At 46.9% G+C, this 65,657-nt stretch overlaps 1 long non-coding RNA gene across 1 annotated transcript; it reads right to left on the bottom strand.

Annotated features, from left to right (window-relative positions):
• Window positions 1-25,029: 25,029 nt before the first annotated feature.
• Window positions 25,030-40,753, bottom strand: LOC135056138 (uncharacterized). Its single transcript, XR_010243902.1, has 3 exons — window positions 39,681-40,753; window positions 37,825-37,878; window positions 25,030-25,327 (listed from the first exon to the last, which is right to left on the bottom strand). It is a non-coding gene; the product is annotated as an uncharacterized LOC135056138 (long non-coding RNA).
• Between the last annotated feature and the right edge of the window lie 24,904 nt (window positions 40,754-65,657).

The raw sequence follows: 65,657 nt of genomic DNA, 5'->3' as shown, positions 1-65,657 counted from the left end.
CATTCCGAGTCGTTCGCTCGGTATTTTTCATCGCATCGCAGTGAAATTCCGCTTAGTGCGCATGCGCAATATTCGCACTGCGACTGCGCCAAGTATCTTTGCTATGAAGAAAGTATTTTTACTCACGGCTTTTTCATCGCTCCGGCGATCGTAATGTGATTGACAGGAAATGGGTGTTACTGGGCGGAAACACGGCGTTTTATGGGCGTGTGGCTGAAAACGCTACCGTTTCCGGAAAAAACGCAGGAGTGGCCGGAGAAACGGGGGAGTGGTTGGGCGAACGCTGGGTGTGTTTGTGACGTCAAACCAGGAACGACAAGCACTGAACTGATCGCACAGGCAGAGTAAGTCTGGAGCTACTCTAAAACTGCTAAGTAGTTTGTGATCGCAATATTGCGAATACATCGGTCGCAATTTTAAGATGCTAAGATACACTCCCAGTAGGCGGCGGCTTAGCGTGTGTAACTCTGCTAAATTCGCCTTGCGACCGATCAACTCGGAATGAGGGCCATTATTTTTAGTCCTAAAATTTGCACCAAGGTCGCTGGATGGCTAAGCTAAGCGACACAAGTGGCCGACACAAACACCTGGCCCATCTAGGAGTGGCACTGCAGTGTCAAGCAGGATGGCACTTCAAAAAAATAGTCCCCAAACAGCACATGATGCAAAGAAAAAAAGAGGCGCACCAAGGTCGCTGTGTGACTAAGCTAAGCGACACAAGTGGCCGACACAAACACCTGGCCCATCTAGGAGTGGCACTGCAGTGTCAGGCAGGATGGCACTTCAAAAAAATTGTCCCCAAACAGCACATGATGCAAAGAAAAAAAGAGGCGCACCACAGGTATAGAATGTAGATGGATAGTATACTTAATGACGACACAGAGGTAAGTACAGCAGTGGCCTTCCGTACTGCTATATATAGTATACTGGTGGTCACTGTGTCAGCAAACTGCAAAACTAAAATGCACCACAGGTATAGAATGTAGATGGATAGTATACTTAATGAATGACGACACAGAGGTAGGTACAGCAGTGGCCTTCCGTACTGCTATATATAGTATACTGGTGGTCACTGTGTCAGCAAACTGCAAAACTAAAATGCACCACAGGTATAGAATGTAGATGGATAGTATACTTAATGACGACAGAGGATTGTACAGCAGTGGCCTACTGTACCGTAATGCTATATATTATATACTGGTGGTCACTGGTCAGCAAACTCTGCACTGTACTCCTCCTATATAATATTATACTGGTGGTCCCCAGTCCCCACAATAAAGCAGCACACTGAGCACAGATATGGAGTGTTTTTCAGGCAGACAACGTATACTGGTGGTCACTGTCAGCAAACCTCTGCACTGTACTCCTGCTATATAATACAGCTGCTCCCCAGTCCCCACAATTAAGCAGTGTGAGCACAGATATATGCAGCACACTGAGCACTGATATGGAGCGTTTTTTTCAGGCAGAGAACGGATAACTGGTGGTCACTGATCAGCAAAACTCTGCACTGTACTCCTCCTATATACAGCTGCTCCCCAGTCCTCCCCACAATTAAGCAATAGTGCACAGCACAATCAAGTTCAACAATAACGGAGAGGACGCCAGCCACGTCCTCTCCCTAACATTTCCAATGCACGAGTGAAAATGGTGGCGACGCGCGGCTGCTTATATAGAATCCGAATCTCGCGAGAATCCGACAGCGGGATGATGACGTTCGGGCGCGCTCGGGTTACCCGAGCCATACGGGAGAATCCGAGTTTGGCTCGGACCCGTGTAAAAAGGGTGAAGTTCGGGGGGGTTCGGTTTCCGAGAAACCGAACCCGCTCATCACTAGTAGCAAGTTTGTTGTAAATTGCTCCAGGCATTCCAGAGTTATGCTGACTGCTGAAAAACTCTGTGCTGCTGCCTCACCCCTAGGGGTGTCTTGGCTAGTCGTGGGGATGAAGGGGACGACGACGAGACACAGCATGTATTTTACCTACAGGTGCGGCCGCCTATTAGTTCCCCGCCCTCCCATCCCCCGGTAATGCAGTCCAGCCAGAGAGATAGGAGCCGCCACTGCGATACCCTTTCCACTCGGCAATCCCCCCCGCACGGCGCACAAACTCCTCGTCTGCCTGGTGTGAGGCAGCCAGAGCAGAGGAGCCTCACACCAGGCAGACGGGGAGTCTGTGCGCGGGGGTGGGGGGCTGGTATCGCTGTGGCGGCTCCTATCTCCCCTCTGTCTCTGGCCGGACTGCGTTACCGGGGGATGGGAGGGCGGGGAGCTAATCAGCGGCCGCACATGTAAATGACATGTAGAATTATGAAAAACTACACTGTTGTAAATAGCAGGGGGAGATCGCGGCCGAGACCGGGAGCTACAGGTGAGGTGACATTGATGCTTATCTGCCCACTCCTTCCCAGCACTGCTCCCATCCTGCCCCCCCAGCTCAGCACCATTACTCCCATCCTGCCCCACACCACTACTCCCATCCTACCCCCTGCTATGCACCACTACTCCCATCCTACCCCCCTGCTATGCACAACTACTCCCATCCTACCCCCCTGCTATGCACCACTACTCCCATCCTGCCCCCCTGCTCTGCACCACTACTCCCATCCTACCCTCCCTGCTCTGCACCACTACTCCCATCCTACCCCCCTGCTCTGCACCACTGCTCCCATCCTACCCCCCCCTGCTCTGCACCACTGCTCTCATTCTGCCGCCCTGCTCTGCACTACTACTCCTACTATCCTGCCCCCTTGCCCCACACTTCTCCTCCTGTCTTACCTCCCTGAGCCACACTACTATTCCTCCTATCCTGCCCCTTTCTCTGCACTACTCTTCCTCCTATCCTGCCCCATTGCTCCACACTACTTCTCCTGCTCAGCACTCCTCCTCCTCCTATCCTGCCCCTTTGCCCCACACTAATGTTCCTCCTATCTTACACCCCCTGCTCCGCACTACTCCCATCCTGCACCCCCTGCTCCACACCACTACTCCCATCCTGCCCCCCTGCTATGCACCACTACTACCATCCAGCCTATGCTCCACACTACTCCTCCGCCTCAATGTACTGTGCAATGTGACCCGATGACGTCACACCACGCGAACGGCCGCCCACTTGCCGTGTTCTCCTGCTGGGCCCACCAACTCCACTGATGAGGCTGAGAGACAGTGATGGGCAGGCGACTGAGAGGCACAGACAGAAGGGTGGGAGGCTCAGAGGCACAGAGTGGTGGGGAGAATGAGAGACAAAGTGAGGGGTATTGCGAGAGATTTAGATGGGAGATGATGATGTGGCTCAGAGACACCGCAGGGCGGAGATGATGGTGTGGCTGAGAGGCGACGCAGGGCGGAGGTGATGGTGTGGCTGAAAGATGCAGTGAAGGGGTAATGGTATGGCTGATAGCTGCAGAGGGAAGGAGGTGACACGAGTCTGGTTGAACCTCTGTTGTATGATGATGACATTGGTTATATTCCTACACAAACAGGCATCTTCCAGATCATGTGATCTCCTACATGAATAGTGATTACCGACTGAAGACGCTGTCTGCCCAGGAAGGATACATTTCTTCAGAGGTTCCCCGTTATGAGAAGCCACCATATAGGTAAGGTGCATATTGAATAGAAAAGAATGCAAATAGGCGGTGCTAGACAGACCCAGTAGGCGGTGCTAGAAACGCCCGATAGGTGTTGCTAGACATGTCCAGTAGGTAGGTGGTACTCGACATGCCTCTACGATGGTGCACCCCCTAATAAAATGTGCTGCGCACGCCTATGTGCGGCGGGGGAGAGTGGCGGGTACTTTAGTTTGTAATAGGCTGAGCTCACCCATGCTTTATCAGGGACCCAAGGCTCAGGGCTGTACTCCTTATGTTGTATTCTATACTGCTGGTAGAGTGGGACAGTAATGTGCTCTCCCTGGCATCACCCTCTTCCTGTCACCCTCTCACTGTCACCGACTGCTGTAACCCACAGCTGGCACCAACTGCTGGTACCCTCTCACTGTCACCCTCTCCCTGGCGTCGCCCTCTCGACATTACCCACAGCTGGCACTGACTGCTGTCACCCTCTCCCTGTCACCCTCTCCCCGTCAGCCACAGCTGTCCCGACTGCTGTCACTCTCTCCCTGCCACCCTCTCCCTGGCGTCACCCTCTTCCCATCACCCACAACTGGCACCGACTGCTGTCACCCTCTCCCTGTCGTCACCCTCTCTCCATTACCCACAGCTGGCAGACTGCTCTACCCTCTCACTGTCACCCTCTACCTGGCATCAACCTTTCCCTGTCAACCTCTCCTTGTTGCCCACAGCTGGCACCGACTGATGTCACCCTCTACCTGGCGTGACTCTCTCTCTGTCACCCACAGCTGGCGCCAACTGCAGTCACTCTCTCCCCCTCTTCCTGTCACCAACTCCCTGGCATCAACCTTTTCCTGTCACCCTCTCCCGGGGACCCACAGCTGGCACAGACTGCTGTCACCCTCTCCCTGTGACCCACTTGCTGTCACCAGCTCCCTGGCATCATCCTCTCCCTGGCGTCACCCACTGCTGTCACCCACTTCCTGTTACAAACTGCTGTCATCCTTTCCCTGGCGTCACCCACTGCTATCACCCTCTCACTGGTAACACCCTCTCCCTGTCACCCTCTCCCTAGCATCACCCACTGCTGTCATCCACTGCTTCTCCCTGGAATCGCCCACTGCCTTACTTTGTCTCCCACTGACCCAGGGACAGCGGTGGTAGCAGGCATTGGCTTGGGTGCGGTGGCGGGTATCGGCGGGACACAGCAGACATTATGGCTGCAGTGCCTCACCAGCCACTGGGCTCACCTCACGCCACTGGTTTGTGGGTGGCAACTGACCGTTTTCTGGGAGTGTTTGGGAAAACTCAGGCATGTCCAGGCGTTTGCAGGGTGGGTATCGGACGTCAATTCCGGGACCTCCGTCGCTAGAATCATCGCACAGGATAAGTAACTACAGGGCTGGCTTTGTTTTGCACAAAATGTGTTTGTGTCGCTCAGCTACACATGCGATTGCACACTTGCAAAGCAAAAATACACTCCCCCATGGGTGGCGACAATGCGTTTGCATGGCTGCTAAAAGTAGCTAGCGAGCGATCAACTCGCAATGAGGGCCACAGTCACAGGTAAACTTTAGCATAACGTAAAGCAAAGGAGGACCCAACTGTGTCTATCTCAGAATCAGGACCTCTGAGGAGTGACCCCACCCTCTTGACAGGCCCCTCCTCCTCAACAGACTCCTCCCTCATTAGGGCTGCTTCCATAAATGTCACGGGCTGGTGTTCGATTCCAATCCGCCCCTGACTCACGCTATATATATATATTAGTTATGTGCACCGGAAATTTTTCGGGTTTTGTGTTTTGGTTTTGGATTCGGTTCCACGGCCGTGTTTTGGATTCAGATGCGTTTTGGCAAAACCTCCCTTAAAATTTTTGTCGGATTCAGGTGTGTTTTGGATTCGGGTGTTTTTTTCCCAAAAACCCCTCAAAAACAGCTTAAATCATAGAATTTGGGGGTAATTTTGATCCTATAGTATTATTAACCTCAATAACCATAATTTTCACTCATTTCCAGTCTATTCTGAACACCTCACAATATTATGTTTAGTCCTAAAATTTGCACCGAGGTCGCTGGATGACTAAGCTAAGCGACCCAAGTGGCCGGCGCAAACGCCTGGCCCATCTAGGAGTGGCACTGCAGTGTCAGACAGGATGGCACTTAAAAAAATAGTCCCCAAACAGCACATGATGCAAAGAAAAGAGAAAAAGAGGTGCACTGTGGTCGCTGGATGGCTAAGCTAAGCGACACAAACACCTCAATATCACAGGCAGGGCCGGTTCTTAGCTTTGTGGCGCCCCGGGCAAAATATAGGGGCGTGGCTTCAAATGGGGGCGTGGTCACGACGCTGAAAGAAAACATGAAATAAAAATAAAGTATACTTACCATCCCCGTTCCTGATCCAGACCGCTGCAGACCCCTCCGCCGGCGGCGCCGCTCTTCTCCTCTCTTCGATCTATGGGAGAGACGTTATTACATCTCTCCCATAGAACAGCATAGACACTAGAGGTCAATTATGACCCCTAGTGTCTGTGCCACTATGCTGTGCGGTGCGCGATGACGTCATCGCGCATCGCACAGCAAAGGTCCTCTACATGAAGGGAAACTAGACCGTAGCGTCTAGTTTCCCTTCATGGAGAGGACCTTTGCTGTGCGGTGCGCGATGACGTCATCGCGCACCGCACAACTAAGGTCTTCTCAATGAAGGGAAACTAGACGCTACGCGTCTGGTTCCCTTCAAAGTGGGGGGGCACAGCAGGGCACTGCGGGGGGCACAGTGGCGGATCTTGCCCTGGTGCGGCGCCCTCCGGGCAAAAGTACCGCTTGCCCATGGCAAGAACCGCCACTGATCACAGGTATTATTTGTTCTAATCAATGGTATTATTGGTCCAAATCACTGGAAGAAAATGACAAAATCACTGGAATTAAATGGCAGTAATGTCGGGAATTATATCAAATGGCAGTACCACTGGACATATATGGAAGTGTCAGACAGGATGGCACTTAAAAAAATATTCCCCAAACAGCACATGATGCAAAGAAAAGAGAAAAAGAGGTGCACTGTGGTCGCTGGATGGCTAAGCTAAGCGACACAAACACCTCAATATCACAGGAATTATTTGTGCTAATCAATGGTATTATTGGTCCAAATCACTGGAAGAAAATGACAAAATCACTGGAATTATTTGGCAAGATCACTGTAATTAATAATTATAAATCACTGATATTAATTGGTAAAATCTCGCTATCGCCTACCTAGTGAAGTGGAATCTAGATGGGATTTTGTACCGGGGACATAATATCTTCATCAATTGTCTAAATCTCAATGCACTAATGGCGGAAAACGGGCGCACATCTAACAGCACACTGATTATACTGAGAACTGATTATACTCATCACTGATGATACTACGGAGAACTGACACTGAGCAGCGAGATACAGCACTGGACTATTGTACTGTAGTATACTGGACCCCACAATGCAGCAAAGATATTGAGCACTGATCCGGAGAATAGAACTGAGTCTGACACGGAGCTGCAAGATACAGCAATGGACAACTGTACTGTACTACTAAATACTGGTGGTCACCACAATGCAGCACTGTACTACTATATACTGGTCCCCACAATGCAGCACAGATATTGAGCACTGATCCGGAGAATAGAACTGAGTCTGACACAGAGCTGCAAGATAACGCTATAGCCTACTGTACTGTACTACTATACAGGGGTGTATCTACCCATTGGCCAGGATAGCACTCGCCACGGGTGCCAGGCAAGGAGGTGGCGCCGCCTGGCGGTGCCACTGCGGCCAAAGGGTAGAAGAGTAGTACTAACAATATCACACAGCGGGCTATGGAGACGAACTTACATATCAGTTCAGTCCCGCATTCATGTAGTGGGTTCTTTTTAAAACATCAGCTTCAGACATCAAAAGTAAACTTACATTCTATTTCACTCTCGCGTGCAAACAAAGGTTTCTTTCTCCTCCTTTCAGGTAAAAGACATCCGTTTGAATACGAAGATATATAAAAATGTTTTATTTAAAAAAATTCCTGATACCTCCAACAGTATTGCAGGGAACATAAAAACTACATAAGAAACATCAGCAAACACGTTCAGAGTCTCACAGAAGGACAGGTTCTATCTAGAGATGTGCACCGGACATTTTTCAGGTTTTGTGTTTTGGTTTTGGATTCGGTTCCGCGGTCGTGTTTTGGATTCGGACGCGTTTTGGCAAAACCTTCCTTAAGAATTTTTGTCGGATTCGGGTGTTTTTTTTTCAAAGCCCCCTCAAAAACAGCTTAAATCATAGAATTTGGGGGTAATTTTGATCCTATAGTATTATTAACCTCAATAACCATAATTTCCACTCATTTCCAGTCTATTCTGAACACCTCACACCTCACAATATTATTTTTAGTCCTAAAATTTGCACCGAGGTCGCTGAATGACTAAGCTAAGCGACCCAAGTGGGCGGCACAAACACCTGGCCCATCTAAGAGTGGCACTGCAGTGTCAGACAGGATGGCACATAAAAAAATAGTCCATAAACAGCACATGATGCAAAGATAAATATAAAAAAAAGAGGTGAAAGATTAAATTGTCCTTGGGCCCTCTCAGATGAAATTGTCCTTGGGCCCTCCCACCCACCATTATGTTGTATAAACAGGAAATCCACACTTTAACAAACCCATCATTTCAGCGACAGGGTCTGCCACGTGACTGTGGCTGAAATGACGCAATCAATCTCTCCTTGCACAAACTGGCTCTACAGAGGCAAGATGTCCACCTCCTCCTCATCATCCGATTCCTCACCCCTTTCACTGTGTACATCCCCCTCCTCACAGAGTATTAATTCGTCCCCACTGGAATCCGCCATCACAGGTCCCTGTGTACTTTCTGGAGGCAATTGCTGGTGAATGTCTCCACGGAGGAATTGATTATAATTCATTTTGATGAACATAATCTTCTCCACATTTTCTGGAATTAACCTCCTACGCCTATCGCTGACAAGGTTACCAGCTGCACTAAACACTCTTTCGGAGTACTCACTGGAGGGGGGGCAACTTAGGTAAAATAAAGCCAGTTTGTGCAAGGGCCTCCAAATTGCCTCTTTTTCCTGCCAGTATACGTACGGACTGTCTGACATGCCTACTTGTATGCTGTCACTCATATAATCCTCCACCATTCTTTCAATGGTGACAGAATCATATACAGTGATTGTAGACGACATGTCAGTAATCGTTGGCAGGTCCTTCAGTCCGGACCAGATGTCAGCTATCGCTCCTCACTGCCCTGCATCACCGCCAGCGGGTGGTTTTGGAAATTTTATCCTTTTCCTGGCAGCTCCAGTGGCGGTAGAAAATGAAGGAGGAGCTGTTGGCGGGTCACGTTCTGCTTGACTTGAGAATTGCCTCACCAGCAGGTCTTTGAACATCTGCAGACTTGTGTCTGCCGGAAAGAGAGATACAACGTAGGCTTTAAACCTAGGATCGAGCACGGTGGCCAAAATGTAGTGCTCTGATTTCAACAGATTGACCACCCATGAATCCTGGTTAAGCGAATGAAGGGCTCCATCTACAAGTCCCACATGACTAGCAGAATCGCTCTGTTTTAGCTCCTCCTTCAATCTCTCCAGCTGATTCTGCAAAAGCCTGCTGAGGGGAATGACCTGACTCAGGCTGGCAGTGTCTGACCTGACTTCACGTGTGGCAAGTTCAAAGGGTTGCAGAACCTTGCACAACGTCGAAATCATTCTCCACTGCGCTTGAGTCAGGTGCATTCCCCCTCCTTTGCCTATATCGTAGGCAGATGTATAGGCTTGAATGGCCTTTTGCTGCTCCTCCATCCTCTGAAGCATATAGAGGGTTGAATTCCACCTTGTTACCACCTCTTGCTTCAGTTGATTGCAAGGCATGTTCAGGAGTGTTTGCTGGTGCTCCAGTCTTCGGCACGCGGTGGCTGAATGCCGAAAGTGGCCCGCAATTCTTCTGGCCATCGACAGCATCTCCTGCACGCCCCTGTCGTTTATTTTAAAATTCTGCACCATCAAATTAATTGTATGTGCAAAACATGGGACGTGCTGGAATTTGCCCACATATAATGCACGCACAATATTGGTGGCGTTGTCCGATGTCACGAATCCCCAGGAGAATCCAATTGGGGTAAGCCAATCTGCAATGATGTTCCTCAGTTTCCGTAAGAGGTTGTCAGCTGTGTGCCTCTTATGGAAAGCGGTGATACAAAGCGTAGCCTGCCTAGGAACGAGTTGGTGTTTGCGAGATGCTGCTACTGGTGCCACCGCTGCTGTTGTTGTTGCGGGAGGCAATACATCTACCCAGTGGGCTGTCACAGTCATATAGTCCTTAGTCTGCCCTGCTCCACTTGTCCACATGTCCGTGGTTAAGTGGACATTGGGTACAACTGCATTTTTTAGGACACTGGTGACTCTTTTTCTGACATCTGTGTACATTCTCTGTATCGCCTGCCTAGAGAAGTGGAACCTAGATGGTATTTGGTACCGGGGATACACTACCTCAAGCAATTCTGTAAGTCCCTGGAAACTAACGGCGGATACTGGATGCACGTCTAACACCAACATAGTTGTCAAGGCCTGAGTTATCCACTTTGCAACAGGATGACTGCTGTGATATTTCATCTTCCTTGCAAAGGACTGTTGGACAGTCAATTGCTTACTGGAAGTAGTACAAGTGGTCTTCCGACTTCCCCTCCGGGATGACGTTCGACTCCCAGCAGCAACAACAGCAGCGTCAGCAGCAGTAGGCATTACACTCAAGGATCCATCGGAGGAATCCCAATTAGGAGAGGACTCGTCAGACTTGCCAGTGACATGGCCTGCAGGACTATTGGCGTTCCTGTCTAAGGAGGAAATTGACATTGAGGGAGTTGGTGGTGTGGTTTGCAGGAGCTTGGGTACAAGAGGAAGAAGGGATTTAGTTGTCAGTGGACTGCTTCCGCTGTCACCCAAAGTTTTTGAACTTGTCAGTGACTTCTGATGAATGCACTCCAGGTGACGTATAAGGGAGGATGTTCCTAGGTGGTTAACGTCCTTACCCCTACTTATTACAGATTGACAAAGGCAACACACGGCTTGACACCATTTGTGCACATTTCTGTTGAAATAATTCCACACCGAAGAGGTGATATTTTTTGTATTTTGATCAGGCATGTCAATGGCCTTATTCATCCCACAGACAACAGGTGTCTCCCTGGGTGCCTGACTTAAACAAACCACCTCTCCATCAGAATCCTCCTTGTCAATTTCCTCCTCAGTGCCAGCAACACCCATATCCTCATCCTGGTGTACTTCAACAGTGACATCTTCAATTTGAATATCAGGAACTGGACTGTGGGTACTCCTTCCAGTACTTGCAGGGGGCGTGCAAATGGTGGAAGGAGCCACCTCTTCCCGTCCAGTGTTGGGAAGGTCAGGCACTGCAACCGACACAATTGGACTCTCCTTGGGGATTTGTGATTTAGAAGAATGCACAGTTCTTTCCTGTGCTTTTGCCAGCTTAACTCTTTTCATTTTTCTAGCGGGAGGATGAGTGCTTCCATCCTCATGTGAAACTGAACCACTAGCCATGAACATAGGCCACGGCCTCAGCCGTTCCTTGCCACTCCATGTTGTAAATGGCATATTGGCAAGTTTACGTTTCTCCTCAGATGCTTTTAATTTAGATTTTGGGTCATTTTACTGAACTTTTATTTTTTGGATTTTATATGCTCTCTACTATGACATTGGGCATCGGCATTGGCAGACGACGTTGATGGCATTTCATCGTCTCTGCCATGACTAGTGGCAGCAGCTTCAGCACTAGGTGGAAGTGGATCTTGATCTTTCCCTATTTTACCCTCCACATTTTTGTTCTCCATTTTTTAATGTGTGGATTATATGCCAGTGATATATCTGGAATTAGACGGCAGTAATGTCTGGAATTAGATACCACTAGATAGATACCAGATACCACTGTGACTGGAATGATGATGACCTATGCACAGTGACAGGACACTACCACAGCACCCTACAGCAGCAAGATGCAGCACAAGACCCTGGACTTTTAGTCACCACAATGCAGCACTGATACTGAGCACAGATATTGAGCACTGTTCAGGATACTAGAACTGACACTGGGCAGCGAGAACAGCACTGGCCTACTGTTCTGTACTACTATATAGTGGTCAGTGGTCACCACAATGCAGCAATGATAATAATGAGCACAGATATTGAGCACTGTTTAGGATACTAGAACTGACATGGAGCATCAAAATACAGCACTGGACTACTGTACTGTACTACTATATACTGGTCAGTGGTCACCACAATGCAGCAATGATAATAATGAGCACAGATATTGAGCACTGTTCAGGATACTAGAACTGACACGGAGCAGCAAAATACAGCAATGGACTACTGTACTGTACTACTATATACTGGTCAGTGGTCACCACAATGCAGCAATGATAACAATGAGCACAGAAATTGAACACTGTTCAGGATACTAGACTGACACTGAGCAGCAAAATACAGCAATGGACTACTGTACTGTACTGCTATATACTGGTCAGTGGTCACCACAATGCAGCAATGATAATAATGAGCACAGATATTGAGCACTGTTCAGGATAATAGAACTCACACTGGGCAGCGAGAACATCACTGGACTACTGTACTGTACTACTATATACTGGTCAGTGGTCACCACAATGCAACAATGATAATAATGAGCACAGATACTGAGCACTGTTGAGGATAATAGAACTGACACTGGGCAGCGAGAACAGCACTGGACTACTGTACTGTACTACTATATACTGGTCAGTGGTCACCACAATGCAGCAATGATAATAATGAGCACAGATATTGAGCACTGTTCAGGATAATAGAATGACACTGGGCAGTGAGAACAACACTGGACTACTGTACTGTACTACTATATACTGGGCACCACAATGCAGCAATGATAATAATGAGCACAGATAGTGAGCAGTTCAGGATAATAGAACTGACACAGAGCAGCAAAATACAGCAATGGACTACTGTACTGTACTACTATATACTGGTCACCACAACGCAGCACTGATACTGAGCACAGATATTGAGCTGATATTTAGCTGATATTGGGCTATGCAGGCAGAGCACGTAGCCACGTCCTCTCCGCTCAATCTACAATGCACGAGTGAAAATGGCGGCGACGCGCGTCTCTTTATATGGAATCCGAATCTCGCGAGAATCCAACAGCGGGGTTATGACATTTTGCCTTGTTCGGGTTAACCGAGGAAGGCGGGAAGAACCGAGGCTGCCTCGGACTTGTGTAAACCACGTGAAGTTCGGGGGGGTACAGATCTCGACGAACCGAACCCGCTCATCTCTAGTTCTATCAGGAAGGTAAGTATCGGCAAAAACCTCTGCAGCGGTAATGACCCCAATCTCTGCTTCCTTTCCAGGATCCCCGGTGGACGTCTGGTCAGTTTGTGGGAGATTTTGTTAGCCGACATGTTGTTTATGGATGGTGTGAGCTGGTGTGAATCTCGCCACAAGTTTAATAGTAATTCCTCTCTCGAGAATGTCCGTCTCCTCGGGCACAGTTCCTATACTGAGGTCTGGAGGAGGGTCATAGAGGGAGGAGCCAGTTCACACTGTTGAAAAGTCTTAAAGTGCCGAAGGCTCCTGCGGAACCGTCTATACCCAAGTTCAAGCTATTTGACTTGACGTGCCTTGTATGTGTGAGCTGGTATGAATCTCACCACTATCTGTGTATAATCCTTCTCTCGAAGAATGTCGTGTCCTCGGGCACAGTTTCTAGACTGAGTCTGGTGGGAGGGGCATAGAGGGAGGAGCCAGCCCACACTCTCAAACTCTTAAAGTGCCAATGGCACCTGGTGGACCCGTCTATACGGTATACATATAAATGGGGCGTGATATATCATTTGAATCTCACCCATTGTATGCAGTCCTTTTGCATACGATGTACCTTTAACTATCCCAGCCATTCCTGTGGGGTCCGACATATCACGAGTGCAGCACTCGTGATATGTCTGATCCAGGGTGATCTGATCCGATGCTCACGGGAACGTGCATGGGATCGGGTCGGGTGTAAAGCACAATGAAAATGCCCGATTTCACCTAATATAGCGGCCCGAATGCCCGAATTGGGGTGAAATAGGGCATTATCGTTCTAGTGTATGAGGCCCTTTAGGACAGAGGCTGCAGCAGCACAGAGCCGTATCTCTGCTCACACAGGTAAGAAGTGACTTTACTTTCACTTTTTGCCTGTCCTGTGGCACAGACGGCAGCTGCAGAGGAAGCCAGGCACTGAGCCTGCGGAGCCAGAACCCTGCCCCAGCACTGCAGCATCACAGCACAAAGGTAAGATATGGATGGGGTAATGGGGGAATTATGGGGAGAGGAAGGTGGCTAATAACATGGTAATGGGGTGTGAGACCTATGAGGAGTGGGGGAAGGGGGTAATGACACTGCTATATGGGAGTGGGAGACCTACGGGGAGAGGGGGAAGGGGGTAATGACACTGCTATGTGGGAGTGGGGGACCTATGGGGAGTGGAAGAAGGGGGGTAATGACACTGCTATGTGGGAGACCTATGGGGAGTGGGGGAAGCGGGTGTAATGACACTGCTATGTGGGAGTGGGAGACCTATGGGGAGTGGGGGAAGGGGGGCAATGACACTGCTATGGGTGGGAGACCTATGAGGAGTGGGGGAAGAGAGGTAATGACACTGCTATGTGGGAGGGGGAGACCTATGGGGAGTGGGGGAAGGGGGTAATGACAATGCTATGGGGGGAGACCTATGGGGAGTGGGGGAAGAGGGGTAAAGACACTGCTATGGGGGAGACCTATGAGGAGTGGGGGAAGAGGGGTAATGACACTGCTATGTGGGAGTGGGAGACCTATGGGGAGTGGGGGAAGGGGGGTAATGACAGTGCTATGAGGGGGAGAACTATGGAAAGAGGGGGCACAGGGGAATATGACACTGTTATTGGGGGGAGACATGGGGGTGTAGGAGCAGCTGATAACACTGCTATTAGGGAACAGGGCATGAGGCAGAGACACATGGGGAGGTGGGGCTCAGGGGGCTAATTGCTCTGATATGGGGCGAGGGGGCATAGGCATGCACACGGTGGGTGGCATGTGTGCACAGGCACACCCTGATGTTGGGCACCCTCCACATGCCTAGTCAGACACTGCACAAATATTTAATATAGAACCAGCCCTGGCCAGCACTTGCTGACTAATTACACATAATACACACTATGCAGGTACCATCTCTTCCCGGCTCCCATTGTGACACTGTCCGCCGTGATACCTAACTTGCCAGTGGAGCGGACACCACATACCAGGAGAAGGTTCTGTGTGTGAGCTGTACTGGCTGATAGGGGGAGATCTGTCTCAGGAGGATGGGGCTATTCTGTGCTAAGGGAGATAATGTGTCTGAGAGGAAGGGGGATCCCTGAACTAGGGGGTAATAATCTGAGGGAGCAAGGTGCAGGTGTGAGAGATGGAAAGTGGGAGTGAGGTGCAGGGGAGATGGAAGCTGGGACCATGGTACATGTGTGAGGCATGGTAGGTGGGAGTGAAGTGCAGGTGTGGGGGATAGAAGGTGGGAGCAAGGTACAGGTGTGAGACATGGAAGGTGGAAGTGAAGTGTAGGGGAGATAGAAGATGGGAGCAAGGTACAGGTGTGGGAGATGGAAGGTGGGAGTGAGGTGCAGGGGAGATGGAAGGTGGGAGCGAGGTGCAGGGGAGACAGAAGGTGGGAGTGAAGAAGAGGTGTGAGAGATGGGAGGTGGGAGCAAGGTGCAGGGTAGATGGAAGGTGGGAGCGAGGTGCAGGGGCAGTGGGAGCGAGGTGCAGGGGAGATGGAAGGTGGGAGTGAAGACGAGGTTTGAGAAATGGAAGGTGGGAGCGAGGTGCAGGGGAGATGGAAGGTGGGAGCGAGGTGCAGGGGAGATGGAAGGTGGGAGAGAGGTGCAGAGGAGATGGAAGGTGGGAGCGAGGTGCAGGGGAGATGGAAAGTGGGAGTGAAGAAGAGGTGTGGGAGATGGAAGGTGGGAGTGAGGTGCAGGGGAGATGGAAGGTGGGAGTGAGGTGCAGGGGAGATGGAAGGTGGGAGTGAAGACAAGGTTTGAGAAATGGAAGGTGGGAAGCGAGGTGCAGGGGAGATGGAAGGTGGGAGCGAGGTGCAGGGGAGATGGAAGGTGGGAGAGAGGTGCAGGGGAGATGGAAGGTGGGAGCGAGGTGCAGGGGAGAGGGAAGGTGGGAGTGAAGAAGAGGTGTGGGAGATGGAAGGTGGGAGGGAGGTACAGTTGTGATGTGAGAGATGGAAGGAGGGAGTGAGGTACATGGGTGACAGAGGGAGAGAGTGAGCATCCCGAAACTGCTTGGAATGCTGATGCTGGCATCCCAACATAGATAGCGATGCAGAAAGCCAAAATCCGGATCAAGCTGGTGCCAAAGACTCCACTGGCAAGCCGTGTGGGAGGGTTAGAGTTAGGCTGCACCGGTGGGAGGGTTAGGGTTAGGCTACAGGGAGGGAGATTAGGAAGGGAGGGTTAGGGTTAGGCACCACTGAAGAGGCTGGGGGGGGGGTTAGGGTCAGGCTGTGGGAAAGGTGGGTTAGGGTTAGGGGGGAGGGATGGTGTAACGTGAATATGAGACACTACTGTGCGGTGTAATGTGAATAAGGGACACTACTGAGTGCCATAATTTGAATTGGAAGTACTATTGTGTAAATGCCCTTCCCCCACAAGACCATGCCCCATTTCCAGTACTCACACCCTAATTTAAATGTGTGTAGGGGCGCCTGCCCCTTACTTTGCCAAGGGCGCTCGGACCCCTAGATACACCCCTGCTACTATATACTGGTGGTCACCACAATGCAGCACTGTACTACTATATACTGGTCCCCACAATGCAGCAAAGATATTGAGCACTGATCTGGAGAATAGAACTGAGTCTGACACGGAGCTGCAAGATAACGCTATGGCCTACTGGACTGTACTACTATATACTGGTGGTCACCACAATGCAGCACTGTACTACTATATACTGGTCCCAACAATGCAGCAAAGATATTGAGCACTGATCCAGAGAATAGAACTGAGTCTGACACGGAGCGGCAAGATACAGCAATGGACAACTGTACTGTACTACTATATACTGGTGGTCACCACAATGCAGCACTGTACTACTATATACTGGTCCCCACAATGCAGCACAGATATTGAGCACTGATCCGGAGAATAGAACTGGGTCTGACACGGAGCTGCAAGATAACGCTATGGCCTACTGTACTGTACTACTATATACTGGTGGTCACCACAATGCAGCACTGTACTACTATATACTGGTCCCCACAATGCAGCACACTGAACACAGATATTGAGCTTTTCAGGCAGAGAACATAGCCACGTCCTCTCCACTCAATCGACAATGCACGAGTGAAAATGGCGGCGACACGCGGCTCTTTATATGGAATCCGAATCTCGCGAGAATCCGACAGCGGGATGATGACGTTTTCCCCCGTTCGGGTTTTGCGCGTTAGGCGGGAAGAACCGAGGCTGCCTCGGACCCGTGTAAACCACGTGAAGTTCGGGGGGGTTCAGATCTCGACGAACCGAACCCGCTCATCTCTAATATATGTACACACACACACACACACACACACACACACACACACACACAATGAATGACACTCCTTACTAGTACCGCAGAATTAGATAATATATATGGAGGCAGAACGGCACTCATAGGGGTATATTTACTAAGATCCCGATTTTGACCGAGATGCCGTTTTTTCTTCAAAGTGTCATCTCGGTAATTTACTAAACTCAAATCACGGCAGTGATGAGGCCATTCGTATTTTTTTGTAAGTCCAAGAAAAAAATTACGAATGAATACACCATCGGTCAAAACGCGGCTGTTTAAGTATGAATCTCGGTCATTTACTAAGAAGTGCAAAGCAAAAAAAAAAAAAACACTGCCTTGAAAAATTACAACTCGTAAAAAAGTGCTAAAAAAAACCAGACCTGCTTTTTTTTACCGTGATTGGATAGGCATGCACGGATCCATGAGATCCGTGCATGTATATCAGTGGGAAGGGGTGGGAAAGTGGTTATTTTCCCAAAAAAAAAATGCGTGGGGTCCCCCCTCCTAAGCATAACCAGCCTCGGGCTCTTTGAGCCGATCCTGGTTGCAGAAATATGGGGAAAAAATTGACAGGGGTTCCCCCATATTTAAGCAACCAGCATCGGGCTCTGCGCCTGGTCCTGGTTCCAAAAATACGGGGGACAAAAAGAGTAGGGGTCCCCTGTATTTTTAAAACCAGCACCGGGCTCCACTAGCTGGACAGATAATGCCACAGCCGGGGGTCACTTTTATATAGTGCCCTGCGGCCGTGGCATCAAAAATCCAACTAGTCACCCCTGGCCGGGGTACCCTGGGGGAGTGGGGACCCCTTCAATCAAGGGGTCCCCCCCCAGCAACCCAAGGGCCAGGGGTGAAGCCCGAGGCTGTCCCCCCCATCCAATTGGCTGCGGATGGGGGGCTGATAGCCTTTTGTGAAAATGAAAAGATATTGGCCCTCATTCCGAGTCGTTCGCTCGGTAAATTTCTTCGCATCGCAGTGATTTTCCGCTTAGTGCGCATGCGCAATATCCGCACTGCGACTGCGCCAAGTAATTTTGCTATGAAGATAGTATTTTTACTCACGGCTTTTTCTTCGCTCCGGCGATCATAGTGTGATTGACAGGAAATGGGTGTTACTGGGCGGAAACAGGCCGTTTTAAGGGCGTGTGGGAAAAAACGCTACCGTTTCCGGAAAAAACGCGGGAGTGGCTGGAGAAACGGGGGAGTGTCTGGGCGAACGCTGGGTGTGTTTGTGACGTCAAACCAGGAACGACAAGCACTGAACTGATCACAGATGCCGAGTAAGTCAGAAGCTACTCTGAAACTGCTAAGAAGTTTGTAATCGCAATTTTAAGAAGCTAAGATTCACTCCCAGTAGGCGGCGGCTTAGCGTGTGCAATACTGCTAAAATCGCCTTGCGAGCGAACAACTCGGAATGACCTCCATTGTTTTTAGTAGCAGTACTACAAGGCCCAGCAAGCCTCCCCCGCATGCTGGTACTTGGAGAACCACAAATACCAGCATGCGGCGGAAAAATGGGCCCGCTGGTACCTGTAGTACTACTACTAAAAAAATACCCAAAAAAAGACAAGACACACACACCTTGAAAGTAAAGATTTATTACATACATCCACACAAACATACATACATACTTACCTATGGCCCCACGCAGGTCGGCCCTCTTCTCCAGTAGAATCCAAGGGGTACCTGTTGAATAAATTATACTCACCAGATCCAGGGTCCCAGGCTCCTCGTAGAATCCATTTGTAATCCAGGTACTTGATTAAAATAAAAAAACGGAGACCCGAGCCATGCACTGAAAGGGGACCCATGTTTGCACATGGGTCCCCTTTCCCCGACTGCCAGAAACCCACTCTGACTTCTGTCTAAGTTGGTTTCTTCAGCCAATCAGGGAGCGCCACGTTGTGGCACCCTCCTGATCGGCTGTGTGCTCCTGTACTGACTGACAGGCAGCACGCGGCAGTGTTACAATGTAGCGCCTATGCGCTCCATTGTAACCAATGGTGGGAACTTTCTGCTCAGCGGTGAGGTCACTTTCGGTCAACCGCAGGGCAGAAAGTTCCCACCATTGGTTACAATGTAGCGCATAGGCGCTACATTGTAACACTGCCGTGTGCCGCCTGTCAGTCAGTACAGGAGCACACAGCCGATCAGGAGGGTGCCACAACGTGGCGCTCCCTGATTGGCTGAAGAAACCCACTTAGACAGAAGTCAGAGTGGGTTTCTGGCAGTCGGGGAAAGGGGACCCATGTGCAAACATGGGTCCCCTTTCAGTGCGTGGCTCGGGTCTCCGTTTTTTTTATTTTAATCAAGTACCTGGATTACAAATGGATTCTACGAGGAGCCTGGTACCCTGGATCTGGTGAGTATAATTTATTCAACAGGTACCCCATGGATTCTACTGGAGAAAAGGACCGACCTGCGTGTGAACATAAGGTAAGTATGTATGTATGTTTGTGTGGATGTATGTAATAAATCTTTACTTTCAAGGTGTGTGTGTCTTGTCTTTTTTTAGGTATTTTTTTAGTATTAGTACTACAGGTACCAGCATGTGGGGGAGGCTTGCTGGGACTTGTAGTACTGCTACTAAAAACAATATCTTTACATTTTCAACAAAGGCTATCAGCCCCCCATCCGCAGCCCATTGGATGGGGGGGGACAGCCTCGGGCTTCACCCCTGGCCCTTGGGTGGCTGGGGGGGGGGCCCTTGATTGAAGGGGTCCCCACTCCCCCAGGGTACCCCGGCCAGGGGTGACTAGTTGGATATTTGATGCCACGGCCGCAGGGCACTATATAAAAGTGACCCCCGGCTGTGGCATTATCTGTCCAGCTAGTGGAGCCCGGTGCTGGTTTTAAAAATACGGGGGACCCCTACTCTTTTTGTCCCCCGTATTTTTGGAACCAGGACCAGGCGCTGAGCCCGATGCTGGTTGCTTAAATATGGGGGAACCCCTGTCCATTTTTTCCCCATATTTCTGCAACCAGGATCGGCTCAAAGAGCCCGAGGCTGGTTTGCCTTAGGAGGGGGGACCCCACGCAATTTTTTTTTTAACATTTAAACTTTATTTTTTTTAAAAACAAAGTGCACAATGAAGCCCGGCACGGATCTTTCAGATCCGGCCGAGATTCATTGTATTAAAGTCGGCAGTGTTTTACAATTCACTCACGTAAAACACTGCCTAAAAAAACGAATGACATCGACATCGGAAAACCCGAAAATGCAGAATACGGCAGCTTAGTAAATTAGTCGTAATAAATTCAAAAAGTTGCAGTTTTACACTTTCGATGTCATTCGTGATTATTCTCCCACCAAATCGGGAGAATTACGAATGTTAGTAAATATACCCCATAGAGATTGGTAAACCATACAAAATCTGCACAGGACACTGTAGGTGTTTGACAACGTTTCAGACTTACTGTAGACTCTGAAACGTCGACAAAGCTTCAGCGTCCTGTACTGATTTTCTATGGTTTAGCAGTCTCTATGAGTGCCGTTCGGCTACCATACAGTATATGTGTGTGTATGTATATATATATATATATATATATATATATATACATATATATATATTCCATAGACAAAAAACCTTACGGTTTCACAGGTCCCATTAAGGCTTCTTACACATGATCTGGCATTTCAGAAACCTGTTGTGACTCTTCCACTCAAACTCCAAAAAGCAATGAAATTCCGATTATTAAGGCTGACGCCTTAATGGACGTGTTCCTTGCGCAATACAGATATGGTATGCCATCACAGCCTGTGGGTAAGTTTAGATTCAGCACTCTCACAGAGTGAGATTGCTGTCACTCACACAATGGTGGAGCTGCTAATTCACAGATTTGTGTGCTCATTGGAATACACACATGCAGTCTATGCAACTGAAGGTCTGAGCGGAAGACAAAGATGCTCGGATGAGGTAAGAGTGTTGTTGATTGGAGGGAGAAGACAGAGCATTGTGGATGGGGGTGTGTGGATCGAGGGAAGACTAAGTAGCATTGATGGGTGGGGACAAAGAAACACGGGATAATTCAGACTGCAGCAACCGCAGTCTAAATTAGTTTGTGGGGTGCGAATGCGCAATGGCCGCACTGTGCATGCGTACCCGGGAGCCCAGTGAGGGGAGGGGGAGGGCCTGACATGCGGGGCGGACAAGCCCTGTGCTGGGCGTCACATCGCATGTTAGAGTAAATGATTGTAGATGTGCGAAATTTGGCATATCTACAATCAATTCTGAATTGATTGTAGATGGGGGGTTAAGACAGATGGGGGAAAGACAGTTGCACAGATGGTGAGGAGACAGCTGCGTGGATGGGTGGACAGTGCCGTGTGGATGAGGGGGAAAAAGCAGCACAGATGTGGGAGGGGTAAGAGCAGTATAGATGGAAATAAATGGCATGGATGAGGAAGGCAGAGCAGCATGGATGAGGGGAATACAGTCCCAACATCGGAGGGGATAAGTATTTTTACCTCCCCTTGGGGGGTGGCAGCTAGGCCTAATCCTTGGGTGGGTTGGATAGGGAAACCCCCCCCCCCCCCAATAGTGACCCACAAAACTTACCTTCAGGATGACAGCTATATGAATAGGGTAAGAGTGGTGTGGATAGGGGGTAGATTAAGCAGCAAGTATGGGAAGGGAGACAGAGCGGTGCAGATGGGGGAAATGGTGCAGATGGGTTGAAAACACTGGCACGGATGGGTAGAAAACTGGTGCAGATGGGAGAGAAGACAGTGTGCCCTGTACTGGAGGAGACAGAGTGACGTTGAAGAGGGAAACACTGAGCAGCACAGAGAGAAGGAAACGGTGATACAGACAAGGCACAGGTGGGGAAAGACAGATGGTACAGATAAGTTAGTACAGACTAGCACAGATGGAAGAACACAGCAGTAGGGATTGGGGAAGACAGGGCAGCATGGGGGTGTATAGGGGAAGTAAGTGTAGATGCATAGACCGTAGATGGGGTATTATAGTTTTAGCAATTAACCAAGATGTTTGAGGGAGCTAAATCTGTAGACTAAATGAGATGGATGTATGGAGTGAGAAGGCTGTTGTAAAATGGTGGGATTGTTGTGGTGACCGAATGGGATGGTTGTGGGCACTGTGTGGGATGGGAGCTCCACAACACTGCTCAGACCTTCAGTTGCATAGACTGCATGTGTGTATTCCAATGAGCACACAAATCTGTGAATTAGCAGCTCCACCATTGTGTGAGTGACAGCAATCTCACTCTGTGAGAGTGCTGAATCTAAACTTACCCACAGGCTGTGATGGCATACCATATCTGTATTGCGCAAGGAACACGTCCATTAAGGCGTCAGCCTTAATAATCGGAATTTCATTGCTTTTTGGAGTTTGAGTGGAAGAGTCACAACAGGTTTCTGAAATGCCAGATCATGTGTAAGAAGCCTTAATGGGACCTGTGAAACCGTAAGGTTTTTTGTCTATGGAATTTCATAGCTTTTTTTCAATTTATTTTTTGTAATTCAGAAATGTAAAATTTCACTGTAAGAATAAACATTTGATTTTTTTAAAATGTTTAACAATAACACACCCCTGGCAACAAGCATTTCCCCTGGCCACAAGCATTACAAACCCCTGAAATGAGTATGACACCTGTCCCAGAGCATGAAATCCCTGGCAATGAGCAAGACAGCAAGCCTAAGAAACCCCAGGGAACAAGCATGACACCCAGCGTGTAGAAGCTTTACTGTAGGGCATAATGTATCACGAGCATTAAAGTGTGGGGCATATGGTGCAGTGTGGGGCTTAATATGGTGACATTTTTTTTTCCCCTGTGGTGGCCAAGGTCTGTTGGTGCAGGGCCAAAAACTGGGGTGTAAGGTAGTCTTTTCTGGTGAGGTCATGCCCATTTTAATGAGCACACGCCCCTTGCCTGGAGCACAGCATTATGCAGCTTTTACATTTCCACAATGGCGGAACAGCGAAAGAGACACAGACCACGGGCAGCATGAGAGAGAGAGAAAGACCAGGGGCAGCAAGAGAGAGACAGACAGACCAGGGGCAGCGAGAGAGACAGAGATACCAGGGCCAACGAGAGAGACAGAGACAGACAAAGGAAGTGGCGGAATTAGAGAATAGTGGGCCCAGGTGCAACAATATGCATTGGGCCCCTCTCCCTTACTAAAATTAGGGATCGCATGAACCACAAAAAAAACTGTAAGTGGGTGACTGAAGTAGGGGAGACAGGGAGATAGTATGCAAGTAAGGCAAGAGTGACAGGTAGATAGTGGGTGACTGAGGCAGGGGTGACATGAACATAGTGGGTGACTGAGGCAGGGGTGACAAGTAGAGAGTAGATGACTGAGGCAGGAGTGACAGGTAGAGTTGGTGACTGAGGCAGGGGTGACAGGGAGATAGTGGGTGACTGAAGCAGGGGTGACAAGGAGATAGTGGGTGACTGAAGCAGGGGTGACAGGGAGATAGTGTGCGAGTAAGGTAGGAGTGACTGGTAGATAGTGGGTGACTGAGGCAGGGGTGACAGGGAGATAGTGGGTGACTGGTGAGGCAGGGGTGACAGGGAGATAGTGGGTGACTGAAGCAGGGGTGACAGGGAGATAGTGGGTGACTGAGGCCGGGATGACAAGTAGAGAGTAGATGACTGAGGCAGGGGTGACAGGGAGATAGTGGATGACTGAGGCAGAGCTGAAAGGGAGATAGTGGGTGACTGAGGCAGGGGTGACATGGACATTGTGGGTGACTGAGGCAGGGGTGACAAGTAGAGAGTAGATGACTGAGGCAGGGGTGACAGGGAGATAGTGGGTGACTGAGGCCAGGGGGACAGGGAGATAGTGGGTGACTGAGGCAGGGGTGACAGGTAGAGTTGGTGACTGAACAGGGGTGACAGGTAGAGTTGGTGACTGAGGCAGGGTGAGAGTGGGTGACTGAGGCAGGGGTGACAGGGAGATAGTGGGTGACTGAGGCAGGGGTGACAAGTAGAGAGTATATGACTGAGGCAGGGGTGACAGGGAGATAGTGTGTGACTGAGGCAGGGGTGACAGGTAGAGTTGGTGACTGAACAGGGGTGACAGGTAGAGTTGGTGACTGAGGCAGGGTGAGAGTGGGTGACTGAGGCAGGGGTGACAGGGAGATAGTGGGTGACTGAGGCAGGAGTGACATGGACATAGTGGGTGACTGAGGCAGGGGTGACATGGACATAGTGGGTGACTGAGGCAGGGGTGACATGGACATAGAGGGTGACTGAGGCAGGGGTGACATGGACATAGTGGGTGACTGAGGCAGGGGTGACAAGTAAAGAGTAGATGACTGAGGCCGGTATGACAGAGAGATAGTGGGTGACTGAGACAGGGGTGACAGGTAGAGTTGGTGACTGAGGCAGGGGCGACAGGGAAATAGTGGGTGACTGAGGCAGGGATGACAGGGAAATAGTGGGTGACTGAGGCAGGAGAGACAAGGAGATAGTGGGTGACTGAGGCAGGGGTGACAGGGAGACAGTGGGTGACTGGGGTGGTCTTCTGTTTGCCGGTGGCCGGACTCCTAACGATCAACATACTGGCGCCGGAATCCCGACCGCCGGCATACCGACATCTTTTCTCCCTCTTGGGGGTCCATGAGCGCCCTGGAGAAAGTATAGATAGCATGGCGAGCCACCGTGCTCATTTGCGCTTGCCCGGGTGTAGCAGGGTATGCTGGCGGCCGGGCTCCCGTCGACCAGCATATTGGCGCCGGAATCCCGACCGCCGGCATACCGACAGCTGGGCAAGCGCAAATGAGCCCCTTGCGGGCTCGCCATGCTGCGGGCACGGTGGCTCGCCACGCTATCTATACTTTGACTGAGACAGGGCTGACAGGGAGATAGTGGGTGACAGGTATAGAGTGACTAAGGCAGAGGTGCAGAAAGATGGCGGCCGCAGTGTGCGACCCTGTGCCAGTGGTTTCCCTCCCTGGGTCCCCACTCACCTCACCCTGTGATCCAGGCTCTCTCTTTAAGCAGTGCAGCAGGTGTGCGAGCACACCTCGGGAGGACATGAGAAGGCAGCAGCAGCACCCTCCACATATGGTACTCTCCGCGATGTAATGGTCAGGCCGGCCCTGTATATACACTCAAATAGTAAAAGACAAACATATAGCAAAACATACATACACACATATGACAAAACACACAAACAGCTAAACACACATAGCAAAAAAGGAGATTTTACTCACCGGTAAATCTATTTCTCGTAGTCCGTAGTGGATGCTGGGGACTCCGTAAGGACCATAGGGAATAGACTGGCTCCGCAGGAGATAGGGCACTCTAGAAAAGAATTAGGTCTACTGGTGTTCACTGGCTCCTCCCTCTATGTCCATCCTCCAGACCTCAGTTAAGGAAACTGTGCCCGGACAAGCTAACATTACAAGGAAAGGATTTTGGAATCCAGGGTAAGACTCATACCAGCCACACCAATCACACCGTATAACTTGTGATAACCAAACCCAGTTAACAGTATGAACAATACAAAACATCAGATAACCTGATGTAACATAACATAACCCTTTGTTAAGCAATAACTATATACAGTATTGCAGAAGAAGTCCGCACTTGGGACGGGCGCCCAGCATCCACTATGGACTACGAGAAATAGATTCTTATTTTCTCTAATGTTCTAAGTGGATGCTGGGGACTCCATAAGGACCATGTGGATTATACCAAAGCACCCAAACGGGCGGGAGAGTGTGGATGACTCTGCACCACCGAATGAGCAAACTCAAGGTCCTCCTCAGCTAGGGTATCAAACCTGTAGAACTTTGCAAATGTGTTTGATCCCGACCAAGTAGCTGCTCGGTAAAGTTGTAATGCCAAGACCCCTCGGGCAGCCGCCCAAGAAGAAGCCCGCCTTACTTGTGGAATGGGCCTTTACTGATTTCGGAGGCGGCAATCCAGCTGCAGAATGAGCCTGCTGAATCGTGTTACAGATCCAGCGAGCAATAGTCTGCTTTGAAGCAGGAGCACCCAACTTATTGGATGCATACAGGATAAACAGCGACTCCATTTTCCTGACCTTGGCCGTTCTGGTCACATAAATCTTCAAAGCCCGCACTACATCTAGTAACTCGGAATCCTCCAAGTCCCCTGTAGCCACAGGCACCACAATAGGTTGGTTCATATGAAATGATGACACCACCTTGGGCAGAAATTGTGGACGGGTCCGCAATTCTGACCTGTCCATATGAAAAACCAGATAGGGGCTTTTATGTGACAAAGCCGCCAATTCCGACACATGCCTGGCTGAGGCCAGAGCCAGCAGCATAACCACCTTCCACGTGAGATATTTTTACTCCACAGTTTTTAGTGGTTCAAACCAGTGTGATTTTAGGAAACCCAACACCACGTTAAGATCCCAAGGTGCCACTGGAGGCACAAACGGGGGCTGTATATGCAGCACTCCCTTCACAAAGGTCTGAACTTCAGGAAGAGCTGCCAGTTCTTTTTGAAAGAAAATGGATAGGGCCGAAATCTGGACCTTAATGGATCCCAATTTTAGGCCCAAAGACACTCCGGATTGTAGGAAATGAAGGAACCGGCCCAGCTGGAATTCCTCTGTAGGAGCCCTCCGGGCTTCACACCAAGCAACATATTTTCGCCATATACGGTGATAATGCTTAGACGTTACAACCTTCCGAGCCTTTATAAGCGTAGGAATAACCTCATCCGGAATCCCCTTTTCTGCTAGGATCCGGCGTTCAACCGCCATGCCGTCAAACGCAGCCACGGTAAGTCTTGGAACAGACAGGGCCCCTGTTGTAACAGATCCTGTCTTAAGGGCAGAGAACATGGGTCCTCTGTGAGCATTTCTTGCAGATACGGATACCAAACTCTTCTTGGCCAATCCGGAACAATGAGAATTGTTCTCACTCCTCTTCTTCTTATGATTCTCTGTACCTTGGGTATGAGAGGAAGAGGGGGAAACACATAAACCGACTGGAACACAAACGGTGTCACTAGTGCGTCCACAGCTATCGCCTGAGGGTCCCTTGACCTGGCGCAATACCGCTGTAACTTTTTGTTTAGACGGGACGCCATCATGTCCACTTGTGGCAGTTCCCACCGGTCTGACACCTGTGTGAAGACTTCTGGATGAAGTACCCATTCTCCGGGGTGGAGGTCGTGCCTGCTGAGGAAGTCTGCTTCCCAGTTGTCCACTCCCGGGATAAACACTGCTGACAGTGCTCTTACATGATTCTCCTCCCAACGAAGAATCCTGGTGGCTTCTGTCATCGCCACCCTGCTCCTTGTGCCGCCTTGACGGTTTACATGAGCCACTGCGGTGATGTCTGATTGAATCAGCACCGATTTGTCTCGAAGCAGGTTTACTGCCTGACTTAGGGCGTTGTATATGGCCCTTATTTCCAGGATGTTTATGGGCAGACAAGTCTACTGACTTGACCACAGGCCTTGGAAATTTCTTCCCTGCGTGACTGCTCCCCACCCTCGGAGGCTCACATCCGTGGACACAAGGACCCAGTCCTGAATGCCGAATCTTCGGCCCTCGAGAAGGTGAGCACTCTGCAGCCACTACAGCAGAGACACCCTTGCCCTGGGGGATAGGGTGATCAGCCGCTGCATCTGTAGATGTGATCCGGACCACTTGTTCAACAGATCCCATTGAAAGGTCCTCGCATGGAACCTGCCGAAGGGAATGGCCTCGTATGATGCCACCATCTTTCCCAGGACTCGCGTGCATTGATGCACTGACACCTGTCTTTGTTTTAATAAGTCTCTGACTAAGGTCATGAGCTCCTGAGCCTTCTCAGTCGGGAGATAAACCCTCTTCTGGTCTGTGTCCAGAATCATGCCCAGGAAGGGCAGACGAGTCGTAGGGATCAACTGCGACTTTGGGATATTCAGAACCCAGCCGTGTTGCTGTAACACCTCCTGAGAGCGTGCTACACTGATCAGCAACTGTTCGCTGGACCTCGCCTTTATAAGGAGATCGTCCAAGTACGGGATAATTGTGATTCCTTGCTTTCGCAGGATCACCATCATTTCTGCCATTACCGTGGTAAATATTCTCGGTGCCATGGAGAGACCAAACGACAACGTCTGGAATTGGTAGTGACAATCCTGTACCACCAACCTGAGGTATTCCTGATGAGGTGGATAAATTGGGACATGCAGGTAAGCATCCTTTATGTCCAGCGACACCATAAAATCCCCTTCTTCCAGGCTCGCAATGACTGCTCTCAGCGATTCCATCTTGAACTTGAACCTTTTCAGGTAAACGTTCAGGGATTTTAAGTTCAAAATGGGCCTGACCAAACCGTCCGGTTTCGGTACCACAAACATTGTGGAATAATACCCTCTCCCCCGTTGAAGGGGGGGGGGGGGGACCTCCACCACCACCTGCTGGAGATACAATTTGTGAATCGCAGTTACCACCAACTCCCTTTCTATGGGGGACGTTGGCAGAGCCGATTTGAGGAAGCGGCGAGGGGTATCTCTTCAAATTCCAGCCTGTACCCCTGGGATACTATCTGTATAACCCAGGGATCCGCCTGTGAGCGAACCCACTGGTGGCTGAAATTTCGGAGACGCGCCCCCACCGACCCTGGCTCCACCTGTGGAGCCCCAGCGTCATGCGGTGTACTTAGTTGAAGCCGGGGAGGACTTCTGTTCCTGGGAACTAGCTGTGTTATGCAGCTTCCTTCCTCTACCCTTGCCTCTGGCAAGAAAGGACGCACCTCGGACTTTCTTACCCTTCTGTGAACGAAAGGACTGCATTTGATAATACGATGCTTTCTTAGGTTGTGATGGAATAAATGGTAGAAAATTTGACTTTCCAGCCGTAGCTGTGGCCACTAAGTCCGACAGACCTTCCCCAAATAATTCCACACCCTTGTAAGGCAAAACCTCCATGTGCCGCTTAGAGTCGGCATCACATGTCCATTGTCGAGTCCACAGGCCCCTTCTGGCTGAAATCGACATAGCATTTATCCTAGAGCTCAGCATGGCAATGTCCCTCTGAGCATCCCTCATATACAGGACAGTGTCTTTTATATGCCCCAGTGTCAGTAATATAGTATCCTTGTCCAGGGTTTCCATCTCTTCAGATAACATATCTGCCCATGCTGCTACAGCACTACACATCCATGCCGACGCAATGGCCGGTCTAAGCACGGTACCCGAATGTGTGTATATAGACCTTAGGATAGCTTCCTGCTTTCTATCTGCAGGATCTTTTAAGGCTGCCGTATCCTGTGACGGTAGCGCCACCTGTTTAGACAAGCGTGTCAACGCTTTGTCTACCCTCGGGGCGGATTCCCAGCGTAACCTGTCCGATGGCGGGAAGGGGTACGCCATTAGCATCCTTTTGGGGATCAGCAGTTTCTTATCTGGTGATTCCCACGATTTCTCACATAACTCATTTAATTCATGAGACGGGGGAAAGGTCACCACTTGTCTCTTTTCCCCAAACATATTATCTCTCTTCTCAGGGACAGGGCTTTCCTCAGAGATGTGTAACACCTCCTTCATAGCTATAATCATATATCTTATAGCTTTGGCCATTTTAGGTTGTAATCTGGCCTCCTCATCATCGACGCTAGAGTCAGACTCCGTGTCGATATCTGTGTCAACAACCTGGGATAGTGGACGCTTTTGAGACCCTGACGGCCCCTGCGTAGCAAGATCAGACTGTCCCAAGGCTTCTGCTTTATCTAGCCTTTTATGTAAGGAATTAACATTCTCATTTAAAACCTTCCACATATCCATCGAATCCGGTGTCGGCACCGGCTGCGGCGACACCACACTCATTTCCTCCCGCTCCGCCTCCACATAGCCTTCCTCGTCAAACATGTCGACACACGCGTACCGACACACCATACACACAGAGGAAGCTCTTTTGAAGACAATTCCCCCACCAGGCCCCTCGGAGAGACAGAGAGAGAGTTTGCCAGCACACACCCCAGCGCTATATGACCCAGGAAAAAACACAGTAACTCAGTGTTTGCCCAGTAGCTGCTATATTATCTGTTTTGCGCCTAAATTTATGTGCCCCCCCCTCTTTTTTCACCCCTCAACCGTGATTCTGCAGGGGAGAGTCTGGGGAGCTTCCTTCCAGCGGAGCTGTGAAGAGAAAATTACGCTGGTGAGTGCTGAGGAAGAAGCCCCGCCCCCTTCTTGGTGGCTTTCTGTCCCGCGATTTTGTGTGAAAAAAATGGCGGGGGCTCATGCAGACATACAGTGCCTACCTGTATGTCTGCTTACTTTTGCCAAAGGTACCTTATTGCTGCCCAGGGCGCCCCCCCCCTGCGCCCTGCACCCTACAGTGACCGGAGTGTGTGGTGTGCTGTGGGAGCAATGGCGCACAGCTGCAGTGCTGTGCGCTACCTTGTTTGAAGACTGAAGTCTTCTGCCGCCGATTTCTTCATCTACGCCGTGCTTCTTGCTTCTGGCTCTGCGACGGGGACGGCGGCGTGGCTCTGGGATCGGACCGCCAATGGTTAGTACCTGTGTTCGATCCCTCTGGAGCTAATGGTGTCCAGTAGCCTAAGAAGCGCAACATATCCCGCAGTTGGTAAGGTTTGCTTCTCTCCCCTCAGTCCCACGTAGCAGAAAGTCTGTTGCCAGCAGAAGCTCTCTGAAAATAAAAAACCTAACAAAATACTTTTCTTTCTCAGCAAGCTCTGGAGAGCTCACTAAGGTGCACCCTTCTCGTTCGGGCACAGATTCTAACTGAGATCTGGAGGAGGGACATAGAGGGAGGAGCCAGTGCACACCAGTAGACCTAATTCTTTTCTAGAGTGCCCTATCTCCTGCGGAGCCCGTCTATTCCCCATTGTCCTTACGAAGTCCCCAGATCCACTTAGGATGTTAGAGAAAATGGATTTTAATACCTACCGGTAAATCATTTTCTCTTAGTCCGTAGAGGATGCTGGGAACTCCAAAAGGACCATGGGGTATAGACGGGATCCGCAGGAGACATGGGCACTTTAAGACTTCAAATGGGTGTGAACTGGCTCCTCCCTCTATGCTCCTCCTCCAGACCTCAGTTATAGGAACTGTGCCCAGGGAGACGGACATTTTGAGGAAACGGATTTTTGTTAACTAAGGGTGAGATACATACCAGCTCACACCACAACACACCGTACAACATGGCTTTTAACCAAATATCAGTTAACGGAATGAACCAAAATCAGCAACAGGCTGATCACAACTGAAACAGAACTTTTGTGTAACATAAGCAATAACTATAGCAAGAACTGCAGATAGTGGAGGTCATTCCGAGTTGTACGCTCGCAAGCTGCTTTTAGCAGCATTACACACGCTAAGCCGCCGCCTACTGGGAGTGAATCTTAGCTTCTTAGAATTGCGAACGACGGATTCGCAATATTGCGATTAGCACACTTCTTAGCAGTTTCTGAGTAGCTCGAGACTTACTCTGCCATTGCGATCAGTTCAGTCAGTATCGTACCTGTTTGACGTCACAAATACGCCCAGCGTTCGCCCAGGCACTCCCCCGTTTCTCCAGCCACTCCCGCGTTTTTAAAAAATACGTCAGCGTTTTTTCACACACACCCATAAAACGCTCAGTTTCCGCCCAGTAACACCCACTTCCTGTCAATCACACTCCGATCATCAGAACGAAGAAAAATCCTCGTAATGCCGTGAGTAAAATACCTAACTGCATAGCAAAATTACTTGGCGCAGTCGCACTGCGGACATTGTGCATGCGCGTTAGCGACTGATCGCTCCGTTGCGGAAAAAAACAACGAGCGATCAACTCGGAATGACCCCCAAAGTCCGCACTGGGACGGGCGCCCAGCATGCTCTATGGACTAAGAGAAAAGGATTTACCGGTAGGTATTAAAATCCTATTTTCTCCTATGTCCTAGAGGATGCTGGGGACTCCAAAAGGACCATGGGGATTATACCAAAGCTCCAGAACGGGCGGGAGAGTGCGGATGACTCTGCAGCACCGATTGAGCAAACATGAGGTCCTCATCAGCCAGGGTATCAAACTTGTAGAATTTTGCAAAAGTGTTTGAACCCGACCAAGTAGCTACTCGGCAAAGCTATAACGCCGAGACCCCTCGGGCAGCCGCCCAAGATGAGCCCACCTTTCTGGTATGATTTGGCATGGTCAGCGCGCTCTGGGGGGGATATAAGGGAAAAATGGGAATATAGGGTATTGCGGGATGGGAGTGGTACTTGGATAAGTGATTGTGTTGACTGTTTGCGCCTGATTGTAGGTTTTGCACCAATGATCAATCTGATATGGTTTCTATCTGAACTCTTTATTTGTAAATTAGATATGATTAGGTCAGCATCCTAATTTCAATATTGTGTTTGGTCCTTGTCCCACAGTTCCTTCACCACTGTCAGGTGTGTCCTGCAGACTACCCTTTGCAAGGTATACCTTCCTATTGGTATACCGATTGGACCCCAGCTCAGGTAAATGTCAGGTGTACCCTGTGGGTCACCTTTACCATAGGTGTGGTGGATGCCTATGTGCCCTCTGAACTGCGTCCTATTTGAATGTTTGGGGTATGACTAGTGCGGCGTCCCGCCTGTCAGTCCCCTCTTATGTGCGGCTCTGGGTTGTGTGGTCATAGGCTGTGTGTTTTACACTTACCGCCGGGGGCAGGTAACTACCTGCCGCCGGTGACCGCGTCTCTTCCTTCCACAACCTCAGGCCTGGTCCTCTGTGTCCGCGTCCTCCGTCTCCTTCAGTCCGCCGCGTCTTCCTTCTCCTTCAGTCCGCGCGCTTCTCCTGCAGCAGCCGGTCTCCTCCGTTCCCGGGTCCCGTTCTGTCACTTCACCGATGGCCCTTCACCGATTTCGGTAACGGCAATCCAGCCATAGAATGCGCATGCTGAATCGTATTACATATCCAACGTGCAATAGTCTGTTTAGAAGCAGAAGCCCCAATCTTGTTGGGAGCATACAGGACAAACAGTGCCTCTGTTTTCCTAATACGAGCTATTCTGGCGACATAAATCTTCAAAGCTCTGACTACATCGAGAGAATTTGAATCAGCCAAAACTTCAGTAGCCACAAGCACCACAATAGGTTGGTACATGTGAAATGAAGAAACCACCTTTGGTAGAAATTGTTGACGAGTTCGTAATTCCGCTCTATCCACATGGCAGATCAAATAGGGACTCTTGTGAGACAAGGCCACTAATTCTTGCGGATGCCAAGGCCAATAGCATGACCACTTTCCAAGTGAGGAATTTTAACTCAACCTTCTGTAAAGGTTCAAACCAATGTGACATAAGGAACTGCAACACCACGTTAAGGTCCCATGGTGCCACCGGGGGCACAAATGGAGGTTGGATGTGCAGCACACCCTTCACGAAAGTCTGAACTTCCGGAAGGGAGGCCAATTCTTTTTGAAAGGAAATCGATAAGGCCGAAATATGGACTTTAATGGAGCCCAACTTTAGGCCCGCATCCACACTGGCCTGCAAAAAATGTAGAAAACGACCCAGCTAAAATTCTTCCGTAAGAGCCTTCTTGGCTTCACACCAAGACACGTATTTTCTCCAAATACAGTGATAATGCTTCGTCGTTACCTCCTTTCTTGATTTAAGCAGTGTAGGGATGACTTCACCGGGAATACCCTTCCGGGCTAAGATCTGGCGTTCAACCGCCATGCCGTCAAACGCAACCGGCCCTTGCTGTAACAGATCCTCTCTTAGAGGAAGAGGCCAGGGATCTGCTATGAGCAGTTCCTGAAGATCCGGATACCAGGCCCTCCGTGGCCAATCTGGAACAAAGAGTATCGCCTGAACCCCTGTTCTTCTTATGAGGCTTATCACCTTTGGAATGAGTGGTAGTGGAGGAAACACATAGACCGACTGAAACACCCAGGGCGTCACCAGGGCGTCCACCGCACTGGCTTAAGGGTCCCTCAACCTGGAACAATATCTCTGAAGTTTCTTGTTGAGGCGAGACACCATCATGTCTATTTGAGGAATTCCCCAATGACTTGTCACTTCTGCAAAGACCTCTTGATGAAGACCCCACTCTCCAGATGGAGATCGTGTCTGCTGAGGAAATCTGCTTTCCAGTTGTCCACGCCTCGAATGAAGACCGCCGAGAGAGCGCCTGTATGTTTTTCCGCCCAGCGGAGAACTCTTGTGGCCTCCGCCATCGCTGCTCTGCTTCTTGTTCCGCCTTGGTGGTTTATGTACGCCACTGCTGTTATGTTGTCCAACAGGAGATGTTCCGCTTGTAGAAGGCCGTTGTAGATGGCTCTTAATTCCAGAATGTTTATGTGCAGACAAGCTTCCTGGCTTGACCATTTTCCATGGAAAATTTCCCTCTGTGTGACCGCTCCCCAGCCTCGGAGACTTGCATCCGTGGTCACCAGGATCCAATCCTGGATCCCGAACCTGCGTCCCCCTAGGAGGTGAGAACTTTGGAGCCACCACAGGAGAGAAACTCTGTTCCTGGAAGATAGGCTTGTTTTCCAGTGCATGTGCAGGTGAGACCCGGACCACTTGTCCAACAGGTCCAACAGGTTCCACTGAAACACCCTGGCATGGAACCTGCCAAACGGAATGGCCTCGTAGGCCGCCACCATCTTCCCCAGCACCTGAGTACATTGATGAATCGACACTCTTGCCGGTTTCAGAATCCCTTTGACCATGTTCTGGATTTCCAGAGCTTTTTCCACCGGGAGAAAAACTCTCTGCAGGTCCGTGTCCAGAATCATGCCCAAGAATGACAGCCGTGTTGTCGGAACCAACTGTGACTTTGGCAAATTCAGGAGCCAACCATGTTGTTGCAGCACTGTCAGGGAGAGCGCAACATTTCTTAGTAACTGCTCCTTTGATCTCGCCTTTATCAGGAGATCGTCCAAGTACGGGATAATTGTGACACCGTGCTTTCGCAGGAGCACCATCATTTCCGCCATTACTTTAGTGAAAATCCTCGGAGCCATGGAAAGCCCAAACGGCAACGTCTGAAATTGGTAATGACAATCCTGAACAGCAAACCTCAGGTAAGATTGATGTGGAGTATATATGTGGACATGTAGGTAAACATCGACTGACACCATAAAATCCCCCCTTCCAGACTGGATATCACTGCTCGGAGAGATTCCATTTTGAATTTGAATCTTTCAAATACAGATTGAGGGATTTTAAGTTCAGAATCGGTCTGACCGAGCCATCCGGCTTTGGGACCACGAACAGGCGTGAATAAAACCCTTCTCCCCGTTGTGACGGGGGTACCGCGACAATGACTTGTTGTTGACATAGCTTTTGTATTGCAGCGCACACTACTTCCCTTTCCAGAAGAGAAGCTGGCAAGACCGATTTGAAAAATCGGTGAGGGGGCACGTCTTGAAACTCCAGTTTGTACCCTTGGGTCACAATTTCCAGCACCCAAGGATCCATGCCTGAGTGAGCCCAGATCCGACTGAAGACGTGCCCCCACTGGTGCGGACTCCCGCAGCGAATCCCCAGCGTCATGCGGTGGACTTGGTAGAAGCCAGGGAGGACTTCTTCTCCTGGGGGCTTGCCACAGCCGGCGATCTTTTTCCCCTTCCCTTACCTCTAGCGGCAAGGAAGGAGGACCCTCGTCCTTTTTTGAATTTATTAGACCGAAAGGACTGCATCTGATACTGAGGCGTTTTCTTTTGCTGTGGAGAGACAAAAGGTAGAAAAGATGACTTACCCGCAGTAGCTGTAGATACCAGGTCCGCGAGGCCTTCACCAAACAAAACGCCACCTTTATAGGGCAGAGCCTACATAGCCTTTTTAGAGTCAGCATCACCATTCCATTGATGAGTCCACAACGCTCTCCTAGCTGAGATTGCCATGGCATTGGCCCTTGATCCCAAGAGGCCAATATCTCTCGCAGCCTCCTTTAAATAGACCGCTGCGTCCCTAATATGACCCAGCTTCAAATGCACGCTATCCCTATCCATGGTGTCTATTTCAGATGACAAGGTATCTGCCCACTTTTCAATAGCGCTACTCACCCATGCCGATGCCACGGCCGGCCTGAGCAGCATACCCATAGTGACATAAATAGATTTCAAGGTAGTTTCCTGCTTACGATCCGAAGGATCCTTTAGGGCTGCAGTGTCAGGGGACGGTAGCACCACCTTCTTGGACAACCGTGCTAGAGCTTTGTCCACTGTGGGTGTTGACTCCCACCTTACCCTATCCTCAGAGGGAAAAGTATATGCCATAGAAATTCTCTTGGGAATCAGTAACTTTTTATCAGGAGTTTCCCAAGCCCTTTCAAAAAGAGTATTCAGTTCATGAGAGGGAGGAAATGTTACCTCAGGTTTCTTTCCCTTATACATACAGACCCTTGTCTCAGGGATATGTAATACGTCCCTTATTGCCACAATCATGTACTGGATGCTCTTAGCCAGTTTAGGATTCAATTTGACATCACTATAGTCGACACTGGAGTCCGAATCCGTGGCTGTATCTGTGTCTGCTATCTGGGTAAACGAACATTTCTGTGACCCCGAGGGGGTCTGAGTTTGTGACAAAACATCTCCCATTGATTGTCTCCATGCTTGGTTCTGAGACTCAGATTTGTCTAATCTTTTATGCAACAAAGCCACACATGCATTTAAGACACTCCAGATATCTACCCAATCAGCAGTCGGCGGTGCGGACAGATTTACTCCCACATTCTGTTCCGCCCCCACACCAGCTTCCTCCTGGGAAGAGCATTCAGCCTCAGACATGTCGACACACACGTACCGACACCCACTAACACACTGGGCTATAGGGGACAGACCCACAGTAAGGTCCTTCAGAGAGAAAGTATGCCAGCTGACGACCAGCGCCTCACCCGGTCTGAAGGAATATACAATGTCCCAGACCTAGCAGCACTTTTATATATAAATATATACAACACCAAATTTGCTGTGCACCGCCCCTGTTTTTGCACCCTGTTACTTGTGACAGAAGTGAAGGGCCATGACCAGCTTGCTGTGAAGAGAAAATGGCGCTGATTAGAGCTGGAGGACGAAGCCCCGCCCCCTAAATGGCGCGCTAGTGTCCCCCTTTTATTTATACTGGCGGGGGTCTGTATACAGTGCCTATGCACTGTATACTGCTGTGCCTGTCCTTAAAAGAGGTTTAATTGCTGCCCAGGGCGCCCCCCCTGCGCCCTGCACCCATTTAGTGCCGCTTGTGTGTGGGAGGAATGGCGTGCAGCGTGACCGCTGCGTGATACCTCCGAAGATCTGAAGTCTTCTGCCGCCTTCACTGAAGTCTTCTTTGCTTATGTTACTCACCCGGCTTCTTTCTTCAGGCTCTGTGAGGGGGACAGCGGCGCGGCTCCACGATGCAGGGAGCCTGTTGCCAATAGTGCTCCCTGAAAATAATAAACCTAACAAAAGTCTTTTCTAGAGAAACTCTGTAGAGTTCCCCTAGTGTGTGTCCAGTCTCTCTGGGCACAGAATCTAACTGAGGCATAGAGGGAGGAGCCAGTTCACACCCATTTAAAGTCTTAAAGTGCCCATGTCTCCTGCGGATCCCGTCTATATCCCATGGTCCTTTTGGAGTCCTCAGCATCCTCTAGGACATATTAGAGAGAGAGAGAGAGAGAGAGAGAGATAAATACTTACCATCTCTCCTCGCTGGCAGTCAGGCTCCTCGTGGTGGCAGATCCCGGGCAGCTGCTGGGAAGAAGGAGGAGGAGGGAGGGGGACAGGAGCCGCTGCAGCGCTATGTAATTGGTAGTAGACCGCTGCAGCAGTCCCCTCTCCTTCCGTATTGGCTGGCCGCTGCTGTGAATGCTGGGATGAGGGAAGCGCATCCCAGCATTCACAGCAGCGCCGGGCAGCCAATGCTGAAGGAGAGGGGACTGCTGCAGCGGCGCTTACTACCAATGGCACACACGTAGTTACGGCGCTGTTGTACATCCCTACACCCGTACACTGCCGCTCTCATACATCCGTACACTGCATCTCTCATACATCCGTACACTGCATCTCTCATACATCCACACACTGACGTTCTCATACATCCGTACACTGACTCTCTCATACATCCGCACGCTGACGCTCTCATGCATCCGCACGCTGACGCTCTCATGCATCCGCACGCTGACGCTCTCATGCATCCGCACGCTGACGCTCTCATGCATCCGCACGCTGACGCTCTCATACATCCGCACGCTGACGCTCTCATACATCCGCACGCTGACGCTCTCATACATCCGCACGCTCTTACATTCATACGTCCGCAAGCTGACGCTCTCATACATCCGCACGCTGATGCTCTCATACATCCGCACGCTGACGCTCTCATACGTCCGCACGCCGACGCTCTCATACGTCCTTACCCTGACCCTCTTATACATCCTTACCCTGACGCTCTCATACATCCGTACGTTGATGCTCTCATACATCCGTACGTTGACGCTCTCATACATCCGCACGCTGACGCTCTCATACATCCGCACGCTGACGCTCTCATACATCTGCACGCTGACGCTCTCATACATCCTTACCCTGACGCTCTCATACATCCTTACCCTGACGCTCTCATACATCCTTACCCTGACGCTCTCATACATCCTTACCCTGACGCTCTCATACATCCTTACCCTGACGCTCTCATACATCCTTACCCTGACGCTCTCATACATCCTTACCCTGACGCTCTCATACATCCGTACGTTGACGCTCTCATACATCCACACGCTGACGCTCTCATACATCCACACGCTGACGCTCTCAAACAACCGCACGCTGATGCTCTTACATTCATACATCCGCACACTGACGCTCTCATACGTCCGCACACTGACGCTCCCATACGTCCGCTCACTGACGCTCTCATACGTCCGCTCACCGCACATACGTCCGCACGCTGACGCTCTCAGACGTCCGCACGCTGACGCTCTCAGACGTCCGCACGCTGACGCTCTCAGACGTCCGCACGCTGACGCTCTCAGACGTCCGCACGCTGACGCTCTCAGACGTCCGCACGCTGACGCTCTCAGACGTCCGCACGCTGACGCTCTCAGACGTCCGCACGCTGACGCTCTCATACTGCCGCACACTGACGCTCTCATACGTCCGCACGCTGGTGCACTTATACATCCGTACTCTGACGCAATCATACATCCGCATATACCTATACCCATATATGCACACAGCCGTACATTTATATACACACACACATATATATATATATATATATATATACACACACACACACAGCTGTACAAATATACAGTCACACACTTATACACACAGCCACACACCTATACACACAGCCACATACCTATACCCATATATACACACAGCCACACACTTATACACATATATACACACAGCCACACACTTATACACATATATACTCACAGCCACACACTTATACACATATATACTCACAGCCACACACTTATACACATATATACTCACAGCCACACACTTATACATACATGTTCACTTATAGATGGTGCCTCCCTTACCTTAACACATGACAATTACATGGCAGCATATCACAATGTCCAGTATTGCAGCTCAGAGCCATTCCTCCCCTCAGTTTCACACATTGCAGGAAGGCAGCAGTGACCCGTGTAGCCACGCCCCCTGATCGGACTCTTCTGTAGTTTCACTTTCACAGCTGTGCTGACACTGACAGTAGTATGCTGTGCTGCTCTGCAGGCCCTAGGATTTCCCCATGTCCTAGGTAGTTGCCTATAGCTAGGGCCAGGACTCTGGAGCATATGACGAGCGCTGACAGTGGGCATGTGTCCTGTGCCTCCTGCCCGGCACTCGCACCATAGTAACCCACCCACACCCAAAATACTGTCATCAGCAGGGGGCGGTACAGGTAGCACATGAGTGTCAGGTAGAGGAGGAGCATAGAGCGGGAGATAGGGTCACAGAGGATCCTTAGTAGCTGCTGGTAACCTCCGATTCTCATGCCTCCGCAGGTAGTGGAAGCCAGTCACTGCAGATCCAGCGGGTTACACAGATCAGGCTACCCGCCGGCGAACTGCAGTCTTTGCACCGGTCCCAGCGAGCGCATGAATCACTAGTGCACAGCGCTGCTGGGAGCCTCGTCCAGGAACAATCTGCCGAGGTTGTCACTGCTGAGAGGCAATCGTGATGGGGACAGGCAGGGGCGACTAGCTGCCCGCTCTGTCTTCCTGTCACATGTCCTGTGCTGCTGCTACTGTGTGGCAGCTTCAGGTGCAGCAGTAACAGGGCGGCCGGCCAGGCAGCAATGTACACAGTCACATAGAGTAGAAGAGCACATTTGAATTTGCCGCCCCATCTGGCATTGCGGCCACACATGAATAAATTAAGTGACGTCATCTAAACTGCCTGGCCACGCTCACAGCACAATACGGATGTAATATATTTTTACTGACACGACACCATAGCTAAAAAAAGACTCAGACAGCATCCACTCAGTCCCAAAACACCCCCCAATCATTTTGTATAATACATATAGATCTAATTATTTTTATAATCACAAAATAAATTGGCTATGTGAGGAGTGATCAGCCATATTGCTCCACTCAAGTGAAGCTACTCTCTGTACACCCCCTGCTGGCGGCCACTGCGCAGGCGCAACAAATTGAAAAGCCCTATCTTTAAAATGGGGCATATTTTACTTAATTAAAAAAAAACTATAACTTTCTCAAAAACCACAACCCCAAAAGGCACTACACTGGGACATACTCTGTCTAATAAAACAAACCCCAAGTCTTTCTTTGTCCTCTACCCTGAGTTATGCCTTCCCAAAAATCTCCTCATTCACTCTATAGGAAAACGTTGTCAATAAGCCATACAGGAAGTTGCAGAAAAAAACTGACAGTTGGAACTTTAGGTTACTCCCAATTCCTCAGTTTTTATTATTTTGCCCTGAAATTTGGCATGCAGCACCGGGTGACGATTCTACGCGTCCTTGCCAAATTTCAGCTCGGTACGTCTAATCACGTTTGAGGTGTAGCCCCTCAAACACCATGCCCCCATCTCTGAAGTTCCCTATGGGAGAATTCCGTTTGTTCGATTCAGCCTTAATATAAGGGCACGACCGTGCCCTTATAATAAAACACATACATGCATGTATACATACACACCCACCCACGGAAACCTTCCTCGCTAAATCCTGCATTTGCCCCTCACAGGAAATAGTTTTAATCACTTATAAAGTTGCAGATAAAGAACTTGGAGTGAGAATAAGCCGCGCTGCTGCATTGTAGCACTTGGTATACAGATTCAGGCTCATTCGCACACAGGTGCACGAATGTCACACATCAATTTGATCAGTGTAATCTAGAAAAGTAGTTTTGTCACATCCAGTTGTTTTATTTGTGTGACTAAGACACACATTTTCCACGACAAAGACTTTAGCACAGCTGAGTCACTTGAGACCGGCACGCCAAGAGGGTTTTTCCAGCGTGACTGAAGCCACAGTGCTTAAAGACAGATCTTTATATGCTGCTATATATGTATCATTCAGCAAGAAGTCACTGCCTTTGTAATATCACTGTATAAAATGATTGATGAACAGTTAATGTTATAATAAAGATTATAAAATAGCAAGTAGTCTGTCAGTTATTGTCACGCTGTGAGGGTTTTGTGAATCTGAACTTGGATCCTTGACTGGTACAGACCCGGGAGTTGGAGTTTTGAAAGTAGCTGGCTTAATATAATTCCTGCTCATAAATTATGGGGATACTTTAACTAGTAACAGGTAGTTGGTGGATTCCCAGAACAGGTACGCCGGTGGTTTTGCCAGGGACACCTGGAAGGAAGTTTAGGCTTTGCTGCACCCGACGTGCAGGTTGCTGCCTCCTGACTGGGTCAACCAGAACTAGCATTACATAAACTTTGAGGAGTAAGGAGGCTGAGGCGTTGTTTACTGATCAAGATCCGGAGATTTGGAAAATTGGACTGAGGGCTGAGATCTTGGTATCAACCTGGAACTGTGAATACAGATATCGGCCTGGAACCAATGGAGCAATTACTGGACTGGAACCAATGGCATAATTATCAGACTGGAACCAACTGAGAGAGTATCGGAGTGGAACCAATGGAACCAGTGAGTGCAAAGGATAATATCTGCAGTGGATTCACTGATAGGATAGAATCCGCATGAGTTCACTAGATGCACGCATCTAGGCTGTCAAAACATTGCACTGGCAGCTTGTGATTCCTTGGATGGCCCTCTTTATACCTGCATGGTGACAGGTATTGGCTGCTGCAATCAGATGAGCAACTTGCTGTCTGGGATTAGCAGAAAGCAAATCATGTGATAAGAATCAAAATGGCTGAACCCGGCTGCGGAATCAATCCCCACCAGACCCCTGAAACACCACTTTCACCCGCTGACTGAGCCATATACAGAGCTACTCTCTGCACTCCTGACTGCCCACAGCCCCAGCAGGCAGACAGAGCAGCAGCATCCCAGGAGGTGAGAGTGGGTCTACCTCAGCACTTGTCTCTGAGCTGTTACGGTTATATTATCATACAGATATATATTTCAAATTAATGTGGCCCCCTAATAGTTATTGTCTGGTGATCACACGTCATCACCGGACAATGTAACCTGAGCTATGTAAAACGTACTGTATGTTTTTGTATATGGGGAGTGGGCACCACAGAGTCGGCCCTAGGCATAGGCAAACTGGGCAAGTGCCTAGGGCATTTGGCATGCCTAGGGGCACAAGCAGCTTCTGCTGATTAAAATGATATGCAGCATTCTGTGTGTAGCATTTTGTATGCAGATACAGCCACAGTCACACGCAGTATATAAGCATTCAGCATATCATTGTAATCAGCAGAAGCTGCTTGTGCATCCCAACCACATAGCAATGCAAATAAGATGCATTTTCATCAAAAATAGGAACATGCCGTTAGCCAAGTTGACAGCTGACTCACGCCAGGCATCTCCTGCTGCATGGCATATTGAGGCAAGATTTATGAGGACACATCTGTGTCCAAGCAGAGGCAGAGGTCACAGTGTTAGTGGCCATGTGAGTGCTGTGTTTGTGTGAGTGGGTTGGTTGTGTAATAGTGTTAGGCATATGTGTATATGGCACTATGTGTGTCATGTGTATAAATGCATTAATAATGTACACATGTGTGTAAGGGGCACTATGTGTGACTTTATGTATATAAGGGCATTAATAATGTGCGGCATATGTGTAAGGGACATCATGTGTATAAGGGCATTAATAAAGGTTGGCATACTGTGTAAGGCACATTATGTTTAGAAGGACATTAATAATGTGTGTAATATATGTAAGGGGCATTACTGTGTAGTATTAGGTGTATAAATGCATTACTGATGTGCGGCATTATGTGTATAAGATGCGTAGCGTAACATATAGAAATGGCACTACTGTGTGATGTAATGTGAATAAAGGGAAATATGGTGTGGTGTAATGTGCATAAGGAGCAATTCAGTGTGATGTTATGCGAACAAGGGACACTACTGTGAGGAGTAACGTTTATGAGGCAAAGTGGTACTACTGTGTGATGTAACATGAATTAGGGACACTATCACATGATAAATTGTGAATAAAGTTGCAGTACTGTGTGGCATAATTTGAATTGGGGCACTATTGTATGGCCATGCCCCTTGCCAGCAAAAACACACCTTTTTGGGCTGTGCGCCAAATGTGCGCACTGTTCCTGTTTAAAATAGAGGGGGAGGGAACACCAAAATAAGGACTGCTATGGGTGAGGGGTAATGGTGCTGGGAAAGGGGTACAGGGTCAGAGGTGGAACTAGCGGTGGTGTTAGGGGGCACCAGCCAAAATCTTACCTAGGGCATCATTTTGGTTAGGGTCGGCTCTGGGGCAGCACATGCCCATTTCCCCCCATAATGACACAGTCAGATGCATTTGAAAGAGGGGAGACCACTCTCAAATTATATGGCCCAACTATTGTTTGGTGACCAAAAGCCCATATCTCCTACATTTTGTACCTTATAAAAAGAATGTCCCTCATTTAGTGTGGCAGGTTTTCAAGTTTTTAAACTGGTAGGCTTTACCTCTCCCCTGTCCCCCCCATTTAATATGTTTATACATCTAATAATTAGAGATGAGCGGGTACGGTTCATCGAGATCTGAACCCCCCCGAACTTCATGTGGTTTACACGGGTCCGAGGCAGCCTCGGTTCTTCCCGCCTAACACACAAAACCCGAACGGGAGAAAACGTCATTATCCCGCTGTCGGATTCTCGCGAGATTCAGATTCCATATAAAGAGCCGGGTGTCACCGCCATTTTCACTCGTGCATTGTCGATTGAGCGGAGAGGATGTGGCTATGTTCTCTGCCAGAAAAGCTCAATATCTGTGCTCAATGTGCTGCATTGTGAGGACCAGTATGTAGTAGTACAGTGCTGCATTGTGGTGACCACCAGTATATCGTAGTACAGTTGTCCATTGCTGTATCTTGCAGCTCCGTGTCAGACTCCGTTCTATTCTCCAGATCAGTGCTCAATATCTGTGCTGCATTGTGGGGACCAGTATATAGTAGTACAGTGCTGCATTGTGGTGACCACCAGTATACAGTAGTACAGTACAGTTGTCCATTGCTGTATCTTGCAGCTCCGTGTCAGACTCAGTTCTATTCTCCGGATCAGTGCTCAATATCTGTGCTGCGTTGTGGGGACCAGTATATAGTAGTACAGTGCTGCATTGTGGTGACCACCAGTATATAGTAGTACAGTACAGTTGTCCATTGCTGTATCTTGCAGCTCTGTGTCAGACTCAGTTCTGTTCTCCAGATCAGTGATTAATATCTTTGCTGCATTGTGGGGACCAGTATATAGTAGTACAGTGCTGCATTGTGGTGACCACCAGTATATAGTAGTACAGTTGTCCATTGCTGTATCTTGCAGCTCCGTGTCAGACTCAGTTCTATTCTCCGGACCAGTGCTCAATATCTGTGCTGCATTGTGGGGACCAGTATATAGTAGCACAGTGCTGCATTGTGGTGACCACCAGTATATAGTAGTACAGTACAGTTGGCCATTGCTGTATCTTGCAGCTCCGTGTCAGACTGAGTTCTGTCCTCCAGATCAGTGATCAATATCTTTGCTGCATTGTGGGGACCAGTATATAGTAGTACAGTGCTGCATTGTGGTGACCACCAGTATATAGTAGTACAGTACAGTTGTCCATTGCTGTATCTTGCAGCTCCGTGTCAGACTCAGTTCTATTCTCTGGCTCAGTGCTCAATATCTGTGATGCATTGTGGGGACCAGTATATAGTAGTACAGTGCTGCATTGTGGTGACCACCAAAATATAGTAGTACAGTACAGTTGTCCATTGCTGTATCTTGCAGCTCCGTGTCAGACTCAGTTCTATTCTCCGGATCAGTGATCAATATCTGTGCTGCATTGTGGGGACCAGTATACAGTAGTACAGTGCTGCATTGTGGTGACTACAAATATATAGTAGTACAGTACAGTTGTCCATTGCTGTATCTTGCAGCTCCGTGTCAGACTCAGTTCTGTTCTACGGATCAGTGCTCAATATCTTTGCTGCATTGTGGGGACCAGTATACTACAGTACAATAGTTCAGTGCTGTACTCAATGCTCAGTGTCAGTTCTTTGTAGTATCATCAGTGATCAGTATAATCAGTTCTCAGTATAATCAGTGCGCTGTTAGACGTGCGCCCCATTTTCCGCCATTAGTGCATTGGGATTTAGACAATTGATGAAGTTATTGTGTCCCCGGTACAAAATCCCATCTAGATTCCACTTCACTAGGCAGGCGATAGCGAGATTTTACCAATTAATATCAGTGATTTATAATTATTACTTACAGTGATCTTGCCAAATAATTCCAGTGATTTTGTCATTTTCTTCCAGTGATTTGGACCAATAATACCATTGATTAGAACGAATAATTCTTGTGATTTTGTCATTTTCTTCCAGTGATTTGGACCAATAATACCATTGATTAGAACGAATAATTCCTGTGATATTGAGCTGTTTGTGTCGCTTAGTTTAGCCATCCAGCGACCACAGTGCACCTCTTTTTCTCTTTTCTTTGCATCATGTGCTGTTTGGGGACTATTTTTTTAAGTGCCATCATGTCTGACACTTCCGTATATGTCCAGTGGTACTGCCATTTGATATAATTCCCGACATTACTGCCATTTAATTCCAGTGATTTTGTCATTTTCTTCCAGTGATTTGGACCAATAATACCATTGATTAGGACGAATAATTCCTGTGATTTTGTCATTTTCTTCCAATGATTTGGACCAATAATACCATTGATGAGAATGAATAATTCCTGTGATTTTGTCATTTTCTTCCAGTGATTTGGACCAATAATACCATTGATTAGAACGAATAATTCCTGTGATATTAAGGTGTTTGTGTCGCTTAGCTTAGCCATCCAGCGACCACAGTGCACCTCTTTTTCTCTTTTCTTTGCATCATGTGCTGTTTGGGCCAATTTTTTTAAGTGCCATCCTGTCTGACACTACAGTGCCAATCCTAGATGGGCCAGGTGTTTGTGCCAGCCACTTGGGTCGCTTATCTTAGTCATCCAGCAACCTTGGTGCAAATTTTAGGACTAACAATAATATTGTGAGGTGTGAGGTGTTCAGAATAGATTGGAAATGAGTGGAAATTATGGTTATTGAGGTTAATAATACTATAGGATCAAACTTACCCCCAAATTCTATGATTTAAGCTGTTTTTGAGGGGTTTTTGAAAAAAAAACACCCAAATCCAAAACACACCCGAATCCGACAAAAAATATTAAGGGAGGTTTTGCCAAAACACGTCCGAATCCAAAACACGACCGTGGAACCGAATCCAAAACCAAAACACAAAACCCGAAAAATTTCCGGTGCACATCACTACTAATAATACACTATTATGGAATACGGTAGTCCTTGTTGGGCTACGATAGTCTGCCTACACATCTGCAGCATTTAAACTGAGACAATAAAAAAATAAATAAATGCATTTTCATTTCAAGTGCAGACAACTTTGCACATTAACAGTCCTGAGTTAAGTTACTTAGTAGAGGCCACCAGATCCCAAAGGCTGAATGCACCAAAATGCAAATGAAAATGCTGTTTATAAAAGAAGCAATTTAAGCAAACTAGAAGTCACCAAACCCAATGTCTCCAAAAGGGAACGCAATAATTCCATGACAATGGGGGCCATATATTTAGCACTCACTCACATCTAGCCCAGCACTCCCTAGCCTTCAAAACAAAAAATGTGGTGTCCTCCTTATTTAAAAAATAAAAAATTTCCCCTAGGGACATTGACCTGGGAGCTCTAGAGTGAGCATCTTATTGATACTACCCTAGTCAACACAAAAGCAGAGAGGAACTATACAGAAATCTAATCTAATGCTAAAGCTGATTTCAGGAACTGAACCTAGTCCCTCCAAGCAGACCAAATAATACCATCTCTTGTATGGTGCCAAGGCCATCTGAGCAAATCCAAGACAAGGAGCTATCAGTCTTATCATGTTGATAGACACCCCTAACTCATGAAATAACGCCTGAACCGAAAATAAAAGGCATGTGCAGATGGATCTGCCCATGGAACTTCCAAACTGGAAATCGTCCAAAGAGTGTGCAATTTCCGAATGTTTAAATTCAGCTTGAACACACTGCAAAAATGTTCTAAACCTTTCAAAGAACATACTGGATACTGACAACCCATACGTAAGCCATTGTTAACAAAGAAATTGGCAACAAAATGGATACCGTTAATCCAAAGACTCAGGGGTCTATTTCACTAAGCCTTGTAGATAGATAAAGTAGAGAGAGAGAGAGAGATAAAGTACCAGCCAAACAGCGCCTAACTGCCATGTTACAGACTGTGTTTGAAAAATAACAGTGGATTGGTTGGTTTGTACTTTATTTCTGTCTACTTTATGTCTCTCCAAGGCTCAGTAAATAGACCCCTCAGATTTTCAAAGAGAGGAAGCGAAAGACCAACTCTTGGTCTACCTTCCCCACCAAATACTAGGAATAATACACTACAATATAGAGCCCTAGGTCTATAGCATTGTTAATTGAGGATCCGACAGGATAGCACAAGTGCAGGATAAGTGAAAATTTACCCTGCACTATTCTGGGAACCACACACATGGGGGAAATACATAAATTATTACTATTCATAGTAGAAAGAGGTACAGCTAAATGGCATAAATGGCATTACTTTCTTCTGGAACAGTCTTCGTCACCACCAATTTAACTTGTTAACAGGAATATATAAACTTGCCCAAAACCTCACTCACACAAGAAAATTCACATCAGTACAATTGGGGTATCACAGAAAAAATATTTAGTCAATGTAGGAAACTGAATCGGGAATTGGGCTTTACTTAGGGTACATCCTGTACTGTTCCTTAGAGGAGGAAGCAGCACATGCCATACTTGGTCAGTCTTTAGTGGAATAACTCCTCAACATGAGGAGCAAGACTGTTGACAGCTAGTGCCTCTCTTATTGCGCTCCACCATTAAAAGCAAAACATTTCCCTTTCAGAAAATGCATGGGCTGAAACTTAGGAGCCACATCTTGCATTTTCTCAGACAAAAAATGCTGAGTAACTTCAAGTCAGATATCCACATCCCTAAATGCAAAGGACATGATTGCCACACCATCCTGCTTCTTATGCTACCCATTATTGTAGAAATGTCACACTAACACTCTTCAATTCATATGCATCTTAGGAATTAGATTTGTGTATAAGATGAATAAAATGCATGTTTTACATGACAGTTATGTGTTCCTCAAGCATGCCACTTACCCAGTTATTATAGCAGCAGAAGGCCTGTTCCACAATGCCTCCAGAGGCCTTGGCAGCAATAAGACCTTTTCTATTTTCCTCCATGACTGAAAAAAAACGCCCTTTAGTGATTTTTGTCATCACACTAATGTATACTCCCCTATTTATGGCAGTATAAGTGCAATGAACCAATCATTCCCAGTAGGGGGCAGGAGTGGAATGATGCATACCTTGGATTGTGTCACCTTTCCCCTAAAATACCTCTCTAGCATGCATATGATTTTTCAAGGCCTGCCCTGTGATCTGATTAAAAGCTGCTATCACTAGAAAATCTGCACTATCAAAACCAGAAGCCATACTCCGCAGTGCCATAAGTCTCAACCACGTCCATATCGGGGAAACCAGGCTGTACCATCAAGAGCTGTGAGCACTGGCTGGAAGGTGCAGACACAAGCGGTAATGGGATGGGGATGCTGTATTAACAGGGAGGATTAGGGGATGACAAAAAGGATGAAGATGCATAAGATAAAGGGCGGGCAGATACGGGGAAGCATGTTGTCGCTCAGTCCTGCCACCTTCTCTGTGTGGTTGCTCTTTAATAGAGGAAATCATTTTTCAATGGTCTTATTAGTGTTATGCATTTTAAAATTTCAGCTAACCCCAACAAATTTCCTGATATCTTTGGGTTCTTTCTTGGAAAGCTTCTTTGATTGTTCCCCAAACTTATGTTGAGCTTTAACAAGCCACGTTGGGCAATGTGTATAGAATAGGACAGCTGTGGTAACTCACAATCGAAAATGATGCATGTTGTCATCAATCTAACCACTAGAGTTGGCCAAACTTATCAAATTGTCAACTTTATTCTTTATATTTGGGGATTTTAGCATATGTCATATTGTCCCCTACCCCCGTATTTATATGTCATTATTATAATCACAGATGTTTTGAAGAATAATTGCACCATTCTTACCTGCCGGTCGAATGACAAGCATATCATTTGTGTGGCCAATTTCTTCAGCATTAGTCAAGTTAAAAAAACTTTTTCAGCTTGTGTATCTTCCGACCTTACATCCCCACCAACCCAAGTCAAAAAGTCCTCATACTCACACTAGTTGATAAAGTCATCACATTTTTTGGTTGGAATGTACAGGAGAGATTTCTCAGGTAGAGCATGTTTATAAATAAATATCAGCGTAATTCTACACTGCTGCTTAATAAAGTAACAAAAAAGGTTGCACTTACAGCTCAAATAGAATTTCATTGTGTGCATACTGTATTTTATTTCTGGAGCACTTTGTGATATAAAACTACAATGAAAGCAAACTTAAATAGTATATTATCATTAGCAACAACGAAGTCCCAGCGCTTCCAAGCCACCAAGCTTAACCAATTTTTATATAATTAAAATTGTAATGCTGCTCCCAATTTAGCAGTACTGTCCTGTCAATAGTATACAAGAAAATAAATAAATAAATAAATAAGATCAATAGATCAATTTATCAAGAGAGCGCATTAGCAATTTATTATATCAATAAATTTCCATAAAAATTACATAGTTTAAAATACACACACGCACAGTAATAAAATACATACAATATTACTCTGTAATGGCAATAAAAAACTATAGCTCCTATAATGAATAAGGAGTGGTTATAATCACCATTTGTTTATAAATTCCTTAATTCAGCTGGATCCAATCCTTTTGATGTGCATAAAAGGGCTAATAATTGTTAAATGCTTGTAACAAACAGGTTACACCAGTTATTGACAAGTTGAATCCCTGGTGCTAGAATCAATGAGCATTGTCCACCTTATTATAACGCTTTCACAGGTATTAGCACAGAAGGATTATATGTGATGAGGAGACACACAGTGTAGTACGATTCGAAGCCCTGATATTGTCTCTAAGAGGCAGGGAGTTGGCATTTTAGACTTGCATTGAACTTACTCTCAACGGGTCCCCGAGTGTTTCGTTCGGAGTTCATTCTTTACAACCATCATGCCGGCGGACTAAGGAACAGCAGGTATGCTAAATTACCTAACCAAAGGGTCTGCAAATAAACTCCTCTCCCGGCTAGAAGTAATACGTTGAACTCCTATACATGACAAGTGTAGCGGCATTCTGCAAAGACGGGTCGAGGATAATGCTGTGATTTCCAGCCCTCCCTGCTCTGCCTCTTAGAGACAATGGTAGTCATTCCGAGTTGATCGCTCGCTAGCAGTTTTTAGCAGCCATGCATCCGCTATGCCACCGCCCACTGGGAGTGTATTTTAGCTTAGCAGAAGTGCGAACGAAAGGATCGCAGAGCGGCTACAAAGTTTTTTTGTGCAGTTTCAGAGTAGCTCAAAACCTACTCAGCGCTTGCAATCTCTTCAGACTGTTCAGTTCCTGTTTTGACGTCACAAACCCACCCAGCGTTCGCCCAGCCACGCCTGCGTTTTTCCTGGCACGCCTGCGTTTTTTCGAACACTCCCTGAAAATGGTCAGTTGCCACCCAGAAATGCCCACTTCATGTCAATCACTCTGTGGCCAGCAGTGCGACTGAAAAGCTTCGTTAGACCCTGTGTGAAACTACATCATTCATTGTAATAGTACGTCGCGCGTGCGCATTGTGCCGCATACGCATGCGCCGCATACGCATGCGCAGAAGTGCCTTTTTTTTGCCTCATCGCTGCATAGAGAACGAATGCAGCTAGTGATCAACTCGGAATGACCACCAATATCAGGGCTTCGACTCGTACTACATTGTGTGTCTCCTCATCATATATAGTCCTTCTGTGCTAATACCTGTGAAAGCATTATAAGATGGACAATGCTCATTGATTCTAACACCAGGTATTCAACTTGTCAATAACAGGTGTACCCTAAAGGAGACGTGAACGGTATACTGTTTGTTACAAGCATTTAACACTTAGCCCTTTTATGCACATCAAAAGGATTGGATCCAGCTGAATTAAGTTATAAACAAATGGTGATTATAACCACTCCTCATTCATTATAGGAGCTATAATTTTTTTTATTGCCATTACAGAGTAATATAGTATGTAATTTTTTACTGTGCGTGTGTGTATTTTAAACTGTGTAATTTTTATGGAAATTTATTGATATAATAAATTACTAATACGCTCTCTTCATAAATTGATCTATTGATCGTATATATTGTATTTTTTCTATTATAATTAGTGATTTATGGAAGAAAATACCATTGTGAACAGTGAAAAAAGTGACAGTAACTTCTTCAAGTTTTGCTTGTAGAAAACCCAACTGTTAAATTATTCAAGTGTAGATTGAAGCTCTTACTTGAGGGTGTACAGTATATTAATTAGCCTATCGGATGAATCTTTGTTTTCAAATGGAGTTAGTCCATAGTTCTAAAGTACATGCAAGAAATAATTATTAAAAATCTAGTACACATTGTTTTCTCATAAATGACATGAAGATAATAAGTTGCACTTACATATAAAACATAAGAAGAGCACATCATAAAATAATTTCTTTAAAATTGGATCTTCTACCAGAGGAAAGGAGTTAAGAGGAGTAAAATAAAATCAAGGTTCTTTTGCGGGACTCCCCAAGTTCTTAAGTGACAGAACCGCCAAATTTCCTCCTCCTTGTTTGTCTGAGTACACAGAAACCCCCTTGATCAGTGCTGGTCGGCAGACGCTCTGTCTACATCTCCAACCAGAGGACGGCTGTTATGAGCCGGCCGAATGCTGACATTGAGCTGCTATCAGTGTCACTGCCGAGTGCAGGACTGCCGGGTGCCTCTAGATGCCGTCGTCTCCATTTGTGCTGTCCCAACTGCAAGAAGTTGTCACTGCTGAGCGCTAACTGAACGCTGAGTTGATATGAGGCATGCAGCTCAGAGGCAGGAGCATGAAGCGTGGGAGAGAGACCTGACACAGGGTATTCCAGAGGTCACACTCAGGAGCTGGGATCCTACAGAGGAAGTAAGTTTGGCTGTGTGTGTGATCTATCTACAGTCTCTCCCTCTCCCTCTCTCACAGTTTCCGTATCTATCTATCTATCTATCTATCTATCTATCTATCTATCTATCTATCTATCTATCTATCTATCTATCTATCTATCGTTTCGCTCTCTCTCTCTGTAGGCAGTTTCTATCTATATACAGGGTCGCTTTCTTTCTCTTTATAGGGGTTTCTACATTTATCTTTCTCTCTATCAGCATTATCTATCTATCTATCTATCTATCTATCTATCTATCTATCTATCTATCTATCTATCTATCTATCTATCAGCAAAAGGTATGGTAGTACCACTTCAAAACCATTACTTAGCTGGGTGGTGTCACACAGGGTTCATAGGTGGACATTCCGAGTTGATCGCAGCCAGCAGCTTTTAGCTGCTGCTGCGATCATTAGTCCACGCCTATGGGGGAGTGTATTTTAGCTTAGCAGGGCTGCGATCGCTTGTGCAGCCCTGCTACGCTAAAAATATTTCAAGCAGAAGTAGACTAGCCCTGGACATACTTACCCTGTGCGATGGATCCAGAAATGATGGGCCCGGCTTTGACGTCACTCCTCCGCCCTCCGTTCTGCTGGACACGCCTGCGTTATACTCACCACTCCCCGAGAACGGTCTCCAGCGGTCCGGATCCGCCCGTCCACGCCTCCTTCTTGTCAATCTTCTTAGCGGTCGTCGCTGCGATGGCTTCCGTCGTAAGCCGCGACTTATCCCGGCGACCCCTGTCGCCGGGCAACATCGTGCACGTGCACAGCGGCGCCGCGCATACGCATTCCGCACCCATTTACACCGCAGTGAAAAACCGCTGCGTGCGAATGGGTCGGAATGACCCCCATAGTACAGGTCATTCAAATGGTGCTGCACTCCTAGTATACAAACCACATTCACTTCAATAATGTTGTAAACGTCAACGTTTTGAGTGCCATTTATAAAAGGAGTACCGCACCATTTGAGTGACATATATATATATATATATATATATATATATATATATATATGGTGTAGATAAACGGCGGCACTCAGACAGACTCCTCAATATGCAAAAATCAGGTCATTTATTGAGACCGTGAAACCGACATGTTTCGGGGCAAAACCCCGTCCTCAGGGTCAAACAGCAAGTGAAACATACATGACTAACAACAACATACATATATACCCAACCTAAATGAACATGAACATACTCACCTGTTCATCGGCGCTCCCACCCGCCGCTCCGCTCGGCTGTGCACTGCGTCGCTGGAGACCGGCATGTCAGGTGCGCCGGAAGAACAGGGTAGTATCCATGGTAACAGCTTTGGCGTCTCAGAGGGCGCCGTAGCTGTTGCACCAGTGACATCCTGTATAATAAAAACACAGTTATTTAATCCAAAACATAGAGTGAACATAAACAGTGATGTAAACAGCATTAAAAATCGGACAATGGAAAGCATTGTGTTCCTATGATAATAGAACAGTGATTGTTAGTTTACCGTACTATTGCAAAAAATAATAATAGTATCCCCAATTGAATCTACTATATTTAATGTTGAATATTGCCCTCCATGGGCACTATATAAGATCGGTAGTACTTTAAACGACTTGTGACCGTTAATGAAGGGATATATATATGGATTGACGTGCTGCCTTCTGCTACTAGAATCTGGTTATTCAAGGGAACTATAGGTAGCTTTGCAAGCTCATTTGTTCATTTAGCCCTCTAGGGGCCAAAGTACCAAGGGAAAAAATCCATCGGGTTTCTTTCTGTAAGAGTCGCTTGGCTCTATCGCCACCCCTAAGCATAATTGGTACATGGTCAATTAGAGTAGCTCGTATGCTAGATACCCCATGTTTGGCTTGTAGGCAGTGTCGCGCAAAGGGCTGATCACTAGTGCCCTTCTCGTAAGCTTTCTTAATGGCACTGCGATGCAGTGCCATCCTTTCTCTGAATTGACGTATAGTCTTGCCTACGTAGGCAAGACCACATGGACAGTATAAGATATACACCACATGTGTCGTGGTGCATGTTAATCTGTGCCTGATGCTTAATTTTTGACCAGAATGTGGGTGATTAAACGTGGAGCCAGATACTAGGGTGTTACATGTAGCACACCCCAGACATCTGTAGCATCCATTCTTAGGTCTCAGAAAATGTGCTGCTTGACTTTTAGTGTGAGTAGAGATATCAAGCTTCATTACCATGTCCCCTATGTTGTTGCTAGGGGACATGGTAATGAAGCTTGATATCTCTAGTCTCTACATGTAACACCCTAGTATCTGGCTCCACGTTTAATCACCCACATTCTGGTCAAAAATTAAGCACCAGGCACAGATTAACATGCACCACGACACATGTGGTGTATATCTTATACTGTCCATGTGGTCTTGCCTACGTAGGCAAGACTATACGTCAATTCAGAGAAAGGATGGCACTGCATCGCAGTGCCATTAAGAAAGCTTACGAGAAGGGCACTAGTGATCAGCCCTTTGCGCGACACTGCCTACAAGCCAAACATGGGGTATCTAGCATACGAGCTACTCTAATTGACCATGTACCAATTATGCTTAGGGGTGGCGATAGAGCCAAGCGACTCTTACAGAAAGAAACCCGATGGATTTTTTCCCTTGGTACTTTGGCCCCTAGAGGGCTAAATGAACAAATGAGCTTGCAAAGCTACCTATAGTTCCCTTGAATAACCAGATTCTAGTAGCAGAAGGCAGCACGTCAATCCATATATATATCCCTTCATTAACGGTCACAAGTCGTTTAAAGTACTACCGATCTTATATAGTGCCCATGGAGGGCAATATTCAACATTAAATATAGTAGATTCAATTGGGGATACTATTATTATTTTTTGCAATAGTACGGTAAACTAACAATCACTGTTCTATTATCATAGGAACACAATGCTTTCCATTGTCCGTTTTTTAATGTTGTTTACATCACTGTTTATGTTCACTCTATGTTTTGGATTAAATAACTGTGTTTTTATTATACAGGATGTCACTGGTGCAACAGCTACGGCGCCCTCTGAGACGCCAAAGCTGTTACCATGGATACTACCCTGTTCTTCCGGCGCACCTGACACGCCGGTCTCCAGCGACGCAGTGCACAGCCGAGCGGAGCGGCGGGTGGGAGCGCCGATGAACAGGTGAGTATGTTCATGTTCATTTAGGTTGGGTATATATGTATGTTGTTGTTAGTCATGTATGTTTCACTTGCTGTTTGACCCTGAGGACGGGGTTTTGCCCCGAAACATGTCGGTTTCACGGTCTCAATAAATGACCTGATTTTTGCATATTGAGGAGTCTGTCTGAGTGCCGCCGTTTATCTACACCATATACTAGTGACCTGGAGTCACCCGGAGGGCACCGCAGCATTTACCACACAGGCGTCCAGGAGTGCCGGGCCATCCACAGCCACATTATATATATATATATATACTGTATGTATACACACATATATATATATATATATATATATATATATATACATGTGTATATACTGTAGATGTTTCCTGCTATATTGTTGCCACATTGCGTCATTCGACTGAGCATGGCATACCGTGATGCATACACTTCGCAGTGCTGCTATTAAACTCTGCTATATGCAGCAACAACATAGCAACACACACATGGAAACTCCCCTTTACAAATCCTGCCCCTGCCCCTGCCCCTGGGGTGAGAACACTTCCTTTTCCTATTTATCCCTCTGTGTGGCCAATGTTTTCCCTCCTTTCACCTCACATGGGGGCCGATGTATCAATTATCTGGCTTTTAGCCCGTAAAGTATTATTTCTTATTGTCACTTATTCCACAGAATGTATTAAAAAATGTTCAGCTGGAACAGCTATTGCGAAAACGACTTACCCGGTGATGTCCCAGTGATGTCCCAGTGATGTCCAACAGCTGCTTTACCTTTACTGCATTATTTGTCTTCTGGCTCTTATAGACATACTCAGATGGTGAGATTCCATTCTAGCCTCCTGTTTTTATGATTTTATTGTTTGTGTTTTTGGATTAAATACTGCACTGTTTGGAGCGTTTTACTCTCCTTTCTATGTATCATACATTGGGGAGCATAATATGAATAAAGAACAGAGGTGGGGGAAGAGGATAAGGAGATTTGCGTGTAATAAGGCATGATGTTCTCCATAATATGGGATTTAGTCTGCTATATTAAGTAGACCTCTATCTCTGGCACAGGCGCCAAAGTATCGGACATTATTTCAATTTATACTTGTGATAATACAGTGTTACACTATTATGTGTTCTCTTCTATTTTCTTTTGGAGTGTATCTACTGACAGATCATAGATCAGGAGAAATCCACAATATCTTTTGAAGACTCCGAACTACATTTATTGTCTACTGCGCTGATGGACCCAGTGGCATCTTCAGGGGCGCATCTAGAGAGGATGAGGCCTGTGTGCAGACTCCGTTTGGACCCCTCCTCTCTAGCCAGCAGCGCTGTAGACTCTGAGTACTAGGGTCACTAGGGGACTGTCTACAGTGCATGCACAGATCTCCGGAAAAATGGCGCTGTGGCGCATGCGCAAATCTCAAGAAATATTGCAGCTTAGAGATGCTGCTACCGGTGGGGGACTCCATAGAGGTGAGTTTTTTTTAAAATTGTGCAGGGTATGCGGTGACTTGGTTCTGACATTCTGCTGTTCATGTGGTGTTAGGTGACGCTATTTACTTGTCGAGACCTTCAGCAGCTTAAGGGCGCAATTTTCTTTTCCACTTTTTTCTTTAGCTGCTTTACCGCAGCTGCAAATATCAACCACTTCTTCAGATGGCTGCTACTGCACATGCTCAAGGTACAGTATGTCACAGCAGATCTGGAGGTCCGTGGACAGCGATGTAATGGGTGGATATGTACAGTAAGTATTAAACAAAAAACAATAAGTAAATAATTATGTTACTTATTTATTTATTTATTTATTAATATTTTTTTTTTTGTTTAAAACTGGAGAGCCTGCTATATTACAGGGGAGGACAGAGACAGGAGAAGTCTGAAAAGATCCCCCTCATGCTGGATTGTTATAAAAGATAGATTACGGCAGCTGAAAATGCTGTAAAGTATGACATGCAAATTCTAAAAAATATGTTTCCTAAGTTTGATAGATTTCAATAATATAACAAGAACCATTGAGTTCTATGGTTCCGGCTAGAGATTATGCTATAAATTGCTGATGTAGTAGATTGTTGCGATATATCCTACATTTCAGCAATTATGCATGAAGCGGTACTTAAATATCGCAAATAAAATACAGAAAATGGCTTTTCAAAATTTTTGGGCGAAAAAACCTGTTGATACATCGGCATCAGGATCACGTGATGTTTACAGTCTCCGTTAATTCCTACATCTACCCACATCTCATCTAGGGGCATATGTTCTAAGCCTTGGAAAGTGATAAAATGGAGAGAGATAAAGTACCAGCCAGTCAGCTCCTAACTGCCATGTTAAAGGCTGTGTTTGAAAAATGACAGTAGCTGATTGGTTGGTACTTTATCTCTTTCTACTTTATCTCTCTCCAAGTCAGTACATCTACCCCTTAGTGCCTCCAAACCTGTCACATTTACCACAGGCGGAAATGATTGTGCTTTCCAGCCTGTGTTCCACGGACTGGAACTAGCCCCACAGACAAAGGACCCTACAGATATTTTTTTATATCATTACACTGTGTTCCACAAGGCAGAACAAGTTCTGCTTATATCTTTTGGACAGGCATTTGCTTTTGTTCAGGAGCAAAACATCTCACAGAAGTAAAATATTTACATAGTGATATAATTTCTCTTACTTTCAGATTAATATTACATTATGGGATATACTGTATTTCAAAACATATTTCATACATCTAAAAACTATTACTAGCAGGTCTTAACTCAGTCTTACATATCAAAGATGGGCTCCCTTCCTTGTTTATCCATGGGGCTAGTTCTGAATCATGGAACACAGGTTGGAACGTACACATTGGCCGGGTTGTAATGGGAGCCGATAATGGCGCCTGGGAAATTATTGCATAACATCAGACATTACAAATGTGGATCTATTTCCCAAAACTCGACCAATGTCATGGCGAGCATTTTTTTCCTGGCTTTTGTGCATCAGATCCAAGTTGTTGCATTGTTTAAAATAGAAAACAACTGGGAGCCTGAGGCTTATTGATCATTTAACTCTTTTATGCATAGAGGCCACTACAGTGTACAGCTGTTATTAAGTCTTTATCTCCTATATAAATTAAATTTTGACTTCACTGGTGCATTTTGTCCTCTTCAGAGGAATTCTAGCAAAATTAGAAAGTATAGTATGCAACCTAGTAGCAGTTTTAATTCCTACTAAAAACAAAACAAAAAAAACCATAAGGTGAAAATGAAATTGCTGAAAAAAGTTCACCAGCATCACGCACTTTATGGATTTCTGTAAAATAATTTTACTTTGCATAAAATAACTGCATTCTTAGGTAATGTGAACTATTGCTCCCAGCAGAATTAATGTATTTGGCTTAATTGGACTGCTTTGCACAAAATACCTGCATTTTTAGGTAATTATGTTATAAGCAACCTTAGGTCTGGTAGCTCCCCCCCTCAGCATTTATTTGTTTTAAATGTAATGCTCACCACTGACCCCTCTTCCTCACACCACCGCCGGTCAGCTCGGCGAAGCGCTGCGGAGCCAGGAGACGCTTCCAGAGCTCTCTGCAGGTTGCGGCCTTCGCCTCCACTCAAGCCGGGGACTCGATCTCCGCGCCTGCCCGGCGGCCGAGCTCCACGCCAGAGATCGCGAGGACACGGGACCGCGGGCGCCGCTGCCTGTACACCCAGCAGCCTCACACCACCTGTCACCCCTCCAGGGGCCCATCGGACCACACTGCAAAACGGGGCAACTCACCCTGCACCACATCACAGGAGGTGAGAGCATTTCAGTGCAGTGCTGTGCATACACCACACTGGCCTTTGCTGCTGCGGTGGCCATTTTACATCCAGCAGGCATATTCTCTCCAGCAACATAACATCAAGCCTGCCTATTTCTAATTCTATTGCACACCCTTTATCACTCTCCCTCCTGGTGCTGGTGTCTCTCCTTGACAGTGCTGGTGGTTGTCACAAAAAAAAAGAAAAAAAAAAGGGAAAAATAAATAAATAAATAAAATCCTTGCATTAACATTGTATGAACATACATCACTGGCTGGACTTCCACCTCAGTCTCATACATTTCCATAACCCTTATTAACATATCTGCTGTACCCCTAAGCACCCGGTCTGTTGCTACCTGAGGACTTTATCATCATCCATTCCTCCCCCACATTTCCTGTGATTTCTATTTCTATAATTCCGATTATCACAATTGCAGTCCCTGCGATCATCAGTATATTGTGGAGGAACCTGTGGTGCTGCTGGTCAGACCGCAGTCCTTCGCTACAACACGAATTGTGATTACTAGAGTTGCTCTGCCAGGGATGCATTCACAGGAAAAATCATCCACAAGTATTGATATGTAACTGCGCTTATATAATGCGCTGAAAGCCTTCTTTGCAGGCCTCAACTTAATCGACTAGCTGGCTTTACTACAACTCCGACACTAGCCTCTTAGGTCCAAGCTACTGCTTATATGGAAAAATACCTCACATCCTCTGCATCCACGCAGCCTCTTCAACAACGCCAGGAGAAACGTAGAGCTGACGCAAATATAACTTCTGACGCAGACACCATGGCTATGTCTCCAGCTGCCAAAAAATCAGTGGCTCCTCCAGACTCATATGTTACCTACAATGATGTCGTGGAGACAATCAAGGCGACCATGGGGCCATTATTATCACAAGCAGTATCAGATATCACCTCACAATTAAACCGTCTCACTCATTGTGTTGAAGAAACGGAACACAGGGTCGGCACCTTGTTTCAAGATGTTTCACAACTTACCCGTGTAGTTCCCAAACTGGAGAAGGACAATTATCATCTTTGGAATAAGATAGACGACCTGGAGAATCGACCGAGAAGAAATAACATACGCCTCGTGGGTCTTCCGGAATCAGTTAAGGGGCCAGCATTAGCCCACTTTGTGCGGTCTACCCTGCCGACTATTTTGGGGGTCAAAGCTGAATGCCGTGACCTTGTCATAGAAAGAGTCCACAGAGTGGGTCACCAGTCGTCCTCTACTACTAACCGCCCACGAGTAGTCCTTTTCCGCTGTCTCAACTACCTACATAAACAGACATTGTGGTCGGCCTCCCGCAACAAGAACCCTATCTTATGGGAATCAGCAAAACTATACCTCTTCCAAGACTTTTCAGTTGAACTGTCTCGAGCACGTAAAGCCCTCTCTCCCATATGCTCCCGTCTGGTCGCTGACCACAGAAAATTTGCTTTGATGTATCCGGCCAGACTTCGACTATTCGATGGAACATCGTACAAAGATTTCAATACCCCCGCTGATGCCGAAGCCTTCTTGGCGGAAGCTGGTAATGCTTCATCTCAAGCAGACATTACTGACCCGCCTTCTACCGCTCACTCATCTACACGAAGTTCAGAATAGACTTCTCCACTACTTCTCCTCATAGCTCTGGCTCTCTGATCATTAGTAAGAATACAGTGGTATGTGTCGGCGGCACATCAAACTCTTTCGCGCATTGATTATATTTTACTAGCTTCCTCTCTATTTCCTACAATACATGATGCTTTCATTGAACCTATAGGTTTATCGGACCATGCACTAGTCTGGATTACACTGCAGACCACAATAGAAAAAGGTCCTTTTAGACTCTGGAAATTTCCTAATTATCTGTCTCAATCCGTAACATTTCGCCAGAAAATAGAGGCCGCTTGGATGGACTTTAAACTTACTAATTTGGATTGTGAGTCCTCAAATCCTTCTTTATTTTGGCAAACGGGTAAGGCATTCCTCTGAGGCGTTATTATCTCTTATGTCGCAGCTGAAAACAAACGTTTAGCCACCTCTTATTTGAACTTACAATCCAAATTGACTGAGTCTTATCAAGCATATAAAACTGCCCCTTCACCATCTAATAAACTAGCTTATACTACAGCGAAAATTCACTTTGATGAATATTTCAAACTTAAAAGTGAACGCTCACTTTTCAATACTAACTACAAATTCCATAAATTTGGTAACAAGACAGGACGCCTTCTTTCCAATCTTTTAAGAGGCTCACAGCTGCACATGCTAGTTCACCCCCTCCGTCGTGAAGATGGCTCCTTAACAAATTCGAGTGACCAGATCACTGATGTTATGAAATCGTTTTACGAAAAGATATACTCTAACCCTCATCACGATAATCCTCCCTTACTTACCAATGACTCTTCTCATTCTTGGACGTTCCCCTCTCTTCCACAGTTTCCTGAGGAATTTTTTACATATACTAGAAGACACTATCTCCATTGCAGAAGTCACAAAAGCAATTCGATATTCTGAACCCCTAAAGGCCCCTGGTCCGGATGGCCTAACAGCAGAATTATATAAGATTTTATTACCTAGATTTGGGGAAAATTTGGTGGCGTTCTATAACAACATAATCAGTACTCAATCTGTGCCTCTTTATTTTAATTCGGCAATCATTAAGTTACTCCCTAAGCCGGGTAAAGGTTTATCCCTCCCAGGCTCTTACAGACCAATTTCCTTACTAAACTATGACTACAAATTGTTTACTAAGATTCTAGCTGACAGACTGAAACTATATCTTCCCCAAATCATACATCCGGACCAGATGGGTTTTATATTAGGTAGGCATTCAGTTGTTAATGTCCGTAAAATCTTGGCAATGATTCATCACTCGATTTCTAGTAATTCAACTCCCCCAAAGATGCTTATTTCTTTTGATGCCGAAAAAGCTTTTGATTTAGTAGATTGGAACTATCTTTTCTCCACTCTGCATTTGTTTGGTTTCCCCCCCATTTTCATATCCATTCTACGAACATTATACCATTCCCCCCAGTCACAAATTTCATGCAATGGCTTTCTTTCGTCTTCCTTTTCTATTTCCCGCGGAACACGACAAGGTTGCCCTCTATCCCCCCTATTATTTGCTATAGCCATAGAACCACTGGCAATTGCAATACGTAACTCATCGTCAATTGAGGGCGTTACTATGCAGTCTAAACAACTGAAGGTTTCATTATACGCAGATGACATGGTTCTCTTTTTGTCCAATCCATCTGCCTCTCTTCCAGCCGCCCTAAATCTCATTTCCTCTTTTGGTTCTGTTTCTGGCTATAAGGTCAACCTTGATAAATCAGTGATTCTCCCTATCCATGGCCCTCCCTCGTTTTTTCAATCACTTCCTATTCTTCAGTCCTTTCATGTTTCTCAGTCCTCTGTTAAGTATCTGGGTATACAGATTTCGGCAAACTTATCGTACCTCTATAAACTTAACTTTACCCCTATCATTGCCAAGATTAAAAGCTATCTGGACAACTGGATGTCTCTTCCCATCTCCCTCCTAGGCAGATTAGCAGCCATTAAAAGTGTTCTATTCCCAAAAATCTTTTATGTAATGCAGATGCTACCGATTAGACTTCTCAAGAAAGATATACAACTTTTGAATTCTTACTTCTCTAGTTTTCCGTGGCAAGGGAAACGTCCTCGAATAGCCTACTCCAAACTACGACTACCCCGTAAGCATGGAGGCCTCGGCTTCCCTGATCTGACTTTATATTCAGATGCTATATTTTTTCGCTATATCAGTGACTGGTTACTCGACACTAGTTCCTACACAGATAGTCATTTAGATTCTGCCTTATTTTCCCCCTATTCTCCAAATGCCCTGTTGCACTCTAAGTTGGCTGATGTGCCGACCGTCATTAAAAATAACCCCTTATTTATGGATACATACCGATCCTGGATTATAGTAAATAGGACATTTCACACTAATTCTAGCTACTCCCCGTACACGTCATTGTGGGGGAACCCTGCTTTCCCCCCCTCTTTGTCTAATATCTCTTTCCTTCAATGGAAGGAAAAGGGCTTGGCCTCGATAGCTAAGGTATTCGACCCTGGTGGCAATTTATTATCGTTCACCGATCTCCAATCCAGATATTCTATCCCATCTCATCATTTTTATATGTATCTCCAAACACGTCACTATATTCAGTCCCTTCCCACACCTTCAACCACAGATAATGCAATGTCAACATTAGCTTCGCTTCTCAAACTTATCTCCTTTGTACCACACAATTAGCATGTTGTATGAGCCCCTAGCTTCCATTTCAGCTTCATCCCATTGGGAATCCTCTCTACAGAAATGGTCCATAGACGTCCCAGGTATCAATCTAGTATCAGACCTACTCTCGCAATATGAAACTTCTCTAAAATTTTTGTAATCATCTTATTTACAGGAGGTCCATGTTAGAATGATACATAGGGCATATATCTCCCCTGCGCAAAGGAGATACATGTCGTCCCTTGAAACCGGAGCCTGCATTAAATGCTCCATGTCTCATGCCACATTTATTCATTGCGTGTGGGAATGTGGTAGGATAAAAAAATTCTGGAATAAACTGATCTGCCTGATCAACTCCATGTTCTCTACCACCGTCCTCCCTGACCCGCTAGCATGTCTATGCGGAAACTTCAAAAACTGGGACTTAGGCCCAAACAAGAAAGAAAAACTCCGTTTGCTAATCACAATTATCACGGTTGCAAAAAAGATCATTCTTATCCATTGGACCCATCACTCTGCTCCCTCCATATCAGAAGTCAAACACAAATTGTTACAAATATTATATTACGATAGACGCACTACTATACCTGATATTGAACATGGAGTTGAAATTTTTTATCTTAAATGGGAATATTTCATTAATACTTTAGACGAGCATTCGCAGAATCATATTCTTCAATTATTTGAAAACACTTCATGGAACTTACTTAGGAGAATCTCTAAGGATACAGGACCTTCGTCCTAGGTTGACAAGGTACCTACTTAGTTTTCGTCTGACACCACTAACCAGTCAGGATAGAACACCGATCTTAAGATGAGTTATTTTCCCTCTCCATCTCTTTCCCACCCCCCACTTCCCCTTTATGTGTCCGTTGTCCCCCCCGATTTTTATTTATTTAGTCTTGTTTTGTTCAGCTTTGTTCCCATGAGTGTCCAGAATTCTGGTTGCGACATTCTGTCACCTGTCAATTAACCTTCTTTTCTTGTATATTCTTATAACTGGTGCAGTATACTCTGTCAGAAGGGTATCTGGAAAAGACATTCTTTCCATGACTTTTGTGAGACATGAATGTACGATACTTTCTAGTCCTTAGTTTTATTACTGGACTTTCTTTATGCTTACTGTAGCTCACCTATTGTAACAATTTGAATTGTCCAATATCTGTTTAAAAATTTCAATAAAATATATTTAAAAAAAAAAAATGTAATGCTCACCTCCTTAGTGGGTGATTGGCAGTGAGGTGGGGTCTTAATCAGAGAATATTCAAACACATGTTTGCAGGTCTACATATTAAGGTATAGTAAGCTGATTAAGCCTTGGCTGATATAAGCAGTGTGAAGAAATCAAAGTGTGAATAATCTAAGTGTTCTGATTAATTTTTTTATAAGTTGAGCGTTCACTTAGCCTGTATTTAAACTGGACAAAAAATTATAGCAAACATAAAACATCTAAAGCACAAACAGATGACCTTCTTTGCAACTTCTAATGTATGTATATATCTATCACTCTGCAATACTCACTCTGTAAACACTATTCAACCAATTTAGGCTCAACAACA

The sequence above is a fragment of the Pseudophryne corroboree genome, chromosome 1 (assembly GCF_028390025.1).
Source record: "Pseudophryne corroboree isolate aPseCor3 chromosome 1, aPseCor3.hap2, whole genome shotgun sequence".
Taxonomy (NCBI): domain Eukaryota; kingdom Metazoa; phylum Chordata; class Amphibia; order Anura; family Myobatrachidae; genus Pseudophryne; species Pseudophryne corroboree.
Note: the sequence above shows the minus strand (reverse complement) of the source record. Positions and strands in the feature narration are given on the sequence as shown.